Source organism: Oncorhynchus gorbuscha, linkage group LG01 (assembly GCF_021184085.1).
Source record: "Oncorhynchus gorbuscha isolate QuinsamMale2020 ecotype Even-year linkage group LG01, OgorEven_v1.0, whole genome shotgun sequence".
Lineage (NCBI taxonomy): Eukaryota > Metazoa > Chordata > Actinopteri > Salmoniformes > Salmonidae > Oncorhynchus > Oncorhynchus gorbuscha.
The window spans coordinates 1,577,368-1,643,198 of NC_060173.1; the positions used below are offsets into that span (position 1 = coordinate 1,577,368).

General features: G+C 43.4%; 1 protein-coding gene across 1 annotated transcript; it reads left to right on the forward strand.

Annotated features, from left to right (window-relative positions):
- Positions 1 to 14,130: 14,130 nt before the first annotated feature.
- skor1b (SKI family transcriptional corepressor 1b) lies at positions 14,131 to 41,021 on the forward strand. The gene is given in 8 exon segments (XM_046353425.1): positions 14,131 to 15,288; positions 15,291 to 15,798; positions 16,421 to 16,540; positions 17,036 to 17,110; positions 18,903 to 18,977; positions 20,838 to 20,903; positions 39,846 to 39,942; positions 40,007 to 41,021. Coding segments are annotated over 8 exon segments (3,114 nt in total).
- The last annotated feature ends 24,810 nt before the right edge of the window (positions 41,022 to 65,831 follow it).

The window sequence follows — 65,831 nt, forward strand, 5'->3', positions numbered from 1 at the left end:
TGATACAGCCTGGAATGGAACCAGGGTCTGTAGTGACTCCTCTAGCCTCTGTGATACAGCCAGGAATGGAACCAGGGTCTGTAGTGACGCCTCTAGCCTCTCTGATACAGCCTGGAATGGAACCAGGGTCTGTAGTGACTGCTCTAACCACTGTGATACAGCCTGGAATGAAACCAGGGTCTGTAGTGACTCCTCTAGCCTCTGTGATACAGCCTGGAATGGAACCAGGGTCTGTAGTGACTCCTCTAGCCGCTGTCATACAGCCTGGAATGGAACCAGGGTCTGTAGTGACTGCTCTAGCCTCTAGCTGCTGTCATACAGCCTGGAATGGAACTAGGGTCTGTAGTGACTGCTCTAGCCTCTAGCTGCTGTCATACAGCCTGGAATGGAACCAGGGTCTGTAGTGACGCCTCTAGCCTCTCTGATACAGCCTGGAATGGAACCAGGGTCTGTAGTGACTGCTCTAACCACTGTGATACAGCCTGGAATGAAACCAGGGTCTGTAGTGACTCCTCTAGCCTCTAGCCTCTGTGATACAGCCTGGAATGGAACCAGGGTCTGTAGTAACTCCTCTAGCCGCTGTCATACAGCCTGGAATGGAACCAGGGTCTGTAGTGACTGCTCTAGCCTCTAGCTGCTGTCATACAGCCTGGAATGGAACCAGGGTCTGTAGTGACTGCTCTAGCCTCTAGCTGCTGTCATACAGCCTGGAATGGAACCAGGGTCTGTAGTACCTCCTCTAGCCGCTGTGATACAGCCTGGAATGGAACCAGGGTCTGTAGTGACGCTTCTAGCCTCTGTGATACAGCCTGGAATGGAACCAGGGTCTGTAGTGACTCCTCTAGCCTCTGTGATACAGCCTGGAATGGGACCAGGGTTTGTAGTGACTCCTCTAGCCTCTAGCCGCTGTGATACAGCCTGGAATGGAACCAGGGTCCGTAGTGACTCCTCTAGCTTCTGTTATACAGCCTGGAATGGAACCAGAGCCTGTAATGACTCCTCTAGCATCTGTGATACAGCCAGGAATGGAACCAGGGTCTGTAGTGACTCCTCTAAGCTCTAGCCACTGTGATACAGCCTGGAATGGAACCAGGGTCTGTAGTGACTCCTCTAGCCTCTGTGATACTGTCATGTTTTGTCATATATTGTCTTGTCCTTGTGCTTTCCCTTCTGTTCGTTTCCCCCTGCTGGTCTTATTAGGTTCGTTCCCTTTTTCTATCCCTCTCTCTCCCCCTCCCTCTCTCTCTTCTCTCTATCGTTCTGTTCCTGCTCCCAGCTGTTCCTCATTCTCCTAACTCACTCATTTACTCTTTTCACACCTGTCCCCTATTTTGCCCTCTGATTAGAGTCCCTATTTCTCCCCTTGTTTTCCGCTTCTGTCCTTGTCGGATCCTTGTATGATGTTCGCTGTCCTGTGTCCTTGTCTCGCCCTGTCGTGTTTTGTCTCCTTCAGATGCTGCGTGTGAGCAGGTGTCTTAGTCTGCTACGGTCGGTGCCTTCCCGAAGCAACCTGCAGTCAATGGTCGAGTCTCCAGTCTGTCCTCGTTACTACGAGTGGATTTAAGTTTTTTCCTGTTTTGTTTTCTTCTTGATTTTTCCAGGATTATTACTTTTGTCATATACTGGAATAAAGACTCTGTTTTCGTTAAAGTCGCTTTTGGGTCCTCATTCACCAGCATAACAGAAGGATCCGACCAAGAATGGACCCAGCGACTACGGATTCTCGTAACACTGCCGTCGAGATCCAGGGAGCTATGCTCGGCAGACACGAGCAGGAATTGTCTGCTGCTCGTCATGCCGTTGAGACCCTGGCCGCTCAGGTTTCCGACCTCTCAGGACAGTTTCAGTCTTCATCTCGTGCCACCAGCTACTTCCTGGTCTTCCGAGTCTCCGGAACCTAGGGTTAATAACCCATCATGTTATTCTGGGCAGCCCACTGAGTGCCTTTCCTTTCTCACCCAGTGTGATATTGTGTTCTCTCTCCAACCCAACACATACTCAAGAGAGAGAGCTCGGATTGCTTACGTCATTTCACTCCTTACTGGTCGGGCTCGAGAGTGGGGCACAGCTATCTGGGAGGCAAGGACTGAGTGTTCTAACAATTATCTGAACTTTAAAGAGGAGATGATACGGGTTTTTGATCGTTCAGTTTTTGGTAGGGAGGCTTCTAGGGCCTTGGCTTCCCTATGTCAAGGTGATCGATCCATAACGGATTACTCTATAGAGTTTCGCACTCTTGCTGCCTCTAGTGACTGGAACGAGCCGGCGCTGCTCGCTCGTTTTCTGGAGGGACTCCACGCTGAGGTTAAGGATGAGATTCTCTCCCGGGAGGTTCCTTCCAGTGTGGACTCTTTGATTGCACTCGCCATCTGCATAGAACGACGGGTAGATCTTCGTCACCGAGCTCGTGGAAGAGAGCTCGCGTTAACGGTGTTCCCCCTCTCCGCATCGCAACCATCTCCTCCCTCCGGCTCAGAGACTGAGCCCATGCAGCTGGGAGGTATTCGCATCTCGACTAAGGAGAGGGAACGGAGGATCACCAACCGCCTTTGCCTCTATTGCGGTTCTGCTGGACATTTTGTCAATTCATGTCCAGTAAAAACCAGAGCTCATCAGTAAGCGGAGGGCTACTGGTGAGCGCTACTACTCAGGTCTCTCCATCAAGATCCTGTACTACCATGTCGGTCCATCTACGCTGGACCGGTTCGGCTGCTTCATGCAGTGCCTTGATAGACTCTGGGGCTGAGGGTTGTTTTATGGATGAAGCATGGGCTCGGAAACATGACATTCCTCTCAGACAGTTAGGGAAGCCCACGCCCATGTTCGCCTTAGATGGTAGTCTTCTCCCCAGTATCAGATATGAGACACTACCTTTAACCCTCACAGTATCTGGTAACCACAGTGAGACCATTTCCTTTTTGATTTTTCGTTCACCTTTTACACCTGTTGTTTTGGGTCATCCCTGGCTAGTATGTCATAATCCTTCTATTAATTGGTCTAGTAATTCTATCCTATCCTGGAACATTTCTTGTCATGTGAAGTGTTTAATGTCTGCTATCCCTCCTGTTTCTTCTGTCCCCTCTTCTCAGGAGGAACCTGGTGATTTGACAGGAGTGCCGGAGGAATATCATGATCTGCGCACGGTCTTCAGTCGGTCCAGAGCCAACTCCCTTCCTCCTCACCGGTCGTATGATTGTTGTATTGATCTCCTTCCGGGGACCACTCCCCCTCGGGGTAGACTATACTCTCTGTCGGCTCCCAAACGTAAGGCTCTCGAGGATTATTTGTCTGTTTCTCTTGACGCCGGCACCGTAGTGCCTTCTTCCTCTCCTGCCGGAGCGGGGTTTTTTTTTGTTAAGAAGAAGGACGGTACTCTGCGCCCCTGCGTGGATTATCGAGGGCTGAATGACATAACGGTTAAGAATCGTTATCCGCTTCCCCTTATGTCGTCAGCCTTCGAGATTCTGCAGGGAGCCAGGTTCTTTACTAAGTTGGACCTTCGTAATGCTTACCATCTCGTGCGCATCAGAGAGGGGGACGAGTGGAAAACGGTGTTTAACACTCCGTTAGGGCATTTTGAGTACCGGGTTCTGCCGTTTGGTCTCGCTAATGCTCCAGCTGTTTTTCAGGCATTAGTTAATGATGTACTGAGAGACATGCTGAACATCTTTGTTTTTGTCTACCTTGACGATATCCTGATTTTTTCACCGTCACTCGAGATTCATGTTCAGCACGTTCGACGTGTACTCCAACGCCTTTTAGAGAATTGTCTCTACGTGAAGGCTGAGAAGTGCGCCTTTCATGTCTCCTCTGTCACATTTCTCGGTTCTGTTATTTCCGCTGAAGGCATTCAGATGGATCCCGCTAAGGTCCAGGCTGTCAGTGATTGGCCCGTTCCAAGGTCACGTGTCGAGTTGCAGCGCTTTCTAGGTTTCGCTAATTTCTATCGGCGTTTCATTCGTAATTTCGGTCAAGTTGCTGCCCCTCTCACAGCTCTTACTTCTGTCAAGATGTGCTTTAAGTGGTCCGGTTCCGCCCAGGGAGCTTTTGATCTCCTCAAGAAGCGTTTTACGTCCGCTCCTATCCTCGTTACTCCTGACGTCACTAAACAATTCATTGTCGAGGTTGACGCTTCAGAGGTGGGCGTGGGAGCCATTCTATCCCAGCGCTTCCAGTCTGACGATAAGGTCCATCCTTGCGCTTATTTTTCTCATCGCCTGTCGCCATCGGAACGCAACTATGATGTGGGTAACCGCGAACTGCTCGCCATCCGCTTAGCCCTAGGCGAATGGCGACAGTGGTTGGAGGGGGCGACCGTTCCTTTTGTCGTTTGGACTGACCATAAGAACCTTGAGTACATCCGTTCTGCCAAACGACTTAATGCACGTCAAGCTCGTTGGGCGTTGTTTTTCGCTCGTTTCGAGTTTGTGATTTCTTATCGCCCGGGTAATAAGAACACCAAGCCTGATGCCTTATCCCGTCTCTTTAGTTCTTCTGTGGCTTCTACCGATCCCGAGGGATTCTTCCTTATGGGCGTGTTGTCGGGTTGACTGTCTGGGGAATTGAGAGACAGGTTAAGCAAGCACTCACTCACACTGCGTCGCCGCGCGCTTGTCCTAGTAACCTTCTTTTCGTTCCTGTTTCTACTCGTCTGGCTGTTCTTCAGTGGGCTCACTCTGCCAAGTTAGCGGGCCATCCCGGCGTTCGAGGTACACTTGCTTCTATTCGCCAGCGGTTTTGGTGGCCTACTCAGGAGCGTGACACGCGCCGTTTCGTGGCTGCTTGTTCGGACTGCGCGCAGACTAAGTCAGGTAACTCTCCTCCTGCCGGTCGTCTCAGACCGCTTCCCATTCCTTCTCGACCATGGTCTCACATCGCCTTAGACTTCATTACCGGTCTGCCTTCGTCTGCGGGGAAGACTGTGATTCTTACGGTTGTCGATAGGTTCTCTAAGGCGGCACATTTCATTCCCCTCGCTAAGCTTCCTTCCGCTAAGGAGACGGCACAAATCATCATTGAGAATGTGTTCAGAATTCATGGCCTCCCGTTAGACGCCGTTTCAGACAGAGGTCCGCAATTCACGTCACAGTTTTGGAGGGAGTTCTGTCGTTTGATTGGTGCTTCCGTCAGTCTCTCTTCCGGTTTTCATCCCCAGTCTAACGGTCAAGCAGAAAGGGCCAATCAGACGATTGGTCGCATATTACGCAGCCTTTCTTTTAGAAACCCTGCGTCTTGGGCAGAACAGCTCCCCTGGGCAGAATACGCTCACAACTCGCTTCCTTCGTCTGCTACCGGGCTATCTCCGTTTCAGAGTAGTCTGGGTTACCAGCCTCCTCTGTTCTCGTCCCAGCTCGCCGAGTCCAGCGTTCCCTCCGCTCAGGCGTTTGTCCAACGTTGTGAGCGCACCTGGAGGAGGGTGAGGTCTGCACTTTGCCGTTACAGGGCGCTGACTGTGAGTGCCGCCAATAAACGTAGGATTAAGAGTCCAAGGTATTGTCGCGGCCAGAGAGTGTGGCTTTCCACTCGTAACCTTCCCCTTACGACAGCTTCTCGTAAGTTGACTCCGCGGTTCATTGGTCCGTTCCGTGTCTCCCAGGTCGTCAATCCTGTCGCTGTGCGACTGCTTCTTCCGCGACATCTTCGTCGCGTCCATCCTGTCTTCCATGTCTCCTGTGTCAAGCCCTTTCTTCGCGCCCCCGTTCGTCTTCCCTCCCCCCCCCGTCCTTGTCGAGGGCGCACCTATTTACAAGGTACGTAGGATCATGGACATGCGTTCTCGGGGACGTGGTCACCAGTACTTAGTGGATTGGGAGGGTTACGGTCCTGAGGAGAGGAGTTGGGTTCCATCTCGGGACGTGCTGGACCGTTCGCTGATTGATGATTTCCTCCGTTGCCGCCATGATTCCTCCTCGAGTGCGCCAGGAGGCGCTCGGTGAGTGGGGGGGTACTGTCATGTTTTGTCATATATTGTCTTGTCCTTGTGCTTTCCCTTCTGTTCGTTTCCCCCTGCTGGTCTTATTAGGTTCGTTCCCTTTTTCTATCCCTCTCTCTCCCCCTCCCTCTCTCTCTTCTCTCTATCGTTCCGTTCCTGCTCCTAGCTGTTCCTCATTCTCCTAACTCACTCATTTACTCTTTTCACACCTGTCCCCTATTTTGCCCTCTGATTAGAGTCCCTATTTCTCCCCTTGTTTTCCGCTTCTGTCCTTGTCGGATCCTTGTATGATGTTCGCTGTCCTGTGTCCTTGTCTCGCCCTGTCGTGTTTTGTCTCCTTCAGATGCTGCGTGTGAGCAGGTGTCTTAGTCTGCTACGGTCGGTGCCTTCCCGAAGCAACCTGCAGTCAATGGTCGAGTCTCCAATCTGTCCTCGTTACTACGAGTGAATTTAAGTTTTTTCCTGTTTTGTTTTCTTCTTGATTTTTCCAGGATTATTACTTTTGTCATATACTGGAATAAAGACTCTGTTTTCGTTAAAGTCGCTTTTGGGTCCTCATTCACCAGCATAACAGATACAGCCAGGAATGGAACCAGGGTCTGTAGTGACTCCTCTAGCCACTGTGATACAGCCTGGAATGGAACCAGGGTCTGTAGTGACTCCTCTAGCCTCTGTGATACAGCCAGGAATGGAACCAGGGTCTGTAGTGACTCCTCTAGCCTCTGTGATACAGCCAGGAATGGAACCAGGGTCTGCAGTGACTACTCTAGCCTCTAGCTGCTGTCATACAGCCTGGAATGGAACCAGGGTCTGTAGTGACGCCTCTAGCCGCTCTGATACAGCCTGGAATGGAACCAGGGTCTGTAGTGACTGCTCTAACCACTGTGATACAGCCAGGAATGAAACCAGGGTCTGTAGTGACTCCTCTAGCCTCTAGCCTCTGTGATACAGCCTGGAATGGAACCAGGGTCTGTAGTGACTCCTCTAACCTCTAGCCACTGTGATACAGCCTGGAATGGAACCAGGGTCTGTAGTGACTCCTCTAGCCTCTGTGATACAGCCTGGAATGGAACCAGGGTCTGTAGTGACTGCTCTAGCCTCTAGCTGCTGTCATACAGCCTGGAATGGAACCAGGGTCTGTAGTGACTGCTCTAGCCTCTAGCTGCTGTCATACAGCCTGGAATGGAACCAGGGTCTGTAGTGACTCCTCTAGCCGCTGTGATACAGCCTGGAATGGAACCAGGGTCTGTAGTGACTCCTCTAGCCTCTAGCCACTGTGATACAGCCTGGAATGGAACCAGGGTCTGTAGTTACTCCTCTAGCCTCTAACCGCTGTGATACAGCCTGGAATGGAACCAGGGTCTGTAGTGACTCCTCTAGCCTCTAGCCTCTGTGATACAGCCTGGAATGGAACCAGGGTCTGTAATGACTCCTCTAGCCTCTGTGATACAGCCTGGAATGGAACTGGGGTCTGTAGTGACTCCTCTAGCCGCTGTGATACAGCCTGGAATGGAACCAGAGTCTGTAGTGACTCCTCTAGCTGCTGTGATACAGCCTGGAATGGAACCAGGGTCTGTAGTGAGTCCTCTAGCCTCTAGCCGCTGTGATACAGCCTGAAATGGAACCAGGGTCTGTAAGTCGCTCTGGATAAGAGCGTCTGCTAAATGACTTAAATGTAAATGTAAATGTAATGACTCTTCTAACCTCTAGACACTGTGATACAGCCTGGAATGGAACCAGGGTAGTTAGTGATTCCTCTAGCCTCTAGCCTCTAGTCTCTAGCTTATAGCTTCTAGCCTCTCGCCTCTCACCTCTAGCCACTAGCCTCTAGCCACTAGTCTCTAGCTTATAGCTTAAAGCCTCTAGCCTCTAGCCTCTAGCCTCTAGCCACTAGCCTCTAGCTTATAGCCTCTAGCCTCTAGCAACTAGCCTCTAGCCTCTAGCCACTAGCCTCTAGCCACTAGCCTCTAGCCACTAGCCTCTAGCCACGAGCCACTAGCCTCTAGCCTCTAGCCTCTAGCCACTAGCCTCTAGCCTCTAGCCACTAGCCTCTAGCCACTAGCCTCTAGCCACTAGCCTCTAGCCACTAGCCTCTAGCCACGAGCCACTAGCCTCTAGCCACTAGCCTCTAGCCTCTAGCCTCTAGCCTCTAGCCTCTAGCCACTAGCCTCTAGCCACTAGCCTCTAGCCTCTAGCCACTAGCCTCTAGCCACTAGGCTCTAGCTTATAGCTTATAGCTTATAACTTCTCACCTCTCACCTCTAGCCACTAGCCTCTAGCCACTAGCTTCTAGCCTCTCGCCTCTCGCCTCTCACCTCTAGCCACTAGCCTCTAGCCACTAGCTTCTAGCCTCTCGCCTCTCACCTCTAACCACTAGCCTCTAGCCACTAGCTTCTAGCCTCTCGCCTCTCACCTCTAGCCACTAGCCTCTAGCCACTAGCTTCTAGCCTCTCGCCTCTCACCTCTAGCCTCTAGCCACTAGTCTCTAGCCACTAGGCTCTAGCTTATAGCTTCCAGCCTCTCGCCTCTCACCTCTAGCCACTCGCCTCTAGCCACTTGGGAGCCTGAAGAGAAGATACACTTTTAAAACAGCTTTTCTTTCTCAGAACCAGAGGGTACATTGTGGTGTGCATGTGCGTGTGCGTGTGTGAATTGCAAGAAATTAGCTTTAAAACTGCAAAATGTTATCTCCACTCTGTGTCAAAACTTCCCCTAACCTGCTGTGTCATAACTTCCCCTAACCTGCTGTGTCATAACTTATCCTAACCTGCTGTGTCATAACTTATCTTAACCTGCTGTGTCATAACTTATCTTAACCTGCTGTGTCAAAACTTCCCCTAACCTGCTGTGTCATAACTTCCCCTAACCTGCTGTGTCATAACTTATCTTAACCTGCTGTGTCATAACTTATCCTAACCTGCTGTGTCATAACTTATCTTAACCTGCTGTGTCATAACTTCCCCTAACCTGCTGTGTCATAACTTATCTTAACCTGCTGTGTCATAACTTCCCCTAACCTGCTGTGTCATAACTTATCCTAACCTGCTGTGTCATAACTTATCTTAACCTGCTGTGTCATAACTTCCCCTAACCTGCTGTGTCATAACTTATCTTAACCTGCTGCGTCATAACTTATCTTAACCTGCACCTGTTCCACATCAGTTCATTCTTGACTCATTTCCTCAGGCCCAAGAATGTGGGAAAGTCCATATTGATCAGACTATTTAGGTGTCTATGTTAGGAAGTCCAGTGCCAGTGAAGATCCTAGAGACCAGGTGGTTTTGGAGTCTGTGTCTACCTTGCTGCTGAGACTGATGTAGTGTTCTTAATATCTGAACAGCTCCTATATTGGGAGATAAACTGATGTTGGATGTGGGCTGGAGTGAAGGGCGAAGTTTTTCTCCTAGGTTTATTGACATCGTTTCATTTCCTTGGAATAAACAGTGTCATAACTTCCCTAACCTGCTGTGTCATAACTTATCCTAACCTGCTGTGTCATAACTTCCCCTAACCTGCTGTGTCATAACTTATCTTAACCTGCTGTGTCATAACTTATCTTAACCTGCTGTGTCATAACTTATCTTAACCTGCTGTGTCATAACTTATCTTAACCTGCTGTGTCATAACTTATCCTAACCTGCTGTGTCATAACTTATCTTAACCTGCTGTGTCATAACTTATCCTAACCTGCTGTGTCATAACTTATCTTAACCTGCTGTGTCATAACTTATCTTAACCTGCTGTGTCATAACTTATCTTAACCTGCTGTGTCATAACTTATCTTAACCTGCTGTGTCATAACTTATCCTAACCTGCTGTGTCATAACTTATGTTCTGCCGTGGATCCAGGAGAAGACTGTTATAACATTATAACATTTTAAATAAATATGTTGTTATTTTACAGTAACACAAAAATTCTGAAACACCTGATGTTTTTCCTGATTTATTAATGAATTCTAAATATGTATTCCTAAAGCGAATATTGGCAGCCTAAGGTTAAACATTTCACAAATAGTGAGGAATGATTATGGATAAATACATGTAATTCATTCTAATGCCATTGAAGCCAGCTTTAAGAAATGGGTCAGCATTTCATGGTTCTTATGGGCTTAATGAATATTGATGTAATAGATATGTACTATTAATAAATTGGCGGTTTAATAACATACATTGGTTAACCTCTTTTTCTCACCGCTTTCATTGTACTAAGAAGGAGTGGCATCTCGTCCAACGTGGAGGTAGGCTGTTAGGCTACAATCCCCTATTGACCTGAGGCGCATGCAGCCGACGACCTGACAATGCAATTTCTCCTCCATTCAGGCGGTGTGACGCCTCGCTCTGACAGATGGGACCACCACTGACTGACAAAACGGAACAACGCAATGTATTATTAGTCACAGGCAGCCCTCTGCTTGTCTAGCAAAGGATAACTTCCGTTAGCTTTTTATCGATTTAACAGCACGACAACATTTTGCATAATATTCTTTTATGGTTATTATTTTTCAGGTTTAAAAGGGTTTATGAGTTTATTATTCGTGTTTTTTTCCTTCTATTCTCTAAAGCAGCAATCAGCACTTGAAACAATAACAAATCACCTCCCCGCTCATGTTTCGGTAAAAATATGAGAGATGGGGCTGGAGAAATGTAACCACTCTCAAATTCATAGACAGAGCCCTGGATTCAGGGACAGACCATCCATGATGTCAACGTTAGTTTGAACCATGTTTTGAGGTTATATACTGTTTGTTTGCATTTACTTTGTTTTTCAAAGTAAATGTACTTTGTTTACATGACAGTTGAACTCATGAGACATTTATAAGTTATATTCTTCAGCAATCTATGGGTACATATCATTAATTTGTTTACAAAAAAATGGATGTAGTAACTGCAGCTTGATCTTTTAATATGCATTCTACTTATTTGTGTAGCCTATCACCAGTTTAGACGTTGGGAACATGTACGGCACAAACTGCAGCATTTGGTGCCGTTTTACAAGACATTAAGATTGTTTTCATTTTAATCACAATTTCATGAACATTTAAATTATTTTATTTGACAATTTTATACTATTATCATTAAGACTATTGATCCACACTTTTTCGATGTCAAATTGTGCATGTAAATATTTTAAAAACGTAATCCGTTCCACCAATACAGGTGTTCCAGTGCAGTTTATTCTCGAGGTTACACATGGACCAAGTTCATATCAGACATACAGCTTCAAAACAAAGAGATTGCCCTGATTTAAACTGGCAAAACGTGCTGTTTCAGAACAAGCAGCTGTGCTAAACTACAGCTAAACTTAAAAGCCAAGTTCCTCCTGATCCTATAAGATCATGGCTGACAGTACGGAATCCACCTTGCTAATCGTTTAGAGAGATAAATCATTACAGAACAAAATTGTAATTATTGTCGGAGGAGAGGAGGAAAGTATCATGCTCGTGAAAGTCAATATGGACCGGTGGGTGCACGGTGACCTATCCGGTTACACACCTGCATCAACATTACAGAGGACTGCTTTGGTCAACGACATGAAAACGTTTAGGCTACAATGGATTGTCAATGTTTAGAGGCAAACCAGTCTTCACTTTACACCTTGTTTTTTTTACACCTTACTAAAACAATATGCTTCTTTAACCAATCTGTATTACGTTTGTCTGTAAATCGTTTAACGTTATGGGGGGGGGGGGTTATATGTTGCTTATATCATTTGATAGCTGCCTAATGATTGAACGGCCTTTAAAACAGCCGGATCATTGTCAAAACGCATAGCTCTCTGGAGGCGGTGGCTGCTGGGCTGTGGGAGTCCGTGGGAACTCAACATATGGCCTGTACCCCGTACCCCATCTTGTGAATCTACATTCAATATCAATGTGTCTTCGCTGCCAGTCCACTTTACCACATGCCAAATCCCTGTACACATGTCATTTCAATAACAATGCATGTTTTATTTAGGTGAATGATGTATTGCATAGCTGCAGCAAGAGCTAGAGGCGGGTTGTGTTGTCGTCATTATCACCACCCTGATTGGGTAAAGCGCTTTCAGAAAACACTATGCTGGTTACAACACCTTGTAGCATGTCAAGTATTCTGTTTCAGCGTAGCCTGGTGGTTAGAGCGTTGGACTAATGGCCGGGAAGTTGCAAGATCGAATCCCCGAGCTGACATGATAAAAGTCTGTCGTTCTGCCCCTGAACAAGGCAGTTAACCGTTCATTGAAAATAAGAATTTGTTCTTAACTGACTTGCCTAGTAAAATAAATACTGGTTAGAACACCTTATAGCATGTCAGAGACCTTTGATAATGTATACATAAAATATATGAATAAGCTAAACATGGACTCTGTCTATAGGCCTATGGATGTGAATCGGCCTATTTGAGAAAATCTACAAATTGGAATAGGATATATTAAATGGCAGAGGTCTCATTTATAAACTAATTTGTTTTTGATATCAAATATTTCAAGAGCTTTCAGTTTAGTTTATTTATTTTGATAATGATAATAAATACATTTTAAATGCACATTTTATATGATTTTTTTATATTGCCTTTTAATTTCTCATCACGAGATTGCGGGAGAGAAACGTCTGTGATTGATCGCAGCATAAAGAGTTTTAAATAATTAAAGGACCCAAATAGGACAGTCATTAGCTAACACATACACTTTCCATGGACTGTTGCTTCAAAATATTTCACAGTTGCCTCCTGTTAATAACGAATTTCATATGTGGAGCGAGGGGATATGAGACCATCAATCATAGGTACCACTAACCTTGAAATAATATTGGAAGCCATCAAGTCAGTTATTATCATTGTTCAAACCCTGTATGTCTTTATTGTCTCTTTCTCCTAACATTTTATGGAAAAGGTTTCAGGGCCGAATGTAATTGTACTCAGGCGGATAACAGCACCGGTAGTTTTGATCGCGAAGGCAAACAGTTAATGTAAAGATTCTGGCACTAAGTGGGAGTGCCTTGCCATTATTTCAGCTGTCACTTGATCTGCGTCGCGGGTGTCGCGGGAAATGTCTTTGTAGTGGAGGTGGCTGCTCCGCTCTACCCCGTGGACACTGTCTTTACACACCGCACACACACCGCACGCACACACACACAGAGCGAGCCTGTCTCGAGTGAGCGCAGTCAGAGGCAGGTACATAATTATTGTTGAAACCTTCCGGTAGAATTCAATGTATTGCTCAAACAACGGGAATATACCGAGTGAATGTTGCTCTTCGTGTAATTAGACTACCACAGTGTATAGCTGTTTTGTTGTCGCTGGCACAAAGGAGTGTTTGTTTTTCCACTGCCCAAAAAGGTAAGCTTCGCTGTAAGGAAGGATTAACGTGTTTTATCCGTTTTACCATGTTGTGTCATTGAAAATCACATTACATTCAGAACCATACATTTAATTTCATACAACAATCAATCTATTGACGCAATCAGGAATATTAATCTGCGTGCTCATTGATGGCCTTTTGTAAAATTAGATAGTATCAATTGTATTATATATTTCATGCAGAATTAAAAGTGAATATTACATGTCACTTCATCGAAAAAATAAACGAATATTTTCTTGAAACATCTTAATTTTATCTCTTTTCAGTGACTGTTTTTTTCTGAACTAATTACAAAGAAATGTGCTCACAGGTTCTATCCTCTTGGTTAAAAGCTTCTTGGCATTGCTCAATGTGTTTTCTCCTTTTGCTCTGTACCGTGTTAGCCTCTTAGCTGTCCCTGCTAAGCTATATTCATATATCTCTGGGCCCGGCTAAATTCAGCTCTCATCCGTTAATGCAGGCGGTTAATAGACCAATATCCCCCGAAAAAAATTAATCCAGAGGAACCACAAAACCTTTCTCGTGAAATTGTTATTATTTTGCCTATTGCATTTGAGTATATAAGCATTTTTTTCTAACCTGTTTATTATTAGTATGGGCTAATTAGGTCTACTGGATCATTATTATGATAAGGGATAGTGTTAATGTTATTAATAATAATAATAATATTTGTATTATTTTCTGTTGTTTTAGGCTATTCAATGTTATAACAATACTGTGATGTCTTTTAATCTGGAAAGAGGATAATGATTGTTTATTAACTAGCGTTCATTGGTTAAAAAAAGGGGGAAACGAAAATAAACAACATACATTTTCATTATCATGAAAATAACTGTTTTTTGTCTTCTGCAGGCTTCCAGTAATGGAGTGTAATCCTCCTCACTTACCTGCGACACGGGACTCCAGCTGCTCTCCACCGAGCTCCAAACAGGACCTCCCAACATTCAACCCCAACATGAAACCCAACCAGGTCAGCGAGACCGCCCTGTATGGAATACCCATAGTCTGTCTGGTGCTGGACGGTCAGGAGAGACTGTGCCTGGCGCAGATCTCCAACACTCTGCTGAAGAACTACAGCTATAACGAGATCCACAACCGGCGCGTGGCTCTGGGCATCACCTGCGTGCAGTGCACCCCAGTCCAGCTGGAGATTCTGAGGCGTGCGGGCGCCATGCCCATCTCCTCGAGGCGCTGTGGGATGATCACAAAGCGCGAAGCAGAGAGGCTTTGTAAATCGTTTATCGGAGCCCACAACCCTCCAAAACTACCAGAGAATTTCGCGTTTGATGTTTCCCACGAGTGCACGTGGGGGAGCCGTGGTAACTTCATACCAGCCAGGTACAACAGCTCCAGAGCCAAGTGTATCAAGTGCTCCTTCTGCAATATGTATTTTTCTCCCAATAAGTTCATATTCCACTCTCACCGAACATCAGAATCCAAGTATACCCAGCCAGACGCTGCTAACTTTAACTCCTGGAGGAGACACCTCAAACTGACCGACAAGGGCTCGCCGGATGATTTAGCTCATGCGTGGGAGGACGTCAAAGCCATGTTCAACGGGGGCAGCAGGAAGAGGACGCTGCCCATGCACCGCCACGGGCCCGAACGTTCCTCTCCGTTAAAACCTCACCAAGGACCTTCCAACCTGCCCCGGAGAGGCTCACCGGAGATCCCCCCTAAAATCCTCCGCTGCGAGGACAACCGGGGAGGCATGGGGAGTATAGCGAGCATCACACGCAGCTATCCCATTATCCCGGTGCCCAGCAAAAGCTACGGGATGCTGCAGAACGTGAAGATCCCTCCACCTCTCTTCCCACACCCATACGGGTTTCCGGCCTTCGGGTTGTGTCAGAAGAAGGATGACAGTGGTGTGATGGGGGAGCCGAATAAAGCCCACCTATCTGGCGTCTTCTCCTGGCCGAGCACCAAGGACAGCGCCTACCACTCTTTCCCCATGTTCTGGCCGACTGCAGACGGCCTGTCCATACCGTCCTTCCCCCAGCCACAGCACCAGGCCCAGCCACAGCACCAGGCCCAAAACAGCCATCGGAGGTCCTGTGCGCCAGACAGAGTGAGCTGGACGCATCCGAGCAGAGTGACAGAAATAGCAACACTCCAAAGGACAGTGTGGGGGATGGTGAGCGGTGCTCCAGCACTCAGTCCACCCGGAATGAGGATGACAAGTCCGGGGATGAGGCGAGGTCAATGGACGGTAAAATGCCCGTTCTACCCCGGAAGATTAGCTATGTCTCCGCATTCAGACCCGTCATCAAAGACGCGAAGAGTATAGCCAAACTATACGGTAACCGGGGGAAGTACAACGGGGCTCGAGCTGGGTATCTGTCACCTGATTTCCTAAGCGAGAGCTCGAGCTACAGGTCCTTGTCGCCAGACAGCGTGGAGAGCGTTGGCGAGACAGATGTGGACGTGGAGACCAATAAGTCACAGGAGGATGATGAGTCACTTCCGCACTCCATTGAGGACTGCAGGAGCCCCCCTGTCCCTGTTCTAAGCCTTTCGCGCGGTGCAGGTTCACCAAACGGCCTTGAATCCATACCTGAGTCAGAGCAGGCCGCTGTGGTCGATTCACAGAGAATGAACCTACCTATACAGGTGGTGCTGTCTTCAAATAGAGATAGACATGGCAAACAGCTTCCGGTCTGCAATAAGACCACGTCTTTTGATAAAGTGAGTGATTGATATGGTCCGTCTCATTCTATTAGATGGCTATTTACATACTAAGGAATATACTATTTAATTGTGATTCATTCATTGATTCGTTAAAAAGTCATCATCCTCTTGTTTTTACACACATATTGGGCTTATTTTTTCACTTGTATGCGCATGTTTGTTTTGTCTGTGTGAATAGCAGAGAATAAAAGGCCGTACAAATACACTGTCCAATAGGAGAATGTGTTCCCAATGTCACAGGGCGTTATTGTATGCAAATGACTAATTATTCTCATTATCCTGTCTGGTTTATCTAGGTGTATTCACCGGACAGGAGCAGTCCATATGCTTTTGGTTCAGCAACCAATTACCAGACAGACAATGTGAAATCGAAAGGTTGGATGTTGTTATGTTAATATATATTTTTAAATAATAAAATAGATGTTGTGAAAAGGAATGACACTTATTTGTTGTTTATTCAGATGACTGTGCCAGTAGAGAGGAGCCATCTTCGACAGTGAAGGAGGTTGAAACGAAGGGCCAAAGCCGGGAGGAGGGCCCGAGAGAAGCACTGAACGAGGGTAAATTTAAGCGCTACACTTGTCAGTTGATAGTCAGAACTTTAAATATACAAGTATTTAAGCCTATATTTTATTGCCTATTTGTATATATATTTTTGTACTCTTATAAATGTTGTCTCTGTGTGCATTCAGGCGAGGAAGCTACACACAATGTTTGCATAATCTCAGACAAACATAGAACACTGGCTAAATATAAAACCATTAAATAACCATTCTAATTCATATTAATATTATTATTAATCATACATGTTGGTCTATTAGTTTAAATGTGTTATTGTTTATGATATACTTTCTTTAATAATTAGATTGATCCCTACAGAATAGGTTAGAAGAAATAGAACAGCTTCCCCCGAGGCCATTTACCAAATCGCTTAACATGAATCGTTTAACATAAATTAGCCTATACCATTTAACCTACAACATTTACTCTATACCATTTAGTCTAAACCCCGAAGCAATTTTCAAACCCGTATTAATATTCTATTTTTAACACGTTGGTTCGTTCCTTTTCTACAGACGAATTGCAGAAACAACTCACGGAGCAAGTGGAGTTAAGGAAGAAATTGGAACGAGAATTCCAACATTTAAAAGGTATAATTCAGCAGGCAGGTTTCCATTGATCCAGGTTTATTCGACGCTGGCTGGCTGGACAAAAGCAATGTCGTAAACAAAATATCTAATTGCGACATGTGTAATGGAAACGGCAGATATAGGAGACATTTTATAAAAATCAACAGCATTTTTATCCGATCGAAGGCTAATTTCTCTTTTTTGTCGAACTAACTTTATATCATACAAATGATGACGGAAATGGTGTTTTCGGATAAATGATGATTGCCGAATACTTCTGAAGGTACGCGGGGCACGTGATGTCATCACGTAACTATAAACTCCACTTTACATTTCATTGTAAATTCCTCGCTTACTGCTTGCAAAATGTATCTATTTTTCAACTATAAAAGTAATGTTTCTTTGCAGGACAAGGATTGTCCTGAGTTTTAAGAATGCCTGAATTGCTTTGCCGTGCTTATCTGGTTGGCTGGCAAGTTTCCACCAGACAATTATTCCAGATGTACAGGAGTGTAAGTGTCAGCACCGTGCGGACGAGCCTCGGCAGCCTGGAGTGAATGGGCTCTAGATCTGTGGCTATACGTTAGACACATTACCATTATTAGAATGTGGCAAATATTAGTCAACTATTGCATTCTATCCATGCTGACTTTCACGGTCTACCTGAGACATGAAACAGAATAGGTCAACACAGTCTCACAATCAATTCGTGCATATATATGTACAAAATGCATTTCAGCAAATTGTGCTGGATAGGTGGGAGGGCAAACAGGCTGTCGCCAATTTATTAATGCGCAATTTGCCTAACTAGGTAATGGAAACACTTCAACCACTACATTTTTATTCGACATTGTATGGCTTTTGCGAAAACGTTGTATCTTTTTGTGACGTCATTGCGCCCCGCCGTTTTTATTGAAACAATGTCGTTAAATGGATGGAAATGCATCTTAGCAGGCAATTGTCGCATCTATGCGAACTTTCTAAATGTCGACAAAAATAAATCACTGGACAAGTTAATGGAAACATAGCTATTGTGATCAAATGTCACAGGTTTATAGTTTTTTGATTCCAACGGGTTAGAGAGAGTTTCTCTTAATGTCATGCTTGTCGTGATCAGCATATTGAACGCTGAACAAAAACAATTCGATCAGGTTTTGCACTGCGTTATATTTGACATGCTGCGTTCACATGCTAGTCGGATCAAGGAAAACTCTGACATTTTGACTTGCTATGTGGTTGTAGTTATATACGTACCGTGTTCAACTAGTTAGCAAGTCGGACATTTCTGAGTTTCCTTTTTTTACGACTAGCATATGAACGCGGCATTAGTGCATGCTAATTTTGTATTGCATGGTTCGATTATAATTGATGTTGCTGTCAAACGCATATGGCTGCAATGGTAATTTAGCTATTTATCACGTCTAAGGGCTGTATCCAGGCACTCCGCGTTGTGTCGTGCTAAGGAGGAGGAGGAGGGGGGGGGTGTATTGTTGCACCTGCAATGGAAGTTTAGGAAGCTAGATTCCATTTTGCCCGAGTAGGATGCCAGAGTGTATAGGCTGGCATATTAAAAGAATAGCCAAGTAGGCTAGTTTATTGGCTATACTACTATTCCTCTTTAAGGAATACCTAGGATAGGATAAGTAATCCCTCTCACCCCCCCTTAAGATTTAGATGCACTATTGTAAAGTGACTGTTCCACTGGATGTCATAAGGTGAATGCACCAATTTGTAAGTCGCTCTGGATAAGAGCGTCTGCTAAATGACTTAAATGTAAATGTAAGATGACTAAGCTATTGTAATTTCTCCCCAGATAATTTCAATCATCAGATGAAAAGGGAGCTGTCCTACAGGGAGGAGATGGTTCAGCAGCTTCATATTGTGAGAGGTGAGAACATGCCAAACATTCACACGGAGGCATACTGGTATAAAATACTAGCCGCTTACAACTTTGTTAGTAAAGTAGGACCATTAAACAACATCAACAAGTGTTGATGTAAAAAGGGTTATGTGAATACATATAATTGGTTGATTGATCAAATGTAATTGTTTGCTAAATAAATCAATTGATGAATAATCTATCCTCTAATTGTATCTCGATAAACTCAGAACATATGGAGATGTACAGTGGGGCAAAAAAGTATTTAGTCAGCCACCAATTGTGCAAGTTCTCCCACTTAAAAAGATGAGAGAGGCCTGTCATTTTCATCATAGGTACACTTCAACTACGACAGACAAAATGAGAAAAAAAAATTCCAGAAAATCACATTGTAGGATTTTTAATGAATTTATTTGCAAATTATGGTGGAAAATAAGTATTTGGTCAATAACAAAAGTGTATCTCAATACTTTGTTATATGCACTTTGTTGGCAATGACAGAGGTCAAACGTTTTCTGTAAGTCTTCACAAGGTTTTCACACACTGTTGCTGGTATTTTGGCCCATTCCTCCAGGCAGATCTCCTCTAGAGCAGTGATGTTTTGGGGCTGTTGCTGGGCAACATGGACTTTCAACTCCCTCCAAAGATGTTCTATGGGGTTGAGATCTGGAGACTGGCTAGGCCACTCCAGGACCTTGAAATGCTTATTACGAAGCCACTCCTTCGTTGCCCGGGCGGAGTTTTGGGATCATTATCATGCTGAAAGACCCAGCCACGTTTCATCTTCAATGCCCTTGCTGATGGAAGGAGGTTTTCACGAAACATCTCACGATACATGGCCCCATTCATTCTTTCCTTTACTTTTCCTGGTCCCTTTGCAGAAAAACAGCTCCAAAGCATGATGTTTCCACCCCCATGCTTCACAGTAGGTATGGTGTTCTTTGGATGCAACTCAGCATTCTTTGTCCTCCAAACATGACGAGTTGAGTTTTTACCAAAAAGTTATATTTTGGTTTCATTTTGACCATATGACATTCTCCCCACGGGGTGAGATCTTGCGTGGAGCCCCAGATCGAGGGAGATTATCAATGGTCTTGTATGTCTTCCATTTCCTAATAATTGCTCCCACAGTTGATTTCTTCAAACCAAGCTGCTTACCTATTGCAGATGTAGTCTTCCCAGCCTGGTGCAGGTCTACAATTTTGTTTCTGGTGTCTTTTGACAGCTCTTTGGTCTTGGCCATAGTGGAGTTTGGAGTGTGACTGTTTGAGGTTGTGGACAGGTGTCTTTTATACTGATAACAAGTTCAAACAGGTGCCATTAATACAGGTAACGAGTGGAGGACAGGGGAGCCTCTTAAAGAAGAAGTTACAGGTCTGTGAGAGCCATAAATCTTGCTTGTTTGTAGGTGACCAAATACTTATTTTCCACCCTAATTTGCAAATCAATTCATTAAAAATCCTACAATGTGATTTTCTGGATTTTTTCCCCCCTAATTTTGTCTGTCATAGTTGAAGTGTACCTATGATGAAAATTACAGGCCTCATCTTCTTAAGTGGGAGAACTTGCACAATTGGTGGCTGACTAAATACTTTTTGCCCCACTGTATGTGGCCATAACTGTAGATTTACATCACTAAAAGATGATCAAAAGATGATGTAAATCAGGGGATCCCCAACCTATCTTCGTGGACTCCCAGCCATTCAATACATTTGGTCTATTCCACAGCTACCCTACCTGATTCCACTTGTCAACTAATCATCAAACCCTTGACTAGGCGAATCACGTGAGTTAGTTCAGGGCTAAAACAATATGTCCCCAAAGTTTAAATCCTAGCTCTTAATATATTCTTCTGTCCCTTACATATAGACACATTATGCAGTGAGTTGGAGCGAGAGAAAAAGGCTCGCTATGCTATTCAACACAAGTTGAAAGGTAACTGATATGAAGCTTGTAGGAATATGCTAATAAATAAATATGCAGTGCATTCAGAAAGTATTCAAACCCTTTGCTATGAGACATGATAATTGATCTCAGGTGCATCCTGTTTCCATTGATCATCCTTGAGATGTTTCTACAACTTGTTTGGAGTCAAATTGTAGTAAATTCAATTGATTGGACATGATTTGGAAAGCCAAAAAACCTGTCTATATAAGGTCCCATAGTTTACAGTGTTGACGGTGTATGTCTCAACAAATGCTAAGCCATGAGGTCGAAGCAATTGTCCGTAGAGCTCTGAGACAGAGATGCTTTATTGTCCCCGGCACAAGGTGCACCTGCGTAATGATCATGCTGTTTAATCAGCTTCTTAATGTGCTATACCTGTCAGGTGGATGGATAATCTTGGCAAAGGAAAAATGCTCACTAACAGATGTGAACACATTTGTGCAAAACAATTGAGAGAAATCAGCTTTTTGTGCAAAACAATTGAGAGAAATCAGCTTTTTGTGCAAAACAATTGAGAGAAATCAGCTTTTTGTGCAAAACAATTGAGAGAAATCAGCTTTTTGTGCAAAACAATTGAGAGAAATCAGCTTTTTGTGCAAAACAATTGAGAGAAATCAGCTTTTTGTGCAAAACAATTGAGAGAAATCAGCTTTTTGTGCAAAACAATTGAGAGAAATCAGCTTTTTGTGCAAAACAATTGAGGAGAAATCAGCTTTTTGTGCAAAACAATTGAGGAGAAATCAGCTTTTTGTGCAAAACAATTGAGGAGAAATCAGCTTTTTGTGCAAAACAATTGAGGAGAAATCAGCTTTTTGTGCAAAACAATTGAGAGAAATCAGCTTTTTGTGCAAAACAATTGAGAGAAATCAGCTTTTTGTGCAAAACAATTGAGAGAAATCAGCTTTTTGTGCAAAACAATTGAGGAGAAATCAGCTTTTGTGCAAAACAATTGAGGAGAAATCAGCTTTTTGTGCAAAACAATTGAGGAGAAATCAGCTTTTTGTGCAAAACAATTGAGGAGAAATCAGCTTTTTGTGCAAAACAATTGAGGAGAAATCAGCTTTTTGTGCAAAACAATTGAGGAGAAATCAGCTTTTGTGCAAAACAATTGAGAGAAATCAGCTTTTTGTGCAAAACAATTGAGAGAAATCAGCTTTTTGTGCAAAACAATTGAGAGAAATCAGCTTTTTGTGCAAAACAATTGAGGAGAAATCAGCTTTTTGTGCAAAACAATTGAGGAGAAATCAGCTTTTCGTTTGAGAGAAATCAGCTTTTTGTGCAAAACAATTGAGAGAAATCAGCTTTTTGTGCAAAACAATTGAGAGAAATCAGCTTTTTGTGCAAAACAATTGAGAGAAATCAGCTTTTTGTGCAAAACAATTGAGAGAAATCAGCTTTTTGTGCAAAACAATTGAGGAGAAATCAGCTTTTTGTGCAAAACAATTGAGCAGAAATCAGCTTTTTGTGCAAAACAATTGAGAGAAATCAGCTTTTTGTGCAAAACAATTGAGAGAAATCAGCTTTTTGTGCAAAACAATTGAGGAGAAATCAGCTTTTTGTGCAAAACAATTGAGAGAAATCAGCTTTTTGTGCAAAACAATTGAGAGAAATCAGCTTTTTGTGCAAAACAATTGAGAGAAATCAGCTTTTTGTGCAAAACAATTGAGAGAAATCAGCTTTTGTGCAAAACAATTGAGAGAAATCAGCTTTTTGTGCAAAACAATTGAGAGAAATCAGCTTTTTGTGCAAAACAATTGAGGAGAAATCAGCTTTTTGTGCAAAACAATTGAGGAGAAATCAGCTTTTGTGCAAAACAATTGAGGAGAAATCAGCTTTTTGTGCAAAACAATTGAGGAGAAATCAGCTTTTTGTGTAAAACAATTGAGGAGAAATCAGCTTTTTGTTCAAAACAATTGAGGAGAAATCAGCTTTTGTGCAAAACAATTGAGGAGAAATCAGCTTTTTGTGTAAAACAATTGAGGAGAAATCAGCTTTTTGTGCAAAACAATTGAGGAGAAATCAGCTTTTTGTGCAAAACAATTGAGGAGAAATCAGCTTTTTGTGCAAAACAATTGAGGAGAAATCAGCTTTTGTGCAAAACAATTGAGGAGAAATCAGCTTTTTGTGCAAAACAATTGAGGAGAAATCAGCTTTTTGTGCAAAACAATTGAGGAGAAATCAGCTTTTGTGCAAAACAATTGAGGAGAAATCAGCTTTTTGTGCAAAACAATTGAGAGAAATCAGCTTTTTGTGCAAAACAATTGAGAGAAATCAGCTTTTTGTGCAAAACAATTGAGGAGAAATCAGCTTTTTGTGCAAAACAATTGAGGAGAAATCAGCTTTTTGTGCAAAACAATTGAGGAGAAATCAGCTTTTTGTGCAAAACAATTGAGAGAAATCAGCTTTTTGTGCAAAACAATTGAGGAGAAATCAGCTTTTTGTTCAAAACAATTGAGGAGAAATCAGCTTTTTGTACAATTGAGGAGAAATCAGCTTTTTGTGTAAAACAATTGAGGAGAAATCAGCTTTTTGTGCAAAACAATTGAGGAGAAATCAGCTTTTTGTGTAAAACAATTGAGGAGAAATCAGCTTTTTGTGCAAAACAATTGAGGAGAAATCAGCTTTTTGTGTAAAACAATTGAGGAGAAATCAGCTTTTTGTGCAAAACAATTGAGGAGAAATCAGCTTTTTGTGTAAAACAATTGAGGAGAAATCAGCTTTTTGTGCAAAACAATTGAGGAGAAATCAGCTTTTTGTGTAAAACAATTGAGGAGAAATCAGCTTTTGTGCAAAACAATTGAGGAGAAATCAGCTTTTTGTGCAAAACAATTGAGGAGAAATCAGCTTTTTGTGCAAAACAATTGAGGAGAAATCAGCTTTTTGTGCAAAACAATTGAGGAGAAATCAGCTTTTTGTGCAAAACAATTGAGAGAAATCAGCTTTTGTGCAAAACAATTGAGAGAAATCAGCTTTTGTGCAAAACAATTGAGAGAAATCAGCTTTTTGTGCAAAACAATTGAGGAGAAATCAGCTTTTTGTGCAAAACAATTGAGAGAAATCAGCTTTTTGTGCAAAACAATTGAGGAGAAATCAGCTTTTTGTGCAAAACAATTGAGAGAAATCAGCTTTTGTGCAAAACAATTGAGGAGAAATCAGCTTTTTGTGCAAAACAATTGAGGAGAAATCAGCTTTTTGTGCAAAACAATTGAGGAGAAATCAGCTTTTTGTGTAAAACAATTGAGGAGAAATCAGCTTTTTGTTCAAAACAATTGAGGAGAAATCAGCTTTTGTGCAAAACAATTGAGGAGAAATCAGCTTTTTGTGTAAAACAATTGAGGAGAAATCAGCTTTTTGTGCAAAACAATTGAGGAGAAATCAGCTTTTTGTGTAAAACAATTGAGGAGAAATCAGCTTTTTGTGCAAAACAATTGAGGAGAAATCAGCTTTTTGTGCAAAACAATTGAGGAGAAATCAGCTTTTGTGCAAAACAATTGAGGAGAAATCAGCTTTTTGTGTAAAACAATTGAGGAGAAATCAGCTTTTTGTGCAAAACAATTGAGGAGAAATCAGCTTTTTGTGTAAAACAATTGAGGAGAAATCAGCTTTTTGTGCAAAACAATTGAGGAGAAATCAGCTTTTTGTGCAAAACAATTGAGGAGAAATCAGCTTTTTGTGCAAAACAATTGAGAGAAATCAGCTTTTTGTGCAAAACAATTGAGAGAAATCAGCTTTTTGTGCAAAACAATTGAGAGAAATCAGCTTTTTGTGCAAAACAATTGAGGAGAAATCAGCTTTTTGTGCAAAACAATTGAGAGAAATCAGCTTTTTGTGCAAAACAATTGAGGAGAAATCAGCTTTTTGTGCAAAACAATTGAGGAGAAATCAGCTTTTTGTGCAAAACAATTGAGGAGAAATCAGCTTTTTGTGCAAAACAATTGAGAGAAATCAGCTTTTTGTGCAAAACAATTGAGAGAAATCAGCTTTTTGTGCAAAACAATTGAGAGAAATCAGCTTTTTGTGCAAAACAATTGAGGAGAAATCAGCTTTTTGTGCAAAACAATTGAGAGAAATCAGCTTTTTGTGTAAAACAATTGAGGAGAAATCAGCTTTTTGTGCAAAACAATTGAGGAGAAATCAGCTTTTTGTGTAAAACAATTGAGGAGAAATCAGCTTTTTGTGCAAAACAATTGAGGAGAAATCAGCTTTTTGTGTAAAACAATTGAGGAGAAATCAGCTTTTTGTGCAAAACAATTGAGGAGAAATCAGCTTTTTGTGCAAAACAATTGAGGAGAAATCAGCTTTTTGTGCAAAACAATTGAGGAGAAATCAGCTTTTTGTGTGTAAAACAATTGAGGAGAAATCAGCTTTTTGTGCAAAACAATTGAGGAGAAATCAGCTTTTTGTGTAAAACAATTGAGGAGAAATCAGCTTTTGTGCAAAACAATTGAGGAGAAATCAGCTTTTGTGCAAAACAATTGAGGAGAAATCAGCTTTTTGTGCAAAACAATTGAGGAGAAATCAGCTTTTTGTGCAAAACAATTGAGAGAAATCAGCTTTTTGTGCAAAACAATTGAGAGAAATCAGCTTCTTGTGCAAAACAATTGAGAGAAATCAGCTTTTTGTGCAAAACAATTGAGGAGAAATAAGCTTTTTGTGCAAAACAATTGAGAGAAATCAGCTTTTTGTGCAAAACAATTGAGGAGAAATCAGCTTTTTGTGCAAAACAATTGAGAGAAATCAGCTTTTTGTGCAAAACAATTGAGGAGAAATCAGCTTTTTGTGCAAAACAATTGAGGAGAAATCAGCTTTTTGTGCAAAACAATTGAGGAGAAATCAGCTTTTTGTGTAAAACAATTGAGGAGAAATCAGCTTTTTGTTCAAAACAATTGAGGAGAAATCAGCTTTTTGTGCAAAACAATTGAGGAGAAATCAGCTTTTTGTGTAAAACAATTGAGGAGAAATCAGCTTTTTGTGCAAAACAATTGAGGAGAAATCAGCTTTTTGTGTAAAACAATTGAGGAGAAATCAGCTTTTGTGCAAAACAATTGAGGAGAAATCAGCTTTTTGTGTAAAACAATTGAGGAGAAATCAGCTTTTTGTGCAAAACAATTGAGGAGAAATCAGCTTTTTGTGTAAAACAATTGAGGAGAAATCAGCTTTTTGTGCAAAACAATTGAGGAGAAATCAGCTTTTTGTGTAAAACAATTGAGGAGAAATCAGCTTTTTGTGCAAAACAATTGAGGAGAAATCAGCTTTTGTGCAAAACAATTGAGGAGAAATCAGCTTTTTGTGCAAAACAATTGAGAGAAATCAGCTTTTGTGCAAAACAATTGAGAGAAATCAGCTTTTTGTGCAAAACAATTGAGAGAAATCAGCTTTTTGTGCAAAACAATTGAGGAGAAATCAGCTTTTTGTGCAAAACAATTGAGAGAAATCAGCTTTTTGTGCAAAACAATTGAGGAGAAATCAGCTTTTTGTGCAAAACAATTGAGAGAAATCAGCTTTTTGTGCAAAACAATTGAGGAGAAATCAGCTTTTTGTGCAAAACAATTGAGGAGAAATCAGCTTTTTGTGCAAAACAATTGAGGAGAAATCAGCTTTTTGTGCAAAACAATTGAGGAGAAATCAGCTTTTTGTGCAAAACAATTGAGAGAAATCAGCTTTTTGTGCAAAACAATTGAGGAGAAATCAGCTTTTTGTGCAAAACAATTGAGAGAAATCAGCTTTTTGTGCAAAACAATTGAGGAGAAATCAGCTTTTTGTGCAAAACAATTGAGAGAAATCAGCTTTTTGTGCAAAACAATTGAGAGAAATCAGCTTTTTGTGCAAAACAATTGAGAGAAATCAGCTTTTTGTGCAAAACAATTGAGGAGAAATCAGCTTTTTGTGCAAAACAATTGAGAGAAATCAGCTTTTGTGCAAAACAATTGAGAGAAATCAGCTTTTTGTGCAAAACAATTGAGGAGAAATCAGCTTTTGTGCAAAACAATTGAGGAGAAATCAGCTTTTGTGCAAAACAATTGAGGAGAAATCAGCTTTTTGTGCAAAACAATTGAGCAGAAATCAGCTTTTGTGCAAAACAATTGAGGAGAAATCAGCTTTTTGTGCAAAACAATTGAGCAGAAATCAGCTTTTTGTGCAAAACAATTGAGAGAAATCAGCTTTTTGTGCAAAACAATTGAGGAGAAATCAGCTTTTTGTGCAAAACAATTGAGAGAAATCAGCTTTTTGTGCAAAACAATTGAGGAGAAATCAGCTTTTTGTGCAAAACAATTGAGCAGAAATCAGCTTTTTGTGCAAAACAATTGAGGAGAAATCAGCTTTTTGTGCAAAACAATTGAGCAGAAATCAGCTTTTTGTGCAAAACAATTGAGAGAAATCAGCTTTTTGTGCAAAACAATTGAGGAGAAATCAGCTTTTTGTGCAAAACAATTGAGGAGAAATCAGCTTTTTGTGCAAAACAATTGAGCAGAAATCAGCTTTTTGTGCAAAACAATTGAGGAGAAATCAGCTTTTTGTGCAAAACAATTGAGGAGAAATCAGCTTTTTGTGCAAAACAATTGAGGAGAAATCAGCTTTTTGTGCAAAACAATTGAGCAGAAATCAGCTTTTTGTGCAAAACAATTGAGGAGAAATCAGCTTTTTGTGCAAAACAATTGAGCAGAAATCAGCTTTTGTGCAAAACAATTGAGAGAAATCAGCTTTTTGTGCAAAACAATTGAGGAGAAATCAGCTTTTTGTGCAAAACAATTGAGAGAAATCAGCTTTTTGTGCAAAACAATTGAGGAGAAATCAGCTTTTTGTGCAAAACAATTGAGGAGAAATCAGCTTTTGTGCAAAACAATTGAGGAGAAATCAGCTTTTTGTGCAAAACAATTGAGGAGAAATCAGCTTTTTGTGCAAAACAATTGAGAGAAATCAGCTTTTTGTGCAAAACAATTGAGAGAAATCAGCTTTTTGTGCAAAACAATTGAGAGAAATCAGCTTTTTGTGCAAAACAATTGAGAGAAATCAGCTTTTTGTGCAAAACAATTGAGGAGAAATCAGCTTTTTGTGCAAAACAATTGAGAGAAATCAGCTTTTTGTGCAAAACAATTGAGGAGAAATCAGCTTTTTGTGCAAAACAATTGAGGAGAAATCAGCTTTTTGTGCAAAACAATTGAGGAGAAATCAGCTTTTGTGCAAAACAATTGAGGAGAAATCAGCTTTTTGTGCAAAACAATTGAGAGAAATCAGCTTTTGTGCAAAACAATTGAGGAGAAATCAGCTTTTTGTGCAAAACAATTGAGAGAAATCAGCTTTTTGTGCAAAACAATTGAGGAGAAATCAGCTTTTTGTGCAAAACAATTGAGAGAAATCAGCTTTTTGTGCAAAACAATTGAGGAGAAATCAGCTTTTTGTGCAAAACAATTGAGAGAAATCAGCTTTTGTGCAAAACAATTGAGAGAAATCAGCTTTTGTGCAAAACAATTGAGAGAAATCAGCTTTTTGTGCAAAACAATTGAGGAGAAATCAGCTTTTTGTGCAAAACAATTGAGGAGAAATCAGCTTTTTGTGCAAAACAATTGAGGAGAAATCAGCTTTTTGTGCAAAACAATTGAGAGAAATCAGCTTTTGTGCAAAACAATTGAGAGAAATCAGCTTTTTGTGCAAAACAATTGAAAACAATTGAGAGAAATCAGCTTTTTGTGCAAAACAATTGAGAGAAATCAGCTTTTTGTGCAAAACAATTGAGAGAAATCAGCTTTTGTGCAAAACAATTGAGAGAAATCAGCTTTTTGTGCAAAACAATTGAGAGAAATCAGCTTTTTGTGCAAAACAATTGAGAGAAATCAGCTTTTTGTGCAAAACAATTGAGAGAAATCAGCTTTTGTGCAAAACAATTGAGAGAAATCAGCTTTTTGTGCAAAACAATTGAGGAGAAATCAGCTTTTTGTGCAAAACAATTGAGAGAAATCAGCTTTTGTGCAAAACAATTGAGAGAAATCAGCTTTTTGTGCAAAACAATTGAGGAGAAATCAGCTTTTGTGCAAAACAATTGAGGAGAAATCAGCTTTTTGTGCAAAACAATTGAGGAGAAATCAGCTTTTGTGCAAAACAATTGAGAGAAATCAGCTTTTTGTGCAAAACAATTGAGAGAAATCAGCTTTTTGTGCAAAACAATTGAGAGAAATCAGCTTTTTGTGCAAAACAATTGAGAGAAATCAGCTTTTTGTGCAAAACAATTGAGAGAAATCAGCTTTTGTGCAAAACAATTGAGAGAAATCAGCTTTTTGTGCAAAACAATTGAGGAGAAATCAGCTTTTTGTGCAAAACAATTGAGGAGAAATCAGCTTTTTGTGCAAAACAATTGAGGAGAAATCAGCTTTTTGTGCAAAACAATTGAGGAGAAATCAGCTTTTTGTGCAAAACAATTGAGGAGAAATCAGCTTTTTGTGCAAAACAATTGAGGAGAAATCAGCTTTTGTGCAAAACAATTGAGGAGAAATCAGCTTTTTGTGCAAAACAATTGAGCAGAAATCAGCTTTTTGTGCAAAACAATTGAGGAGAAATCAGCTTTTTGTGCAAAACAATTGAGCAGAAATCAGCTTTTTGTGCAAAACAATTGAGAGAAATCAGCTTTTTGTGCAAAACAATTGAGGAGAAATCAGCTTTTTGTGCAAAACAATTGAGAGAAATCAGCTTTTTGTGCAAAACAATTGAGAGAAATCAGCTTTTGTGCAAAACAATTGAGGAGAAATCAGCTTTTTGTGCAAAACAATTGAGGAGAAATCAGCTTTTTGTGCAAAACAATTGAGGAGAAATCAGCTTTTTGTGCAAAACAATTGAGGAGAAATCAGCTTTTTGTGCAAAACAATTGAGGAGAAATCAGCTTTTTGTGCAAAACAATTGAGGAGAAATCAGCTTTTTGTGCAAAACAATTGAGGAGAAATCAGCTTTTGTGCAAAACAATTGAGGAGAAATCAGCTTTTTGTGCAAAACAATTGAGGAGAAATCAGCTTTTTGTGCAAAACAATTGAGGAGAAATCAGCTTTTTGTGCAAAACAATTGAGGAGAAATCAGCTTTTGCAAAACAATTGAGAGAAATCAGCAAAACAATTGAGAGAAATCAGCTTTTTGTGCAAAACAATTGAGAGAAATCAGCTTTTTGTGCAAAACAATTGAGAGAAATCAGCTTTTTGTGCAAAACAATTGAGAGAAATCAGCTTTTTGTGCAAAACAATTGAGAGAAATCAGCTTTTTGTGCAAAACAATTGAGAGAAATCAGCTTTTTGTGCAAAACAATTGAGAGAAATCAGCTTTTTGTGCAAAACAATTGAGAGAAATCAGCTTTTGTGCAAAACAATTGAGAGAAATCAGCTTTTTGTGCAAAACAATTGAGAGAAATCAGAAACAATTGAGAGAAATCAGCTTTTTGTGCAAAACAATTGAGAGAAATCAGCTTTTTGTGCAAAACAATTGAGAGAAATCAGCTTTTGTGCAAAACAATTGAGAGAAATCAGCTTTTGTGCAAAACAATTGAGAGAAATCAGCTTTTTGTGCAAAACAATTGAGAGAAATCAGCTTTTTGTGCAAAACAATTGAGGAGAAATCAGCTTTTTGTGCAAAACAATTGAGAGAAATCAGCTTTTGTGCAAAACAATTGAGAGAAATTTTTGTGCAAAACAATTGAGAGAAATCAGCTTTTTGTGCAAAACAATTGAGAGAAATCAGCTTTTTGTGCAAAACAATTGAGAGAAATCAGCTTTTTGTGCAAAACAATTGAGAGAAATCAGCTTTTTGTGCAAAACAATTGAGAGAAATCAAAAACAATTGAGAGAAATCAGCTTTTTGTGCAAAACAATTGAGAGAAATCAGCTTTTTGTGCAAAACAATTGAGAGAAATCAGCTTTTTGTGCAAAACAATTGAGAGAAATCAGCTTTTTGTGCAAAACAATTGAGAGAAATCAGCTTTTTGTGCAAAACAATTGAGAGAAATCAGCTTTTTGTGCAAAACAATTGAGGAGAAATCAGCTTTTTGTGCAAAACAATTGAGGAGAAATCAGCTTTTGTGCAAAACAATTGAGAGAAATCAGCTTTTTGTGCAAAACAATTGAGAGAAATCAGCTTTTTGTGCAAAACAATTGAGAGAAATCAGCTTTTTGTGCAAAACAATTGAGGAGAAATCAGCTTTTTGTGCAAAACAATTGAGAGAAATCAGCTTTTTGTGCAAAACAATTGAGAGAAATCAGCTTTTTGTGCAAAACAATTGAGGAGAAATCAGCTTTTTGTGTAAAACAATTGAGGAGAAATCAGCTTTTTGTGCAAAACAATTGAGGAGAAATCAGCTTTTTGTGCAAAACAATTGAGGAGAAATCAGCTTTTTGTGTAAAACAATTGAGGAGAAATCAGCTTTTTGTGCAAAACAATTGAGAGAAATCAGCTTTTTGTGCAAAACAATTGAGAGAAATCAGCTTTTTGTGCAAAACAATTGAGGAGAAATCAGCTTTTTGTGCAAAACAATTGAGAGAAATCAGCTTTTGTGCAAAACAATTGAGAGAAATCAGCTTTTTGTGCAAAACAATTGAGAGAAATCAGCTTTTTGTGCAAAACAATTGAGGAGAAATCAGCTTTTTGTGCAAAACAATTGAGAGAAATCAGCTTTTTGTGCAAAACAATTGAGAGAAATCAGCTTTTTGTGCAAAACAATTGAGGAGAAATCAGCTTTTTGTGTAAAACAATTGAGGAGAAATCAGCTTTTTGTGCAAAACAATTGAGGAGAAATCAGCTTTTTGTGCAAAACAATTGAGAGAAATCAGCTTTTTGTGCAAAACAATTGAGAGAAATCAGCTTTTTGTGCAAAACAATTGAGAGAAATCAGCTTTTTGTGCAAAACAATTGAGAGAAATCAGCTTTTTGTGCAAAACAATTGAGAGAAATCAGCTTTTTGTGCAAAACAATTGAGAGAAATCAGCTTTTTGTGCAAAACAATTGAGAGAAATCAGCTTTTTGTGCAAAACAATTGAGAGAAATCAGCTTTTTGTGCAAAACAATTGAGAGAAATCAGCTTTTTGTGCAAAACAATTGAGAGAAATCAGCTTTTTGTGCAAAACAATTGAGGAGAAATCAGCTTTTTGTGCAAAACAATTGAGGAGAAATCAGCTTTTGTGCAAAACAATTGAGGAGAAATCAGCTTTTGTGCAAAACAATTTAGAGAAATCAGCTTTTTGTGCAAAACAATTGAGAGAAATCAGCTTTTTGTAAAACAATTGAGAGAAATCAGCTTTTTGTGCAAAACAATTGAGAGAAATCAGCTTTTTGTGCAAAACAATTGAGAGAAATCAGCTTTTGTGCAAAACAATTGAGAGAAATCAGCTTTTTGTGCAAAACAATTGAGAGAAATCAGCTTTTTGTGCAAAACAATTGAGAGAAATCAGCTTTTTGTGCAAAACAATTGAGAGAAATCAGCTTTTTGTGCAAAACAATTGAGAGAAATCAGCTTTTTGTGCAAAACAATTGAGAGAAATCAGCTTTTTGTGCAAAACAATTGAGAGAAATCAGCTTTTGTGCAAAACAATTGAGGAGAAATCAGCTTTTTGTGCAAAACAATTGAGGAGAAATCAGCTTTTTGTGTAAAACAATTGAGGAGAAATCAGCTTTTTGTGCAAAACAATTGAGAGAAATCAGCTTTTTGTGCAAAACAATTGAGAGAAATCAGCTTTTTGTGCAAAACAATTGAGGAGAAATCAGCTTTTTGTGCAAAACAATTGAGAGAAATCAGCTTTTGTGCAAAACAATTGAGAGAAATCAGCTTTTTGTGCAAAACAATTGAGGAGAAATCAGCTTTTGTGTAAAACAATTGAGGAGAAATCAGCTTTTTGTGCAAAACAATTGAGGAGAAATCAGCTTTTGTGCAAAACAATTGAGGAGAAATCAGCTTTTTGTGTAAAACAATTGAGGAGAAATCAGCTTTTTGTGCAAAACAATTGAGAGAAATCAGCTTTTTGTGCAAAACAATTGAGAGAAATCAGCTTTTTGTGCAAAACAATTGAGGAGAAATCAGCTTTTTGTGCAAAACAATTGAGGAGAAATCAGCTTTTTGTGCAAAACAATTGAGAGAAATCAGCTTTTTGTGCAAAACAATTGAGAGAAATCAGCTTTTTGTGCAAAACAATTGAGGAGAAATCAGCTTTTGTGCAAAACAATTGAGAGAAATCAGCTTTTTGTGCAAAACAATTGAGAGAAATCAGCTTTTGTGCAAAACAATTGAGGAGAAATCAGCTTTTGTGTAAAACAATTGAGGAGAAATCAGCTTTTTGTGCAAAACAATTGAGGAGAAATCAGCTTTTTGTGCAAAACAATTGAGAGAAATCAGCTTTTTGTGCAAAACAATTGAGAGAAATCAGCTTTTGTGCAAAACAATTGAGAGAAATCAGCTTTTTGTGCAAAACAATTGAGAGAAATCAGCTTTTTGTGCAAAACAATTGAGAGAAATCAGCTTTTTGTGCAAAACAATTGAGAGAAATCAGCTTTTTGTGCAAAACAATTGAGAGAAATCAGCTTTTTGTGCAAAACAATTGAGAGAAATCAGCTTTTTGTGCAAAACAATTGAGGAGAAATCAGCTTTTGTGCAAAACAATTGAGAGAAATCAGCTTTTTGTGCAAAACAATTGAGAGAAATCAGCTTTTTGTGCAAAACAATTGAGGAGAAATCAGCTTTTTGTGCAAAACAATTGAGGAGAAATCAGCTTTTGTGCAAAACAATTGAGGAGAAATCAGCTTTTTGTGTAAAACAATTGAGGAGAAATCAGCTTTTTGTGCAAAACAATTGAGGAGAAATCAGCTTTTTGTTTGAGGAGAAATCAGCTTTTTGTGCAAAACAATTGAGGAGAAATCAGCTTTTTGTGCAAAACAATTGAGGAGAAATCAGCTTTTTGTGCAAAACAATTGAGAGAAATCAGCTTTTTGTGCAAAACAATTGAGGAGAAATCAGCTTTTTGTGCAAAACAATTGAGGAGAAATCAGCTTTTTGTGTAAAACAATTGAGGAGAAATCAGCTTTTTGTGTAAAACAATTGAGGAGAAATCAGCTTTTTGTGCAAAACAATTGAGGAGAAATCAGCTTTTTGTGCAAAACAATTGAGGAGAAATCAGCTTTTTGTGCAAAACAATTGAGGAGAAATCAGCTTTTTGTGTAAAACAATTGAGGAGAAATCAGCTTTTTGTGCAAAACAATTGAGGAGAAATCAGCTTTTTGTGCAAAACAATTGAGAGAAATCAGCTTTTTGTATAAAACAATTGAGGAGAAATCAGCTTTTTGTGTAAAACAATTGAGGAGAAATCAGCTTTTTGTGTAAAACAATTGAGGAGAAATCAGCTTTTTGTGCAAAACAATTGAGGAGAAATCAGCTTTTTGTGTAAAACAATTGAGGAGAAATCAGCTTTTTGTGCAAAACAATTGAGGAGAAATCAGCTTTTTGTGCAAAACAATTGAGGAGAAATCAGCTTTTTGTGCAAAACAATTGAGGAGAAATCAGCTTTTTGTGCAAAACAATTGAGGAGAAATCAGCTTTTTGTGCAAAACAATTGAGGAGAAATCAGCTTTTTGTGCAAAACAATTGAGAGAAATCAGCTTTTTGTGCAAAACAATTGAGAGAAATCAGCTTTTTGTGCAAAACAATTGAGGAGAAATCAGCTTTTTGTGCAAAACAATTGAGAGAAATCAGCTTTTTGTGCAAAACAATTGAGGAGAAATCAGCTTTTTGTGTAAAACAATTGAGGAGAAATCAGCTTTTTGTGTAAAACAATTGAGGAGAAATCAGCTTTTTGTGTAAAACAATTGAGGAGAAATCAGCTTTTTGTGCAAAACAATTGAGGAGAAATCAGCTTTTTGTGCAAAACAATTGAGGAGAAATCAGCTTTTTGTGCAAAACAATTGAGGAGAAATCAGCTTTTTGTGCAAAACAATTGAGGAGAAATCAGCTTTTTGTGCAAAACAATTGAGGAGAAATCAGCTTTTTGTGCAAAACAATTGAGGAGAAATCAGCTTTTTGTGCAAAACAATTGAGAGAAATCAGCTTTTTGTGCAAAACAATTGAGAGAAATCAGCTTTTTGTGCAAAACAATTGAGAGAAATCAGCTTTTTGTGCAAAACAATTGAGGAGAAATCAGCTTTTTGTGTAAAACAATTGAGGAGAAATCAGCTTTTTGTGCAAAACAATTGAGGAGAAATCAGCTTTTTGTGCAAAACAATTGAGGAGAAATCAGCTTTTTGTGTAAAACAATTGAGGAGAAATCAGCTTTTTGTGTAAAACAATTGAGGAGAAATCAGCTTTTTGTGTAAAACAATTGAGGAGAAATCAGCTTTTTGTGCAAAACAATTGAGGAGAAATCAGCTTTTTGTGTAAAACAATTGAGGAGAAATCAGCTTTTTGTGCAAAACAATTGAGGAGAAATCAGCTTTTGTGCAAAACAATTGAGGAGAAATCAGCTTTTTGTGCAAAACAATTGAGGAGAAATCAGCTTTTTGTGCAAAACAATTGAGGAGAAATCAGCTTTTTGTGCAAAACAATTGAGGAGAAATCAGCTTTTTGTGCAAAACAATTGAGAGAAATCAGCTTTTTGTGCAAAACAATTGAGAGAAATCAGCTTTTTGTGCAAAACAATTGAGGAGAAATCAGCTTTTTGTGCAAAACAATTGAGAGAAATCAGCTTTTTGTGCAAAACAATTGAGGAGAAATCAGCTTTTTGTGTAAAACAATTGAGGAGAAATCAGCTTTTTGTGTAAAACAATTGAGGAGAAATCAGCTTTTTGTGTAAAACAATTGAGGAGAAATCAGCTTTTTGTGTAAAACAATTGAGGAGAAATCAGCTTTTTGTGCAAAACAATTGAGGAGAAATCAGCTTTTTGTGCAAAACAATTGAGGAGAAATCAGCTTTTTGTGCAAAACAATTGAGGAGAAATCAGCTTTTTGTGCAAAACAATTGAGGAGAAATCAGCTTTTTGTGCAAAACAATTGAGGAGAAATCAGCTTTTTGTGCAAAACAATTGAGAGAAATCAGCTTTTTGTGCAAAACAATTGAGAGAAATCAGCTTTTTGTGCAAAACAATTGAGAGAAATCAGCTTTTTGTGCAAAACAATTGAGAGAAATCAGCTTTTTGTGCAAAACAATTGAGGAGAAATCAGCTTTTTGTGCAAAACAATTGAGAGAAATCAGCTTTTTGTGCAAAACAATTGAGGAGAAATCAGCTTTTGTGCAAAACAATTGAGGAGAAATCAGCTTTTTGTGCAAAACAATTGAGAGAAATCAGCTTTTTGTGCAAAACAATTGAGAGAAATCAGCTTTTTGTGCAAAACAATTGAGAGAAATCAGCTTTTTGTGCAAAACAATTGAGGAGAAATCAGCTTTTTGTGCAAAACAATTGAGGAGAAATCAGCTTTTGTGCAAAACAATTGAGGAGAAATCAGCTTTTTGTGCAAAACAATTGAGGAGAAATCAGCTTTTTGTGCAAAACAATTGAGGAGAAATCAGCTTTTTGTGCAAAACAATTGAGAGAAATCAGCTTTTTGTGCAAAACAATTGAGAGAAATCAGCTTTTTGTGCAAAACAATTGAGGAGAAATCAGCTTTTTGTGCAAAACAATTGAGAGAAATCAGCTTTTTGTGCAAAACAATTGAGAGAAATCAGCTTTTTGTGCAAAACAATTGAGGAGAAATCAGCTTTTTGTGCAAAACAATTGAGGAGAAATCAGCTTTTTGTGCAAAACAATTGAGGAGAAATCAGCTTTTTGTGCAAAACAATTGAGGAGAAATCAGCTTTTTGTGCAAAACAATTGAGGAGAAATCAGCTTTTTGTGCAAAACAATTGAGAGAAATCAGCTTTTTGTGTAAAACAATTGAGGAGAAATCAGCTTTTTGTGCAAAACAATTGAGAGAAATCAGCTTTTTGTGCAAAACAATTGAGGAGAAATCAGCTTTTTGTGCAAATTTAACCTTTCTTGGATCTTTTGTTTCAGCTCACGAAACAGGACAACAACGCTTTACATGTTGTGTTATTATTTTTGTTCAGTGTATATATATATATATATATATATATATATATATATATATATATATATATATATATATATATATATATATATATATATAAATATATACAATACCAGTCAAAAGTTTGGACACACCTACTCATTCAAGGGTTTTTCTTTATTTGGACTATTTTCTAAAATTGTAGAATATTAGCGAAGACATCAAAACTATGAAATAGCACATACGGAATGATGGACTGTCGTTTCTCTTTGCTTATTTTGAGCTCTTCTTGTCATAATATGTACTTGGTCTTTTACCAAAGAGGGCTGTCTTCTGTATACCACCCCTACCTTGTCACAAAACAACTGATTGGCTCAAACGCACTAAGAAGGAAAGATATTCAAATAACTTTTAACAAGGCACACTTGTTAATTGAAATGCATTCCAGGTGATTACCTCATGAGCTGGTTGAGAGAATGCCAATAGTGTGCATAGCTGTCATCAAGGCAAAGGGTGGCTACTTTGAAGGATCTCAAATATAAAATATATTTAGACTTGTTTAACCCTTTTTTGGTTACTACATGATTCCATGTGTTGTTATTTCATAGTTTTGATGTCTTCACTATTATTCTACAATGTAGAAAGGAGTAAAAATAAAGAAAAACCCTTGAATGAGTAGGTGTGTCCAAACTTTTGACTGGTGCTGTATATATGAACAAAAATGTGAACGCAACATGTGAAGAAACCCTTTAGCCAAACTGCCTGTTCACACGTAAACATCCCTAACTAGGTGTGGCCTTTTGAATGAAATCTGCAGTTTATATCAAATATAAAAAAATATATATAAAACACATTTTTACTGCAGTTTTCATACACAAGGGACACACATAGGAATGTGAACCTGTGAACAGACAGTCTTGCTGTGGCTAAATGGTTTGTAAATTCTGCAAACATGCAATGCATTCGGAAAGTTCGGAAACCTCTTGACCTTACCAGATTTTGTGATGTTACAGCCTTATTCTGAAATAGATTCAATTACATGTGTTCCTTGTCAATCTACAACCCATAATGACAACACAAAAACAGGTTTTTATTTATTTATTGGACATAAAAAAAAAAAATTCAAACAGAAGTACCTTATTTTACATAAGTATTCAGACTCTTTGCTATGAGATTCTTAATAGAGCTCAGGTGCATCCTGTTTCCATTGATAATTCTTGAGATGTTTCTACAACTTGATTGGAGTCCACCTGTGGCAAATTAAATTGTTTGGACATGATTTTGAAAGGCACACACCTGTCTGTATAAGATCACACAGTTGACAGTGCATCTCAGAGCAAACACCAAGCCATGAGGTCAGTAGAGCTCAGAGACGAGGCACAGATTTGGGGAAGCGAACCAAAACATTTCTGCAGCATTGAAGGTCCCCAAAAACACACGGGCCTCCATCATTCTTAAATGGATGAAGTTTGGAACCACCAAGACTCTTCCTAGAGCTGGCCGCCTTGCCAACCTGAGAAATCGGGGGAGAAGGGCCTTGGTCGGGGAAGTTACCAAAATCCCAAATGGTCACTCTGACAGAGCTCCAGAGTTCCTCTGTGGAGATGGGAGAACCTTCCAGAAGGACAACCACTCTGCAGCACTCCACCAATCAGGCCTTTTATGGTAGAGTGGCCAGACGGAAGCCACTCCTCAGTAAAAGGCACATGACAGCGTGCTTTGAGTTTGCCAAATGGCACCTAAAGGACTCTCAGACCATGAGAAACAAGATTCCCTGGTCTGATGAAACCAAGATTCAACTCTTTGGCCTGAATGCCAAGCATCACGTCTGGAAGAAACCTGGCACCATCCCTACAGAGAAGCATGGTGGTGGCAGCATCATCCTGCGGGGATGTTTTTCAGCTGCAGGGACTGGGAGACTAGTCAGGATCAAGGGAAAGATGACCGGAGCAAAGTACAGAGAGATCATTGATGAAAACCTGCTCCAGAGCCTCAGGACCTCAGACTGGGGCAAAGGTTCACCTTCCAACAGGACAACGATCCTAAGCACACAGCCAAGACAACGCAGGAGTGGGTTTGGGACAAGTCTCTGAATGTCCTTGAGTGGCCCAGCCAGAGCCCAGACTTGAACCCGATCAAACATCTCTGGAGAGACCTGAAAATAGCTGTGCAGCGACGCTCCCCACCTGACAGAGCTTGAGAAGATCTGCGGAGAAGAATGGGAGAAACTCACCAAATACAGGTGTGATTAGCTTGTAGCGTCATACCCAAGAAGACTCGAGGCTGTAATCCCTGCCAAAGGTGCTTCAACAAAGTACTGAGTAAAGGGTCTGAATACTTATGTAAATGTAATATTTATTATTAAAAAAAAATTTTTTTTGATAAATTAGCAAACATTTCAAAAAAACTGTTTTTACTTTGTCATTATGGGGTATTGTGTGTAGATTAATGAGGGGGAACAAACTATTTAATCTATTTTAGAATTAGGCTGTAACGTAACAAAATGTGTAAAAAGTCAAGGGGTCTGAATGCTTCCCGAAGGCTCTGTCCATAAACATGCAGTCTGTTAATGAAGTTGTATTACATTTTAGAGTATGGCCTTGATTCAAGTTGACCCACAACTGCCTTTAACTACTTTTGAATTCAAATAGGTTTGTCAAGTTACATTTACTGAGGAAAAAGAGAATGAACTTAAATACAAAGTAATTGTGCATTGTGAGGACCACAAACACGCACACGCACACGCACACACGCACACGCACACACACACACACACACACACACACACACACACACACACACACACACACACACACACACACACACACACACACACACACACACACACACACACACACACACACACACACACACACACACATCTAGTGGATCTATTTAGTGTCTATTCCCTTTCTTCCCAGAAGCTCACGACGCGCTACACCAATTCTCCTGTAAGATGCTGACTCCTCGTCACTGCACTGGAACCTGCTCCTTCAAACCTCCTCTTCTACCACCCTAGTCCCTTCCCACAGTCCGCCGTGAAGCCCCATTCGTTTGGAAAGCAAGACTACTACTGCCCTAGCCCCTTCCCACAGTCCGCCGTGGAGCCCCATCAGTTTGGAAAGCAAGACTACTACCACCCTAGCCCCTTCCCACAGTCCGCCGTGGAGCCCCATCAGTTTGGAAAGCAAGACTACTACCGCCCTAGCCCCTTCCCACAGTCCGCCGTGGAGCCCCATCCTTTTGGAAAGCAAGACTACTACCACCCTAGTCCCTTCCCACAGTCCGCCGTGGAGCCCCATCCTTTTGGAAAGCAAGACTACTACCACCCTAGCCCCTTCCCACAGTCCGCCGTGGAGCCCCATCAGTTTGGAAAGCAAGACTACTACCACCCTAGCCCCTTCCCACAGTCCGCCGTGGAGCCCCATCAGTTTGGAAAGCAAGACTACTACCACCCTAGCCCCTTCCCACAGTCCGCCGTGGAGCCCCATCAGTTTGGAAAGCAAGACTACTACCACCCTAGTCCCTTCCCACAGTCCGCCGTGGAGCCCCATCCGTTTGGAAAGCAAGACTACTACCACCCTAGCCCCTTCCCACAGTCCGCCGTGGAGCCCCATCAGTTTGGAAAGCAAGACTACTACCACCCTAGCCCCTTCCCACAGTCCGCCGTGGAGCCCCATCAGTTTGGAAAGCAAGACTACTACCACCCTAGCCCCTACCCACAGTCCGCCGTGGAGCCCCATCAGTTTGGAAAGCAAGACTACTACCACCCTAGCCCCTTCCCACAGTCCGCCGTGGAGCCCCATCAGTTTGGAAAGCAAGACTACTACCACCCTAGTCCCTTCCCACAGTCCGCCGTGGAGCCCCATCCGTTTGGAAAGCAAGACTACTACCACCCTAGCCCCTTCCCACAGTCCGCCGTGGAGCCCCATCAGTTTGGAAAGCAAGACTACTACCACCCTAGCCCCTTCCCACAGTCCGCCGTGGAGCCCCATCCTTTTGGAAAGCAAGACTACTACCACCCTAGCCCCTTCCCACAGTCCGCCGTGGAGCCCCATCCGTTTGGAAAGCAAGACTACTACCACCCTGAAGGCTAGGCGTACAGTATCCAAAATTCTAGGCAGGGTCTGAGTTAGGGTAGACAATTTAACACGAGAGAGACAGGGTCTGAGTTAGGGTAGACAATTTAACACGAGAGAGACAGGGTCTGAGTTAGGGTAGACAATTTAACACGAGAGACAGGGTCTGAGTTAGGGTAGACAATTTAACACGAGAGAGACAGGGTCTGAGTTAGGGTAGACAATTTAACACGAGAGACAGGGTCTGAGTTAGGGTAGACAATTTAACACGAGAGAGACGGGGTCTGAGTTAGGGTAGACAATTTAACACGAGAGAGACAGGGTCTGAGTTAGGGTAGACAATTTAACACGAGAGACAGGGTCTGAGTTAGGGTAGACAATTTAACACGAGAGAGACGGGGTCTGAGTTAGGGTAGACAATTTAACACGAGAGAGACGGGGTCTGAGTTAGGGTAGACAATTTAACACGAGAGACAGGGTCTGAGTTAGGATAGACAATTTAACACGAGAGAGACGGGGTCTGAGTTAGGGTAGACAATTTAACACGAGAGAGACGGGGTCTGAGTTAGGGTAGACAATTCCCAGGAACTTTCCAAAAGTTTTTCCAGAAATCCTGGTCGGAAGATTCCTAGAATCAGAAAGGAATAAGCAGGAAACCCAGGATTTCTGGGAAAGCTGGACATTTTGGGAAAGCTACCAGAATTTTGCAAACTGAGAAATGATGTGATCAGCATTTGAGATTATAATACATTATATTATATGGACATGGAGGACCTGATTTACTGTTTTACTCTGAGAGGCTTTATGCACCTGGCCTCTATCAAATGAACACATCATTGTACCAGAGCAATGCCTTGGCGTGAAGGAAACCTAGAGCCGTCATTAGCCACTGCATAAAAAAACCTAGAGCCGTCATTAGCCACTGCATAAAAAAACCTAGAGCCGTCATTAGCCACTGCATAAAAAAACCTAGAGCCGTCATTAGCCACTGCATAAAAAAACCTAGAGCCGTCATTAGCCACTGCATAAAAAAACCTAGAGCCGTCATTAGCCACTGCATTTAATGATATTAATTGTAACATATGAGAGAGTGTGTCTTCAGACTCTGTCTATAATTTATATAAAGTTATAAAGTACAACATGAAAAATATTATATGTTTAAATGAAAATATGACCATAACTTTTATAAATCATTAATATACACTGCCAGTCAAAAGTTTGGACACAACTACTTCTTCAAGGGTTTTTCTTTATTTTTACTATTTTCTACATTGTAGAATAATAGTGAAGACACCCAAACTATGAAATAACACATATGGAAACATGTGGTAACCAAAAAAATTTAACAAATCAAAATATATTTTATATTTGAAATTCTTCAAAGTAGCCACCGTTTGCCTTGATGACAGCTTTGCACACTCTTGGCATTCTCTCAACCAGCTTCATGAGGTTGGAAGGCATTTCAGTAAACAGGTGTGCCTTGTTAAAAGTTTGTGTAATTTCTTTCCTTCTGAATGCATTTGAGCCAATCAGTTGTACTGTGATTTGGTAGGGGTGGTATACAGAAGATAGCCCTAGTTGGTAAAAGACCAAGTCCATATTATGGCAAGAACATCTCAAATAAGCAAAGAGAAACGACAGTCCATCATTACTTTCAGACATGAAGGTCAGTCAGTCCGGAAAATGTCAAAACGTGAAAGTTTCTTCAAGTTGCAAAAACCATCAAACGCTATGATGAAACTGGCTCTCATGAGAACAGGAAAGGAAGACCCAGAGTTACCTCTGCTGCAGAGGATAAGTTCATTAGAGTTACCTCTGCTGCAGAGGATAAGTTCATTAGAGGTACCTCTGCTGCAGAGGATAAGTTCATTAGAGTTACCTCTGCTGCAGAGGATAAGTTCATTAGAGTTACCTCTGCTGCAGAGGATAAGTTCATTAGAGTTACCTCTGCTGCAGAGGATAAGTTCATTAGAGTTACCTCTGCTGCAGAGGATAAGTTCATTAGAGTTACCTCTGCTGCAGAGGATAGGTTCATTAGAGTTAACAACACCTCAGATTGCAGCCCAAATAAAGGCTTCACAGAGTTCAAGTAACAGACACATCTCAACATCAACTGTTCAGAGGAGACTGAGTGAATCAGGCCTTCATGGTCGAATTGCTGCAAAGAAACAACTACTAAAGGACACCAATAATAAGAATAGACTTGCTTGGGCCAAGAAACACGAGCAACGGACATTAGACCTGTGGAAATCTGTCCTTTGGTCTGGTGAGTCCAAATTTGAGATTTTTGGTCCCAACCGCCGTGTTTTTGTGAGATGCAGAGCAGTTGAATGTATGATCTCTGCATGTGTGTTTCCCACCATGAAGCATGGAGGAGGAGGTGTGATGGTTTGGGGGTGCTTTGCTGGTGACACTGTCAGTGATTTATTTAGAATTCAAGACAGACTTAACCAGCCTGGTTACCACAGTATTCTGCAGCGATACTCCATCCCATCTGGTTTGCACTTAGTGGAACTATCATTTGTTTTTCAACAGGACAATGACCCAACACACCTCCAGGCTGTGTAAGGGCTATTTGACCAAGAAGGAGAGTGATGGAGTGCTGCATCAGATGACCTGACCTCCACAATCACCCAACCTCAACCCAATTGAGATGGTTTGGGATGAGTTGGATCGCAGACTGAAGGAAAAACAGCCGACAAGTGCTCAGCATATGTGGGAACTCCTTCTAGACTGTTGGAAAAGCATTCCAGGTGAAGCTGGTTGAGAGAATGCCAAGAGTGTGCAAATCTGTCATCAAGGCAAAGGGTGACTACTTTGAAGAATCTCAAATGTAAAATATATGTTGATTTGTTTAACACGTTTTGGTTAATACATGATTCCATATGTGTTATTTCATAGTTTTGATGTCATCACTATTATTCTACAATGTAGAAAATAGTAAAAATAAAGAAAATCCCTTGAAGAAGTAGGTGTTTCCACTTTTGATTGGTACTGTATATATTTGGTGGCAAAGTGCAATGAATAATATATATCCTGTGATAGTTTTGTTATTTCAGTGTTGCTATTTAAGTGCTATTATCTTAATGTAAGTAGTTTGTTTGATTTCATTTCTCAATGTTGTTAACTAATTACCATTGTTCGCTCTCTGCTAATCAGCAACTTTGTATATGTAATTCACTTTAAAGTAGCACCCTAAATTATTTATATGTGTATTAAAATCTGTGGTTTGGGATTAATTTGTTGCTATATTTGTAAAACAATAACATTGCACAACATCATAAACAAAGCCTACTGATGCGAATTACTCTAATGCACTGGTAATAGTGGGGCTATAGCTTGTCATAGTGGTGGCAGACTGGTAATAGTGGGGCTATAGCTTGTCATAGTGGTGGCAGACTGGTAATAGTGGGGCTATAGCTTGTCATAGTTGTGGCAGACTGGTAATAGTGGGGCTATAGCTTGTCATAGTGGTGACAGACTGTTAATAGTGGGGCTATAGCTTGTCATAGTGGTGGCAGACTGTTAATAGCGGGGCTATAGAATGTCATAGTGGTGACAGACTGTTAATAGTGGGGCTATAGAATGTCATAGTGGTGACAGACTGTTAGTAGTGGGGCTATAGCTTGTCATAGTGGTGACAGACTGTTAATAGTGGGTATATAGAAGGTCATAGTGGTGACAGACTGTTAATAGTGGGTATATAGAAGGTCATAGTGGTGACAGACTGGTAATAGTGGGTATATAGAATGTCATAGTGGTGACAGACTGTTAATAGTGGGGCTATAGCTTGTCATAGTGGTTTTTATTTTATTAATTTTTTATTTCACCTTTATTTAACCAGGTAGGCTAGTTGAGAACAGGTTCTCATTTTCAACTGCGACCTAGCCAAGATAAATCAAAGCAGTGCGACACATACAACAACGCAGAGTTACACATGGAGTAAAACAAACATACAGTCAATAATACAGTTGAAGAAAGTCTATATACAGTGTGCGCAAATGAGGTAAGATAAGGGAGTTAAGGCAATAAATAGGCCATGGTGGCGAAGTAATTACAATGTAGCAAGTAAACACTAGATGGTAGATGTGCAGAAGATGAATGTGCAAGTAGAGATACTGGGGTGCAAAGGAGCAAGATAGATACATAAATACAGTATGGGGATGAGGTAGTTGGATGGGCTATTTACAGATGGGCTATGTACAGGTGCAGTGATCTGTAAGCTGCTGTAAGAGTCTCCAACTTCAGTGATTTCTGCAGTTCACTCCAGTCATTGGCAGCAGAGAACTGGAAGGAAAGGCAGCCAAAGGAGGAATTGGTTTTGGGGGTGACCAGTGAGATATACCTGCTGGAGCGCGTGCTACGGGTGGGTACTGCTATGGTGACCAGTGAGCTGAGATAAGGCGGGGCTTTACCTAGCAAATGCTTGTAGATGACCTGGAGCCAGTGGGTTTGGCGACGAGTATGAAGCGAGGGCCAGCCAACGAGAGAGTACAGGTCGCAGTGATGGGTAGTACATGGGGCATTGGTGACAAAACGGATGGCACTGTGATAGAATGCATCCAATTTATTGAGTAGAGTGTTGGAGGCTATTTTGTAAATGACATCGCCGAAGTCGAGGATCGATAGTATGGTCAGTTTTACGAGGGTGTTTGGCAGCAGGAGTGAAGGATGCTTTGTTATTGAAATAGCAAGCCGATTCTAGATTTAATTTTGGAGATACTTAATGTGAGTCTGGAAGGAGAGTTTACAGTCTAACCAGACACCTAGGTATTTGTAGTTATCCACGTATTCTATGTCAGAGTAGTGATGCTGGACGGGCAGGCGGGTGCGGGCAGCGACAAAGCCTACTAATGAGAATTACTATAATGCACTGGTAATAGTGGGGCTATAGCTTGTCATAGTGGTGACAGACTGTTAATAGTGGGGCTATAGCTTGTCATAGTGGTGACAGACTGTTAATAGTGGGGCTATAGCTTGTCATAGTGGTGACAGACTGTTAATAGTGGGGCTATAGCTTGTCATAGTGGTGACAGACTGGTAATAGTGGGGCTATAGCTTGTCATAGTGGTGACAGACTGTTAATAGTGGGGCTATAGCTTGTCATAGTGGTGACAGACTGGTAATAGTGGGGCTATAGCTTGTCATAGTGGTGACAGACTGTTAATAGTGGGGCTATAGCTTGTCATAGTGGTGACAGACTGGTAATAGTGGGGCTATAGCTTGTCATAGTGGTGGCAGACTGTTAATAGTGGGTATATAGAATGTCATAGTGGTGGCAGACTGTTAATAGTGGGTATATAGAATGTCATAGTGGTGACAGACTGTTAATAGTGGGGCTATAGCTTGTCATAGTGGTGACAGACTGGTAATAGTGGGGCTATAGCTTGTCATAGTGGTGACAGACTGTTAATAGTGGGGCTATAGCTTGTCATAGTGGTGACAGACTGGTAATAGTGGGGCTATAGCTTGTCATAGTGGTGACAGACTGTTAATAGTGGGGCTATAGCTTGTCATAGTGGTGACAGACTGGTAATAGTGGGGCTATAGCTTGTCATAGTGGTGACAGACTGTTAATAGTGGGGCTATAGCTTGTCATAGTGGTGACAGACTGTTAATAGTGGGGCTATAGCTTGTCATAGTGGTGACAGACTGGTAATAGTGGGGCTATAGCTTGTCATAGTGGTGGCAGACTGTTAATAGTGGGTATATAGAATGTCATAGTGGTGGCAGACTGTTAATAGTGGGTATATAGAATGTCATAGTGGTGACAGACTGTTAATAGTGGGGCTATAGCTTGTCATAGTGGTGACAGACTGGTAATAGTGGGGCTATAGCTTGTCACAGTGGTGACAGACTGTTAATAGTGGGGCTATAGCTTGTCATAGTGGTGACAGACTGGTAATAGTGGGGCTATATCTTGTCATAGTGGTGACAGACTGTTAATAGTGGGGCTATAGCTTGTCATAGTGGTGACAGACTGGTAATAGTGGGGCTATAGCTTGTCATAGTGGTGACAGACTGTTAATAGTGGGGCTATAGCTTGTCATAGTGGTGACAGACTGTTAATAGTGGGGCTATAGCTTGTCATAGTGGTGACAGACTGTTAATAGTGGGTATATAGAAGGTCATAGTGGTGGCAGACTGTTAATAGTGGGTATATAGAATGTCATAGTGGTGGCAGACTGTTAATAGTGGGTATATAGAAGGTCATAGTGGTGGCAGACTGTTAATAGTGGGTATATAGAATGTCATAGTGGTGGCAGACTGTTAATAGTGGGTATATAGAATGTCATAGTGGTGACAGACTGTTAATAGTGGGGCTATAGCTTGTCATAGTGGTGGCAGACTGTTAATAGTGGGGCTATAGAATGTCATAGTGGTGACAGACTGTTAATAGTGGGTATATAGAAGGTCATAGTGGTGACAGACTGTTAATAGTGGTGACAGACTGTTAATAGTGGGGCTATAGCTTGTCATAGTGGTGACAGACTGTTAATAGTGGGGCTATAGCTTGTCATAGTGGTGACAGACTGTTAATAGTGGGGCTATAGCTTGTCATAGTGGTGACAGACTGGTAATAGTGGGGCTATAGCTTGTCATAGTGGTGGCAGACTGTTAATAGTGGGTATATAGAATGTCATAGTGGTGGCAGACTGTTAATAGTGGGTATATAGAATGTCATAGTGGTGACAGACTGTTAATAGTGGGGCTATAGCTTGTCATAGTGGTGACAGACTGGTAATAGTGGGGCTATAGCTTGTCATAGTGGTGACAGACTGTTAATAGTGGGGCTATAGCTTGTCATAGTGGTGACAGACTGGTAATAGTGGGGCTATAGCTTGTCATAGTGGTGACAGACTGTTAATAGTGGGGCTATAGCTTGTCATAGTGGTGACAGACTGGTAATAGTGGGGCTATAGCTTGTCATAGTGGTGACAGACTGTTAATAGTGGGGCTATAGCTTGTCATAGTGGTGGCAGACTGTTAATAGTGGGGCTATAGAATGTCATAGTGGTGACAGACTGTTAATAGTGGGTATATAGAAGGTCATAGTGGTGGCAGACTGTTAATAGTGGGTATATAGAATGTCATAGTGGTGGCAGACTGTTAATAGTGGGTATATAGAAAGGCATAGTGGTGGCAGACTGTTAATAGTGGGTATATAGAATGTCATAGTGGTGGCAGACTGTTAATAGTGGGTATATAGAATGTCATAGTGGTGACAGACTGTTAATAGTGGGGCTATAGCTTGTCATAGTGGTGGCAGACTGTTAATAGTGGGGCTATAGAATGTCATAGTGGTGACAGACTGTTAATAGTGGGTATATAGAAGGTCATAGTGGTGACAGACTGGTAATAGTGGGTATATAGAAGGTCATAGTGGTGACAGACTGTTAATAGTGGGGCTATAGCTTGTCATAGTGGTGACAGACTGTTAATAGTGGGTATATAGAAGGTCATAGTGGTGACAGACTGTTAATAGTGGGTATATAGAAGGTCATAGTGGTGACAGACTGTTAATAGTGGGGCTATACTTTGTCATAGTGGTGACAGACTGTTAATAGTGGGGCTATAGAAGGTCATAGTGGTGACAGACTGTTAATAGTGGGGCTATAGCTTGTCATAGTGGTGACAGACTTAATAGTGGGTATATAGAATGTCATAGTGGTGACAGACTGTTAATAGTGGGTATATAGAAGGTCATAGTGGTGACAGACTGTTAATAGTGGGGCTATAGCTTGTCATAGTGGTGACAGACTGTTAATAGTGGGTATATAGAAGGTCATAGTGGTGGCAGACTGTTAATAGTGGGGCTATAGCTTGTCATAGTGGTGGCAGACTGTTAATAGTGGGGCTATAGAATGTCATAGTGGTGACAGACTGGTAATAGTGGGTATATAGAAGGTCATAGTGGTGACAGACTGTTAATAGTGGGGCTATAGAATGTCATAGTGGTGACAGACTGGTAATAGTGGGTATATAGAAGGTCATAGTGGTGGCAGACTGGTAACAGTGGGGCTATACATTACATTTACATTTACATTTAAGTCATTTAGCAGACGCTCTTATCCAGAGCGACTTACAAATTGGTGCATTCACCTTATGACATCCAGTGGAACAGCCACTTTACAATAGTGCATCTAAATATTTTTAAAGGGGGTGAGAAGGATTACTTTATCCTATCCTAGGTATTCCTTAAAGAGGTGGGGTTTCAGGTGTCTCCGGAAGGTGGTGATTGACTCCGCTGTCCTGGCGTCGTGAGAGGGTTTATTCCACCATTGGGGGGCCAGAGCAGCGAACAGTTTTGACTGGGCTGAGCGGGAACTGTACTTCCTCAGTGGTAGGGAGGCGAGCAGGCCAGAGGTGGATGAACGCAGTGCCCTTGTTTGGGTGTAGGGCCTGATCAGAGCCTGGAGGTACTGAGGTGCCGTTCCCCTCACAGCTCCGTAGGCAAGCACCATGGTCTTGTAGCGGATGCGAGCTTCAACTGGAAGCCAGTGGAGAGAGCGGAGGAGCGGGGTGACGTGAGAGAACTTGGGAAGGTTGAACACCAGACGGGCTGCGGCGTTCTGTATGAGTTGTAGGGGGTTGATGGCACAGGCAGGGAGCCCAGCCAACAGCGAGTTGCAGTAATCCAGACGGGAGATGAGAAGTGCCTGGATTAGGACCTGCGCCGCTTCCTGTGTGCGGCAGGGTCGTACTCTGCGGATGTTGTAGAGCACGAACCTACAGGAACGGGCCACCGCCTTGATGTTAGTTGAGAACGACAGGGTGTTGTCCAGGATCACGCCAAGGTTCTTAGCGCTCTGGGAGGAGGACACAATGGAGTTGTCAACCGTGATGGCGAGATCATGGAACGGGCCGTCCTTCCCCGGGAGGAAGAGCAGCTCCGTCTTGCCGAGGTTCAGCTTGAGGTGGTGATCCGTCATCCACACTGATATGTCTGCCAGACATGCAGAGATGCGATTCGCCACCTGGTCATCAGAAGGGGGAAAGGAGAAGATTAATTGTGTGTCGTCTGCATAGCAATGATAGGAGAGACCATGTGAGGTTATGACAGAGCCAAGTGACTTGGTGTATAGCGAGAATAGGAGAGGGCCTAGAACAGAGCCCTGGGGGACACCAGTGGTGAGAGCACGTGGTGAGGAGACAGATTCTCGCCACGCCACCTGGTAGGAGCGACCTGTCAGGTAGGACGCAATCCAAGCGTGGGCCGCGCCGGAGATGCCCAACTCGGAGAGGGTGGAGAGGAGGATCTGATGGTTCACAGTATCGAAGGCAGCCGATAGGTCTAGAAGGATGAGAGCAGAGGAGAGAGAGTTAGCTTTAGCGGTGCGGAGCGCCTCCGTGATACAGAGAAGAGCAGTCTCAGTTGAATGACTAGTCTTGAAACCTGACTGATTTGGATCAAGAAGGTCATTCTGAGAGAGATAGCGGGAGAGCTGGCCAAGGACGGCACGTTCAAGAGTTTTGGAGAGAAAAGAAAGAAGGGATACTGGTCTGTAGTTGACATCGGAGGGATCGAGTGTAGGTTTTTTCAGAAGGGGTGCAACTCTCGCTCTCTTGAAGACGGAAGGGACGTAGCCAGCGGTCAGGGATGAGTTGATGAGCGAGGTGAGGTAAGGGAGAAGGTCTCCGGAAATGGTCTGGAGAAGAGAGGAGGGGATAGGGTCAAGCGGGCAGGTTGTTGGGCGGCCGGCCGTCACAAGACGCAAGATTTCATCTGGAGAGAGAGGGGAGAAAGAGGTCAGAGCACAGGGTAGAGCAGTGTGAGCCGAACCAGCGGTGTCGTTTGACTTAGCAAACGAGGATCGGATGTCGTCGACCTTCTTTTCAAAATGGTTGACGAAGTCATCTGCAGAGAGGGGGAGGAGGGGGGGGATTCAGGAGGGAGGAGAAGGTGGCAAAGAGCTTCCTAGGGTTAGAGGCAGATGCTTGGAATTTAGAGTGGTAGAAAGTGGCTTTAGCAGCAGAGACAGAAGAGGAAAATGTAGAGAGGAGGGAGTGAAAGGATGCCAGGTCCGCAAGGAGGCGAGTTTTCCTCCATTTCCGCTCGGCTGCCCGGGGCCCTGTTCTGTGAGCTCGCAATGAGTCGTCGAGCCACGGAGCGGGAGGGGAGGACCGAGCCGGCCTGGAGGATAGGGGGCATAGAGAGTCAAAGGATGCAGAAAGGGAGGAGAGGAGAGTTGAGGAGGCAGAATCAGGAGATAGGTTGGAGAAGGATTGAGCAGAGGGAAGAGATGATAGGATGGAAGAGGAGAGAGTAGCGGGGGAGAGAGCGAAGGTTGGGACGGCGCGATACCATCGAGTAGGGGCAGTGTGGGAAGTGTTGGATGAGAGCGAGAGGGAAAAGGATACAAGGTAGTGGTCGGAGACTTGGAGGGGAGTTGCAATGAGGTTAGTGGAAGAACAGCATCTAGTAAAGATGAGGTTGAGCGTATTGCCTGCCTTGTGAGTAGGGGGGGAAGGAGAGAGGGTGAGGTCAAAAGAGGAGAGGAGTGGAAAGAAGGAGGCAGAGAGGAATGAGTCAAAGGTAGACGTGGGTATATAGAAGGTCATAGTGGTGACAGACTGTTAATAGTGGGTATATAGAAGGTCATAGTGGTGACAGACTGTTAATAGTGGGGCTATAGCTTGTCATAGTGGTGGCAGACTGTTAATAGTGGGTATATAGAATGCCATAGTGGTGATTTTATCCTCAAATGTAACTTTTTACACACTTGTAACCTAATGCGTTTCTTCATCATTTGAAATTAAGTCGCAAATACTGAATAATGGTTGTAAGGGATGTATCTAAATATAAAGTCAATGGATTTATGTAGTGCGAGATTGCCATCTACAGGTCAATTGTGAGAGCAATTTAAAGAGTAGAGTCAAGGTATCAAAACAACTATTGAGATTCACTCCGCGGTCTAGTCTGCCTCCTAGTCTCCTCGCTTTCACGCCTGCGCTCAGAGTTACAAGATGGCGGAGAGTGCGGAACTGAAGGTAAAGCCTAGGCCAAAATTACATTTGACAAAAAAAGGCTGTATTTTGTTTTTAAGTCATACCCGTGGGTTACATGTAGTTGGAATCTTCTTTATTTGATGTATTTACTTTATTAGCTATTGGTTATGTTTTTCATTTTTGTAGAAAACTCAGTGGAAGTCGTAGGTAGCATTGTTATTGTTAGCTAGCTACGATTGAGTCTTGCCTGCCTCGCAGCTTGATGCTAGCGAATTACAGTAGTAAACTAGTTGTTGTGTGGTTAGCTTACCAATTTCGCCAGTTAATATTTCATATAAATGTGTAATACATTGCCAGAACCCTGTTATACCAGCCAAAACTGCATATGTTTTTCCCGCCAGTCAGCATTTTCCAACCAAAGGTTAGCTAATAAGCTAGCTCCGTAGCATTGGTCCTGGACCAGACGGCCTTAAAGAATGTTTAGCTGATAACAGTTGAACGTGTCGACTTTTTAAGCAGTTTTGATAATCAGCTGGTTTAGAATGACGATAGTGACGTCAAAGATTGGTCACTACAGGTGGGTGGAGGTTACCGTAGCTATGGCTACCACGGTTAGCCGTAGCTAACGGGAGTGGCTACCACGGTTAGCCGTAGCTAACGGGAGTGGCTACCACGGTTAGCCGTAGCTAACTGGAGTGGCTACCACGGTTAGCCGTAGCTAACTGGTGTAACTACCACGGTTAGCCGTAGCTAACTGGAGTGGCTACCACGGTTAGCCGTAGCTAGCTAACTGGTGTAGCTACCACGGTTAGCCGTAGCTAACTGATGTAACTACCACGGTTAGCCGTAGCTAACTGGTGTAACTACCACGGCTAGCCGTAGCTAACTGGTGTAGCTACCACGGTTAGCCGTAGCTAACTGGTGTAACTACCACGGCTAGCCGTGGCTAACTGGTGTAAGTACCACGGTTAGCCGTAGCTAACTGGTGTAACTACCACGGCTAGCCGTAGCTAACTGGTGTAGCTACCACGGTTAGCCGTAGCTAACTGGTGTAACTACCACGGTTAGCCGTGGCTAACTAACTATTTTAGCCAGCAGTGTGAAATCTGAATAACGGAGTGACAAAGGCAGAACTATTAGTAGGCCAGTCAATGTGTGATCAGAAGCACTCTCCATGCTTTTACCTGTACAGTGAAACCAAATAACACAGAAGCGTCTGTAAACACACCTGTAATGACTTGGTGTTTGTGAGTGATACTTTTTTTCAAATTTGATTTAGCCTTTTATTTAACAGGGATGCCGGTCAACACCAACCTATTTTAATGTAAAGCTATATACTTTGTAGGCTACCGCAGCACTTATTTTCTCCATGTATTCACTTCACTTCCATGTCATTTAGAAACATAATATTAGCATTCCTGAAACATTATTTTGTTGAAGTATAATTTGATCTCTGAGAAATTAAACTCATTGATTGCACCCAAATGGGCCATTTTGATTTATAGGATTCATCTTCAATAAACATAGTACTTAACATCTGATTTTGGACCATAATTCTTCCTAACAATGAGTAAGACACGAGGAATCAAATAAAATGATCAATAGCCACCCACCCCCGGCACACCCCAACCCAACAACCAGTAGACAGTATCAGTTTCCCATGACAGGCAGGTAGCCGAGTGGTTAGAGAGGCAGGTAGCCGAGTGGTTAGAGAGGCAGGTAGCCTAGTGGTTAGAGCGTTGGGCCAGTAACTGAAAGGTTGCTAGATCAAATCCCTGAGCTGACAGGGTAAAAATCTGTCGTTCTACCCCTGAACCAGGCACTTACCCGGTAATAATTTCTTCTTAACTGACTATCCTAGTTAAATAAACTGTAGTATGGAACTGTTGCTAAGAATATTTCTCCTTCATCCTCTGTAATGTATTCCCTGTGAGTCTGTTACTAAGAGTATTGCTCCTCTGAAATGTATTCCCTGTGAGTCTGTTACTAAGAGTATTGCTCCTCTGTAATGTATTCCCTGTGAGTCTGTTACTAAGAGTATTGCTCCTCTGTAATGTATTCCCTGTGAGTCTGTTACTAAGAGTATTGCTCCTCCATCCTCTAATGTATTCCCTGTGAGTCTGTTACTAAGAGTATTGCTCCTCTGTAGTGTATTCCCTGTGAGTCTGTTGCTAAGAGTATTGCTCCTCTGTAATGTATTCCCTGTGAGTCTGGTAATGTATTCCCTGTGAGTCTGTTACTAAGAGTATTTCTCCTTTATCCTCTGTAATGTATTCCCTGTGAGTCTGTTACTAAGAGTATTGCTCCTCTGTAATGTATTCCCTGTGAGTCTGTTGCTAAGAGTATTTCTCCTTCATCCTCTGTAATGTATTCCCTGTGAGTCTGTTGCTATGAGTTTCTCCTTCATCCTCTGTAATGTATTCCCTGTGAGTCTGTTGCTATGAGTATTTCTCCTTCATCCTCTGTAATGTATTCCCTGTGAGTCTGGTGATAAGAGTATTGCTCCTCTGTAATGTATTCCCTGTGAGTCTGTTACTAAGAGTATTGCTCCTCTGTAATGTATTCCCTGTGAGTCTGTTGCTAAGAGTATTTCTCCTTCATCCTCTGTAATGTATTCCCTGTGAGTCTGGTGATGATTTTCTTCCCCCGTTTAGAGAAACTAGCCATTTATTTCATTCTTTACATTCAGACAGAAAAGCAGACAGACAGGCAGACAGACAGGCAGCCATTTATTTCATTCTTTACATTCAGACAGACAGAGAGACAGACAGAAAAGCAGACAGACAGGCAGGCAGCCATTTATTTCATTCTTTACGGGTAAATGACTGTGAAAGTATCGTGTTTTGCCAACTACATGCCTCTGTTACTGTCGCAACCACACCTTTTTATAAAGTTTGATGTTCTCTTATGTGGATCACATTCTCTTTGCAACTTTAGGTAGAAAACCAATAGCTTTTGCTCATGATAACAATAAATTGGATGTTAATTCCTATATTTAATGGCCAATTTGAGTGCAGTCAATTAGCTTAATTTCTCAGAGATGCAATTAATGTCTCAGGAATGCTAATCTGTTTCTAACTACATAAAGGATTTCAGAACAATCTGAGATGGAGGCTAGGTTCCGGTTGTAATTTGTGTAGAGGAGAGACCCTTGCCCACAGATCACCACCGAATGAATCTATCCATGAAGCATCTTAGTGTAGGAGTGCTGCTTGAGACAAGACTGTAGACTCCTCTGGTGTCTAGAGCCTTCCAGCCTAGAGACAAGACTGTAGACTCCTCTGGTGTCTAGAGCCTGCCAGCCTAGAGACAAGACTGTAGACTCCTCTGGTGTCTAGTGCCTTCCAGCCTAGAGACAAGACCATAGATTCCTATGGTGTCTAGAGCCTGCCAGCCTAGAGACAAGACTGTAGACTCCTCTGGTGTCTAGTGCCTTCCAGCCTAGAGACAAGACTGTAAACTCCTCTGGTGTCTAGAGCCTGCCAGCCTAGAGACAAGACCATAGACTCCTATGGTGTCTAGAGCCTGCCAGCCTAGAGACAAGACCATAGACTCCTATGGTGTCTAGAGCCTGCCAGCCTAGAGACAAGACCATAGACTCCTATGGTGTCTAGAGCCTGCCAGCCTAGAGACAAGACCATAGACTCCTATGGTGTCTAGAGCCTGCCAGCCTAGAGACAAGACCATAGACTCCTGTGGTGTCTAGAGCCTGCCAGCCTAGAGACAAGACCATAGACTCCTATGGTGTCTAGAGCCTGCCAGCCTAGAGACAAGACCATAGACTCCTATGGTGTCTAGAGCCTGCCAGCCTAGAGACAAGACCATAGACTCCTATGGTGTCTAGAGCCTGCCAGCCTAGAGACAAGACCATAGACTCCTATGGTGTCTAGAGCCTGCCAGCCTAGAGACAAGACCATAGACTCCTGTGGTGTCTAGAGCCTGCCAGCCTAGAGACAAGACCATAGACTCCTATGGTGTCTAGAGCCTGCCAGCCTAGAGACAAGACCATAGACTCCTGTGGTGTCTAGAGCCTGCCAGCCTAGAGACAAGACCATAGACTCCTATGGTGTCTAGAGCCTGCCAGCCTAGAGACAAGACCATAGACTCCTGTGGTGTCTAAAGCATGCCAGCCTAGAGACAAGACCATAGACTCCTGTGGTGTCTAGAGCCTGCCAGCCTAGAGACAAGACCATAGACTCCCATGGTGTCTAGAGCCTGCCAGCCTAGAGACAAGACCATAGACTCCTGTGGTGTCTAGAGCCTGCCAGCCTAGAGACAAGACCATAGACTCCTATGGTGTCTAGAGCCTGCCAGCCTAGAGACAAGACCATAGACTCCTATGGTGTCTAGAGCCTGCCAGCCTAGAGACAAGACCATAGACTCCTGTGGTGTCTAGAGCCTGCCAGCCTAGAGACAAGACCATAGACTCCTATGGTGTCTAGAGCCTGCCAGCCTAGAGACAAGACCGTAGACTCCTGTGGTGTCTAGAGCCTGCCAGCCTAGAGACAAGACCATTGACTCCTCTGGTGTCTAGAGCCTGCCAGCCTAGAGACAAGACCATAGACTCCTATGGTGTCTAGAGCCTGCCAGCCTAGAGACAAGACCATAGACTCCTGTGGTGTCTAGAGCCTGCCAGCCTAGAGACAAGACCATAGACTCCCGTGGTGTCTAGAGCCTGCCAGCCTAGAGACAAGACCATAGACTCCTGTGGTGTCTAGAGCCTGCCAGCCTAGAGACAAGACCATAGACTCCTATGGTGTCTAGAGCCTGCCAGCCTAGAGACAAGACCATAGACTCCTATGGTGTCTAGAGCCTGCCAGCCTAGAGACAAGACCATAGACTCCTGTGGTGTCTAGAGCCTGCCAGCCTAGAGACAAGACCATAGACTCCTATGGTGTCTAGTGCCTTCCAGCCTAGAGACAAGACCATAGATTCCTATGGTGTCTAGAGCCTGCCAGCCTTGAGACAAGACTGTAGACTCCTCTGGTGTCTAGAGCCTGCCAGCCAAGAGACAAGACCATAGATTCCTATGGTGTCTAGAGCCTGCCAGCCTTGAGACAAGATTGTAGACTCTTATGGTGTCTAGTGTCTTCCAGCCAAGAGACAAGACCATAGATTCCTATGGTGTCTAGAGCCTGCCAGCCTAGAGACAAGACTGTAAACTCCTCTGGTGTCTAGTGCCTTCCAGCCTAGAGACAAGACTGTAAACTCCTCTGGTGTCTAGAGCCTGCCAGCCTAGAGACAAGACTGTAAACTCCTCTGGTGTCTAGTGCCTTCCAGCCAAGAGACAAGACTGTAAACTCCTCTGGTGTCTAGTGCCTTCCAGCCAAGAGACAAGACCATAGACTCCTATGGTGTCTAGAGCCTGCCAGCCAAGAGACAAGACCATAGACTCCTATGGTGTCTAAAGCCTGCCAGCCTAGAGACAAGACTGTAGACTCCCATGTTGTCTAGAGCCTGCCAGCCTAGAGACAAGACCATAGACTCCTATGGTGTCTAAAGCATGCCAGCCTAGAGACAAGACCATAGACTCCTGTGGTGTCTAGAGCCTGCCAGCCTAGAGACAAGACCATAGACTCATATGGTGTCTAGAGCCTGCCAGCCTAGAGACAAGACCATAGACTCCTGTGGTGTCTAGAGCCTGCCAGCCTAGAGACAAGACCATAGACTCCTGTGGTGTCTAGAGCCTGCCAGCCTAGAGACAAGACCATAGACTCCTGTGGTGTCTAGAGCCTGCCAGCCTAGAGACAAGACCATAGACTCCTGTGGTGTCTAGAGCCTGCCAGCCTAGAGACAAGACCATAGACTCCTGTGGTGTCTAGAGCCTGCCAGCCTAGAGACAAGACCGTAGACTCTATGGTGTCTAGAGCCTGCCAGCCTAGAGACAAGACCGTAGACTCCTGTGGTGTCTAGAGCCTGCCAGCCTAGAGACAAGACCATAGACTCCTATGGTGTCTAGAGCCTGCCAGCCTAGAGACAAGACCATAGACTCCTATGGTGTCTAGAGCCTGCCAGCCTAGAGACAAGACCATAGACTCCTATGGTGTCTAGAGCCTGCCAGCCTAGAGACAAGACCATAGACTCTATGGTGTCTAGAGCCTGCCAGCCTAGAGACAAGACCATAGACTCCTGTGGTGTCTAGAGCCTGCCAGCCTAGAGACAAGACCATAGACTCCTATGGTGTCTAGAGCCTGCCAGCCTAGAGACAAGACCATAGACTCCTGTGGTGTCTAGAGCCTGCCAGCCTAGAGACAAGACCATAGACTCCTCTGGTGTCTAGAGCCTGCCAGCCTAGAGACAAGACCATAGACTCCTATGGTGTCTAGAGCCTGCCAGCCTAGAGACAAGACCATAGACTCCTGTGGTGTCTAGAGCCTGCCAGCCTAGAGACAAGACCATAGACTCCCATGGTGTCTAGAGCCTGCCAGCCTAGAGACAAGACCATAGACTCCTGTGGTGTCTAGAGCCTGCCAGCCTAGAGACAAGACCGTAGACTCCTGTGGTGTCTAGAGCCTGCCAGCCTAGAGACAAGACCATAGACTCCTGTGGTGTCTAGAGCATGCCAGCCTTGAGACAAGACCATGGACTCCTGTGGTGTCTAGAGCCTGCCAGCCTAGAGACAAGACCATAGACTCCTGTGGTGTCTAGAGCATGCCAGCCTAGAGACAAGACCGTAGACTCCTGTGGTGTCTAGAGCCTGCCAGCCTAGAGACAAGACCATAGACTCCTGTGGTGTCTAGAGCCTGCCAGCCTAGAGACAAGACCGTAGACTCCTGTGGTGTCTAGAGCCTGCCAGCCTAGAGACAAGACCATAGACTCCTGTGGTGTCTAGAGCATGCCAGCCTAGAGACAAGACCATAGACTCCTGTGGTGTCTAGAGCCTGCCAGCCTAGAGACAAGACCATAGACTCCTGTGGTGTCTAGAGCCTGCCAGCCTAGAGACAAGACCGTAGACTCCCATGGTGTCTAGAGCCTGCCAGCCAAGAGACAAGACCATAGACTCCCATGGTGTCTAGAGCATGCCAGCCTAGAGACAAGACCATAGACTCCTGTGGTGTCTAGAGCCTGCCAGCCTAGAGACAAGACCATAGACTCCTGTGGTGTCTAGAGCCTGCCAGCCTAGAGACAAGACCGTAGACTCCTGTGGTGTCTAGAGCCTGCCAGCCTAGAGACAAGACCATAGACTCCTATGGTGTCTAGAGCCTGCCAGCCTAGAGACAAGACCATAGACTCCTGTGGTGTCTAGTGCCTTCCAGCCTAGAGACAAGACCATAGACTCCTATGGTGTCTAGAGCCTGCCAGCCTAGAGACAAGACCATAGACTCCTATGGTGTCTAGAGCCTGCCAGCCTAGAGACAAGACCATAGACTCCTGTGGTGTCTAGAGCCTGCCAGCCTAGAGACAAGACCATAGACTCCTGTGGTGTCTAGAGCCTGCCAGCCTAGAGACAAGACCATAGACTCCTGTGGTGTCTAGAGCCTGCCAGCCTAGAGACAAGACCATAGACTCCTGTGGTGTCTAGAGCCTGCCAGCCTAGAGACAAGACCATAGACTCCTCTGGTGTCTAGAGCCTGCCAGCCTAGAGACAAGACCATAGACTCCTGTGGTGTCTAGAGCCTGCCAGCCTAGAGACAAGACCGTAGACTCCTGTGGTGTCTAGAGCCTGCCAGCCTAGAGACCATAGACTCCTGACCAGCCTAGACAAGACCTGACTGGTGTCTAGAGCCTGCCAGCCTAGAGACAAGACCATAGACTCCTATGGTGTCTAGAGCCTGCCAGCCTAGAGACAAGACCATAGACTCCTATGGTGTCTAGAGCCTGCCAGCCTAGAGACAAGACCGTAGACTCCTGTGGTGTCTAGAGCCTGCCAGCCTAGAGACAAGACCATAGACTCCTGTGGTGTCTAGAGCCTGCCAGCCTAGAGACAAGACCATAGACTCCTGTGGTGTCTAGAGCCTGCCAGCCTAGAGACAAGACCATAGACTCCTGTGGTGTCTAGAGCCTGCCAGCCTAGAGACAAGACCATAGACTCCTGTGGTGTCTAGAGCCTGCCAGCCTAGAGACAAGACCATAGACTCCTGTGGTGTCTAGAGCCTGCCAGCCTAGAGACAAGACCATAGACTCCTGTGGTGTCTAGAGCCTGCCAGCCTAGAGACAAGACCGTAGACTCCTGTGGTGTCTAGAGCCTGCCAGCCTAGAGACAAGACCGTAGACTCCTATGGTGTCTAGAGCCTGCCAGCCTAGAGACAAGACCATAGACTCCTATGGTGTCTAGAGCCTGCCAGCCTAGAGACAAGACCGTAGACTCCTGTGGTGTCTAGAGCCTGCCAGCCTAGAGACAAGACCATAGACTCCTGTGGTGTCTAGAGCCTGCCAGCCTAGAGACAAGACCGTAGACTCCTATGGTGTCTAGAGCCTGCCAGCCTAGAGACAAGACCATAGACTCCCATGGTGTCTAGAGCCTGCCAGTCTAGAGACAAGACTGTAGACTCCTGTGGTGTCTAGAGCCTGCCAGCCTAGAGACAAGACCGTAGATTCCTATGGTGTCTAGAGCCTGCCAGCCTTGAGACAAGACTGTAGACTCCTCTGGTGTCTAGAGCCTGCCAGCCAAGAGACAAGACCATAGATTCCTATGGTGTCTAGAGCCTGCCAGCCTTGAGACAAGATTGTAGACTCTTATGGTGTCTAGTGTCTTCCAGCCAAGAGACAAGACCATAGATTCCTATGGTGTCTAGAGCCTGCCAGCCTAGAGACAAGACTGTAAACTCCTCTGGTGTCTAGTGCCTTCCAGCCTAGAGACAAGACTGTAAACTCCTCTGGTGTCTAGAGCCTGCCAGCCTAGAGACAAGACTGTAAACTCCTCTGGTGTCTAGTGCCTTCCAGCCAAGAGACAAGACTGTAAACTCCTCTGGTGTCTAGTGCCTTCCAGCCAAGAGACAAGACCATAGACTCCTATGGTGTCTAGAGCCTGCCAGCCAAGAGACAAGACCATAGACTCCTATGGTGTCTAAAGCCTGCCAGCCTAGAGACAAGACTGTAGACTCCCATGTTGTCTAGAGCCTGCCAGCCTAGAGACAAGACCATAGACTCCTATGGTGTCTAAAGCATGCCAGCCTAGAGACAAGACCATAGACTCCTGTGGTGTCTAGAGCCTGCCAGCCTAGAGACAAGACCATAGACTCATATGGTGTCTAGAGCCTGCCAGCCTAGAGACAAGACCATAGACTCCTGTGGTGTCTAGAGCCTGCCAGCCTAGAGACAAGACCATAGACTCCTGTGGTGTCTAGAGCCTGCCAGCCTAGAGACAAGACCATAGACTCCTGTGGTGTCTAGAGCCTGCCAGCCTAGAGACAAGACCATAGACTCCTGTGGTGTCTAGAGCCTGCCAGCCTAGAGACAAGACCATAGACTCCTGTGGTGTCTAGAGCCTGCCAGCCTAGAGACAAGACCGTAGACTCCTATGGTGTCTAGAGCCTGCCAGCCTAGAGACAAGACCGTAGACTCCTGTGGTGTCTAGAGCCTGCCAGCCTAGAGACAAGACCATAGACTCCTATGGTGTCTAGAGCCTGCCAGCCTAGAGACAAGACCATAGACTCCTATGGTGTCTAGAGCCTGCCAGCCTAGAGACAAGACCATAGACTCCTATGGTGTCTAGAGCCTGCCAGCCTAGAGACAAGACCATAGACTCCTATGGTGTCTAGAGCCTGCCAGCCTAGAGACAAGACCATAGACTCCTGTGGTGTCTAGAGCCTGCCAGCCTAGAGACAAGACCATAGACTCCTATGGTGTCTAGAGCCTGCCAGCCTAGAGACAAGACCATAGACTCCTGTGGTGTCTAGAGCCTGCCAGCCTAGAGACAAGACCATAGACTCCTCTGGTGTCTAGAGCCTGCCAGCCTAGAGACAAGACCATAGACTCCTATGGTGTCTAGAGCCTGCCAGCCTAGAGACAAGACCATAGACTCCTGTGGTGTCTAGAGCCTGCCAGCCTAGAGACAAGACCATAGACTCCCATGGTGTCTAGAGCCTGCCAGCCTAGAGACAAGACCATAGACTCCTGTGGTGTCTAGAGCCTGCCAGCCTAGAGACAAGACCGTAGACTCCTGTGGTGTCTAGAGCCTGCCAGCCTAGAGACAAGACCATAGACTCCTGTGGTGTCTAGAGCATGCCAGCCTTGAGACAAGACCATGGACTCCTGTGGTGTCTAGAGCCTGCCAGCCTAGAGACAAGACCATAGACTCCTGTGGTGTCTAGAGCATGCCAGCCTAGAGACAAGACCGTAGACTCCTGTGGTGTCTAGAGCCTGCCAGCCTAGAGACAAGACCATAGACTCCTGTGGTGTCTAGAGCCTGCCAGCCTAGAGACAAGACCGTAGACTCTGTGGTGTCTAGAGCCTGCCAGCCTAGAGACAAGACCATAGACTCCTGTGGTGTCTAGAGCATGCCAGCCTAGAGACAAGACCATAGACTCCTGTGGTGTCTAGAGCCTGCCAGCCTAGAGACAAGACCATAGACTCCTGTGGTGTCTAGAGCCTGCCAGCCTAGAGACAAGACCGTAGACTCCCATGGTGTCTAGAGCCTGCCAGCCAAGAGACAAGACCATAGACTCCCATGGTGTCTAGAGCATGCCAGCCTAGAGACAAGACCATAGACTCCTGTGGTGTCTAGAGCCTGCCAGCCTAGAGACAAGACCATAGACTCCTGTGGTGTCTAGAGCCTGCCAGCCTAGAGACAAGACCGTAGACTCCTGTGGTGTCTAGAGCCTGCCAGCCTAGAGACAAGACCATAGACTCCTATGGTGTCTAGAGCCTGCCAGCCTAGAGACAAGACCATAGACTCCCTGGTGTCTAGTGCCTTCCAGCCTAGAGACAAGACCATAGACTCCTATGGTGTCTAGAGCCTGCCAGCCTAGAGACAAGACCATAGACTCCTATGGTGTCTAGAGCCTGCCAGCCTAGAGACAAGACCATAGACTCCTGTGGTGTCTAGAGCCTGCCAGCCTAGAGACAAGACCATAGACTCCTGTGGTGTCTAGAGCCTGCCAGCCTAGAGACAAGACCATAGACTCCTGTGGTGTCTAGAGCCTGCCAGCCTAGAGACAAGACCATAGACTCCTGTGGTGTCTAGAGCCTGCCAGCCTAGAGACAAGACCATAGACTCCTCTGGTGTCTAGAGCCTGCCAGCCTAGAGACAAGACCATAGACTCCTGTGGTGTCTAGAGCCTGCCAGCCTAGAGACAAGACCGTAGACTCCTGTGGTGTCTAGAGCCTGCCAGCCTAGAGACAAGACCATAGACTCCTGTGGTGTCTAGAGCCTGCCAGCCTAGAGACAAGACCGTAGACTCCTATGGTGTCTAGAGCCTGCCAGCCTAGAGACAAGACCATAGACTCCTATGGTGTCTAGAGCCTGCCAGCCTAGAGACAAGACCGTAGACTCCTGTGGTGTCTAGAGCCTGCCAGCCTAGAGACAAGACCATAGACTCCTGTGGTGTCTAGAGCCTGCCAGCCTAGAGACAAGACCATAGACTCCTGTGGTGTCTAGAGCCTGCCAGCCTAGAGACAAGACCATAGACTCCTGTGGTGTCTAGAGCCTGCCAGCCTAGAGACAAGACCATAGACTCCTGTGGTGTCTAGAGCCTGCCAGCCTAGAGACAAGACCATAGACTCCTCTGGTGTCTAGAGCCTGCCAGCCTAGAGACAAGACCATAGACTCCTGTGGTGTCTAGAGCCTGCCAGCCTAGAGACAAGACCGTAGACTCCTGTGGTGTCTAGAGCCTGCCAGCCTAGAGACAAGACCGTAGACTCCTGTGGTGTCTAGAGCCTGCCAGCCTAGAGACAAGACCGTAGACTCCTATGGTGTCTAGAGCCTGCCAGCCTAGAGACAAGACCATAGACTCCTATGGTGTCTAGAGCCTGCCAGCCTAGAGACAAGACCGTAGACTCCTGTGGTGTCTAGAGCCTGCCAGCCTAGAGACAAGACCATAGACTCCTGTGGTGTCTAGAGCCTGCCAGCCTAGAGACAAGACCGTAGACTCCTATGGTGTCTAGAGCCTGCCAGCCTAGAGACAAGACCATAGACTCCCATGGTGTCTAGAGCCTGCCAGTCTAGAGACAAGACTGTAGACTCCTGTGGTGTCTAGAGCCTGCCAGCCTAGAGACAAGACCGTAGACTCCTGTGGTGTCTAGTGTCTTCCAGCCTAGAGACAAGACCGTAGACTCCTGTGGTGTCTAGAGCCTGCCAGCCTAGAGACAAGACCATAGACTCCCATGGTGTCTAGAGCCTGCCAGCCTAGAGACAAGACTGTAGACTCCTGTGGTGTCTAGAGCCTGCCAGCCTAGAGACAAGACCGTAGACTCCTGTGGTGTCTAGTGTCTTCCAGCCTAGAGACAAGACCGTAGACTCCTGTGGTGTCTAGAGCCTGCCAGCCTAGAGACAAGACCGTAGACTCCTGTGGTGTCTAGAGCCTGCCAGCCTAGAGACAAGACCATAGACTCCTGTGGTGTCTAGAGCCTGCCAGCCTAGAGACAAGACCATAGACTCCTGTGGTGTCTAGAGCCTGCCAGCCTAGAGACAAGACCATAGACTCCTATGGTGTCTAGAGCCTGCCAGCCTAGAGACAAGACCATAGACTCCTGTGGTGTCTAGTGTCTTCCAGCCTAGAGACAAGACCATAGACTCCTGTGGTGTCTAGAGCCTGCCAGCCTAGAGACAAGACCGTAGACTCCTATGGTGTCTAGAGCCTGCCAGCCTAGAGACAAGACCATAGACTCCTGTGGTGTCTAGAGCCTGCCAGCCTAGAGACAAGACCATAGACTCCTGTGGTGTCTAGAGCCTGCCAGCCTAGAGACAAGACCATAGACTCCTGTGGTGTCTAGAGCCTGCCAGCCTAGAGACAAGACCATAGACTCCTGTGGTGTCTAGAGCCTGCCAGCCTAGAGACAAGACCATAGACTCCTGTGGTGTCTAGAGCCTGCCAGCCTAGAGACAAGACCATAGACTCCTGTGGTGTCTAGAGCCTGCCAGCCTGAGACAAGACCATAGACTCCTATGGTGTCTAGAGCCTGCCAGCCTAGAGACAAGACTGTAAACTCCTGTGGTGTCTAGTGCCTGCCAGCCTAGAGACAAGACCATAGACTCCTGTGGTGTCTAGAGCCTGCCAGCCTAGAGACAAGACCGTAGACTCCTATGGTGTCTAGAGCCTGCCAGCCTAGAGACAAGACCGTAGACTCCTGTGGTGTCTAGAGCCTGCCAGCCTAGAGACAAGACCATAGACTCCTGTGGTGTCTAGAGCCTGCCAGCCTAGAGACAAGACCGTAGACTCCTCTGGTGTCTAGTGTCTTCCAGCCTAGAGACAAGACCATAGACTCCTATGGTGTCTAGAGCCTGCCAGCCTAGAGACAAGACCATAGACTCCTATGGTGTCTAGAGCCTGCCAGCCTAGAGACAAGACCGTAGACTCCTCTGGTGTCTAGAGCCTGCCAGCCTAGAGACAAGACCATAGACTCCTGTGGTGTCTAGAGCCTGCCAGCCTAGAGACAAGACCATAGACTCCTGTGGTGTCTAGAGCCTGCCAGCCTAGAGACAAGACCGTAGACTCCTCTGGTGTCTAGAGCCTGCCAGCCTAGAGACAAGACCGTAGACTCCTGTGGTGTCTAGAGCCTGCCAGCCTAGAGACAAGACCGTAGACTCCTCTGGTGTCTAGAGCCTGCCAGCCTAGAGACAAGACCGTAGACTCCTGTGGTGTCTAGAGCCTGCCAGCCTAGAGACAAGACCGTGGACTCTCTGGTGTCTAGAGCCTGCCAGCCTAGAGACAAGACCGTAGACTCCTGTGGTGTCTAGAGCCTGCCAGCCTAGAGACAAGACCATAGACTCCTGTGGTG